This window comes from Oncorhynchus keta, chromosome 13 (genome assembly GCF_023373465.1).
Source record: "Oncorhynchus keta strain PuntledgeMale-10-30-2019 chromosome 13, Oket_V2, whole genome shotgun sequence".
NCBI classification, from domain to species: Eukaryota; Metazoa; Chordata; class Actinopteri; order Salmoniformes; family Salmonidae; genus Oncorhynchus; species Oncorhynchus keta.
Genome location: NC_068433.1, coordinates 46,635,623 through 46,686,581, shown reverse-complemented (window position 1 = coordinate 46,686,581; position 50,959 = coordinate 46,635,623). Strand labels below are relative to the sequence as shown.

The following is a 50,959-nucleotide window of genomic DNA, read 5'->3' as shown; positions in this document are numbered from 1 at the left end:
GTCTCTATTATCCCTCTCAACCAAATCTGGAATGATTCAAATTAAACACATTAGTTCATCAGTGAGGTCTGCGTTAATGTGTTGTCCTATAGTAGATTAGAGAAGGCAGGGGGATTTAAATGATGCTGGAACATTCTAATTAGAACTCAGTGTGAGCTGCCTGTTTAAATGGATGGAGTAATGAGATAAGTCATTCTCTCAGTGGTAACTTAATCACCATGCTCTATTTTACCCTATAAAGGCCTGGCATTCACCTGAACCAGGGCTCATTGAAATGGATTAAATCATCTGTATCACTAAAACTGTGATTGCACTTTCTTCTCAGTCTTCTTTATGGAGTCTAATCGACCACTATAGCCTGAAGTTTGATACATCAAGACTGCCATCCTGAGGACAATGATGGAACTACAGATAAGATGACTCATGAATTGTCATAGGTCTTGAACGCAAGGATCAAACATTTATATATTCGACATTGGTGAAGTGTACTACTCTTGAATTGAGTTGTGTGAAATCACCCAATACGTACAAGAGTCAACTGCTTGGTCCTGTGTGCACCAAGTCAGTCAGTTCCAATTCCAAAATCATGTTACTAAAGTTAACATGAGGCAGATTTGGGAAAATACCCTACAGTAAGGACCTATTGAATTAGAGTACAAATTACACCAGCCATTCAAACAAGTATAAAAGTAATAAATCCACATACTCAAGTGAATGTATGGGGAAAAAAACAAGGAGAATGGCACAAAGCACAGTGTCATTCAATATGGCAATTAACATAGTTAAGTTAATCATTCTACAAGTAATTGTATTGTTTTATTTGAATGCCAGTATATTTTCTTGTGTTATATTCCCATAGTCCTTTGGTTAATCTCCTCTAACTGCTGTTGTTTAGTGATTATGCAGTTCACACTAATCCCCTGCTTGCCTATGAGGGTGCCATTTTTTGTAAACTACTTCATTTCTTTGTCCTATTCAACCGACTCCTCTTGCTGTTTGATCCCGTGTAAGATGTATGTCCTCTGTAGTGCCTGTTGGTGGAGTGTACATTAAAGACAAGTACAGTGTAACTTTCACCACACAATTTCTAATTACAATTCAAATGTCGATGTCTGGACTCTTTGCGATAGCCTGAAAGCCACCATATACAGCAAATGGTGGGGGAAGATTATGAGGCTATTTCCCGCGGAACTGTTCCTCATTAATCCAAAGAAGATGGATAACGGATTCTTAAAATGCTAATGTGCTATAAAAATGTCCCAAATGACATTTTACAGAGGAAGTTCATAAGGTGTAGAGGTAGTGTTTGCCATCATCTGTCTGTGGAATACGTTTTTTTTAAGCATTTCTCCCCACACACTAAGAAAGAGAGGCCTCAGCTGCACTGACATTCAGAGGGCAACAGTGGATGCTCCTCAGAGGAGGAAGGGGTTGACCATCCTCCTCAGTGAATTTCATAAAAATGTAAATTGTAAAACATCTAAAAAAGTTATCCTTTTTCAACACCATAGTACCCTCAATGCTCATCACTAAGCTAAGGGTCCTGGGACTAAACACCTCAACCTGTAACTGGATCCTGGACCTCCTAACGGGCTGCCCCCAGGTGGTGAGGGTAGGTAGCAACACATCTGCCACTCTGATCCTCAACACTGGAGCCACCCAGGGGTGCATGCTCAGTCCCCTCCTGTACTCCCTTTTCACCCACGATTGCATGGACAGGCACAACTCCAACACCATCATTAAGTTTGCAGATGACACAACAGCCTGATCACCGACAACGATGAGACAGCCTATAGGGAGGGGGTCAGAGACCAGGCCCGGTGGTGCCAGAATAACAACCTATCCCTCAACGTAACCAAGACTAAGGAGATGATTGTGGACTACAGGAAAAAGAGGACCGAGTACGCCCCCTTTCTCATCAATGGGGCTGTAGGGGAGCAGGTTGAGAGCTTCAAGTTCATTGGTGTCCACATCACCAACAAACTAAAATGGTCCAAACACACCAAGACAGTTGTGAAGAAGGCACGACAAAGCCTATTCCCCCCCAGGAAACTAAAAAGATTTGGCATGGGTCCTGAGATCCTCAAAAGATTCTACAGTTGCAACATTGAGAACATCCTGACTGGTTGCATCACTGCCTGGTACGGCAATTGCTCGGCCTCCGACCGCAAGGCACTACAGAGGGTAGTGCGTACGGCCCAGTACATCACTGGGGCTAAGCTGCAAGCCATCCAGGAACTCTACACCAGGCGGTGTCAGAGGAAGGCCCTAAAAACTGTCAAAGACCCCAGCCACCCCAGTCAGTGACTGTTCTTTCTACTACCGCATGGCAAGCTGTACCGGAGTGCCAAGTCTAGGACAAAAAGGCTTCTCAACAGTTTTCACCCCTAAGCCATAAGACTCCTGGTAATTAACAGGTAATCAAATGGCTACCCGGACTATTTGCATCGTGCCCCCCAACCCCTCTTTTACGCTGCTGCTACTCTCTGTTTATCATATATCACTTTATATATCACTTTATGTCAGTCACTTTAACTATACATTCATATACATATGTACATACTACCTCAATTGGCCTGACTAACCGGTGTCTGTATGTAGCCTCGCTACTTTTAGAGCCTCACTACCGTATATAGCCTCGCTACTGTTTTTCACTGTCTTTTTACTGTTGTTTTTATTTCTTTACTTACCTATTGTTCACCTAATACCTTTTTTGCACGATTGGTTAAAGCCTGTAAGTAAGCATTTCACTGTAAGGTCTAAACCTGTTGTATACTTTGATTTGACAGCTAGCTAGCACTGCAGTGTATACAATGAGGTGAGTAGTTGACTGAAACGGAGAGAAAGACAGTAGTTGAACAGTTTTGAACAAATTAATTTCTTCCAAAATGATGGAGAAGCAAGAGATTTCGTAATTTATTTTCGCTTTCAGTTTCATTTACTTAGCTAGCAAATGCAGCTAGATAGTTTAGCCTACTGAAAGACCCTGCTCAAACAGAGGGACACTATGTTAGCTAGCTGGCTATGACTTTCCAATACAACACTGGAACTCTTCCAAGTCAAGGTCAGCTTTTGGTTTTCACTCATTTATTGCCACGGGGCCCGCCAGTGTAACTGCTTAATGACTGTACACTGTAATGTAACTGCATAATTGTAGCGGGTTTACTAGGGCATTTGTTGTATTAGCTATGCTGACTATGATGTTACTTTAGCTAATACGGTAACAACGATGTCAGCTGTGTGTAGCGTTTATGGTTTCGCCTGGTCACATACAGCTGTTTGAAGTCCACAAACGAAGGAAAGAGAAGGAATACAACGTGGCTGTTATGAGAGTGTACTCTGTTTACGCATGATCAGGGCTGAATTCTTTCTGCCGATTCCGTTGAGAAACATTTCGTAAACGGACGTAAACTGAATAAAACCAGGATAAACATTCCTGAATTTGTCCAATAGAAACTCAGCTAGACGGAGGCAAGAGTGTACAATGCTGTATTGAATGTCACTGTCTGTCACCTCAAATCTGTCTCTCGACCTGTGTGCACCTCATTGTAAACTTTAATTCATAGGCTAAGTTGTTGCAACCTCATGATGGCTATAGGGAAAATTTGAGTATCATGTGGTTGTCTAAACCTATCGCTGTTACATTGGTGAATGGAATATGAATCAGAGTCATCCAATATGCTGTAATAGAAATAAGGCCAGGTTCATGAAAAAATAATTGTCCTTCCTCATCTTAAACGGGACTGACCGCCACTGGTGAGAATTGTCTCTATAGTGCCTTCAGAAAGTATTCACACAGCCTTTTCCACATTTGGTTGTGTTACAGCCCGAACAAAACATTTCTGAAATGTAGATTTTGTTGTCGCCTGGCCTACACACAATACCCCATAATGTCAAAGTGAAATAATGTTTTTAGACATTTTTACAAATGAATAAAAAATGTAAAGCTGAAATGTCTTGAGTCTATAAGTATTCAACCCCTTTGTTATGTTGCCCGGAGAGGAAGGAAACCGCTCAGGGATTTCACCATGAGGCCAATGGTGACTTTAAAACATTTACGGAGTTTAATGGCTGTGATAGAAGAAAACTGAGGATGGATCAACATTGTAGCTACTCCACAATATTAACCTAAATGAGAGGGAAAAGAAGGAAGCCTGTACAGAATAAAAATATTCCCAAGCATCCTGTTTGCAGTAAGGCACTAAAGTAAAACTGCCAATAATATTGGCAAAGAAATTAACTTTATGTCCTGAATACAAAACGTTTTGTTTCAGGCAAATCCAACACAACAGATCACTGATTACCACTCTTCATATGTTCAAGCATGGTGGTGGCTGCATCATGTTATTGGCATACTTGCCATTTGCAAGGACAAGGGAGTAATTTTTTTTTTAAAGAAAACTGGATAAAGCTAAGCACAGGCAAAACCCAAGAGGAACACCTGGTTCCGTCAGCTTTCCAACAGACACTGGAGATGCTTACCAAGATGACATTGAATGTTCTTAAGTGCCCTAGTATAGTGTTGACTTAAAATCGGCTTGAAAATCTATGTCAAGACTTAAAATGACTGTCTAGCAATGATGAACATCCAACTTGACAGAGCTTGAATAATTTTCAAAAGACGGATGTGCAAATATTGTGTTATCCAAGTATGCGAAACTCTTATTTGAGATTTAGGGACAATTCGGGCTTAATCCAAAGATGTGGCCGGAGGCGCAGTATGGCTTGTGTGACACAATTGCGGAGGCAAAAATCAATACTGAGGGCTCCGTATAGCTCTGCATTTACATGATTGGTTGACAGTAGGTGAGGGCAGGAGGTCCTGTATAAACACAAACTCACTTCCTTGACAACAGCTCGGAGCTGCTCGGCGAAGCACAAGTATGAAATCCCTGATTCTGCAGAGTCCACATCACCATAAATGCTGCACGGCCAATGCAGATTGAACATGCAGCGTCTTTCACCCAGAAAGACTCACAGCTGTCGTCGCTGGCAAAGGTCATTCTAATATGTATTGACTCAAAGGGTTAATAAATACATATGTAATGTTTTATTTTTCATATTTTTACACATTTTAATCCTACTTTGAAACAACAAAATTTGGAAAAAGTCAAAGGGTGTGTATACTTTCAAAAGGCACTGTATATGAAGGTCTTGAGAAGTAACATCACTTGTCCAACTTGTTCAAGAAATGATATGCTCATCTGATGGATGAAGGAATGATGCTAACATGGGCATGCTTTCATGCCGTCTTCAGGGAATTCTGTGTCTGTTTAATGTAAATTGGGTATTAACTGAACACTTTGTAGAATTCGTTTTTGAAACGTCTTTGTCAATTCATAAATGCTAATGCAATAATAATCAAGGCTTAATATCATATTCATAATAATCAAATATTTATTTCAACTTATTCAGTACAATAAAATCTATTTACAGTGAACTCCCAGTTCAGTTACATGGCAGAGTAGAGGGGTGGACAGTCCCCCTTGTTCCCACCTTTCAGTCTTGAAATAAGTTTTACAGGCATCATATACCCTACATAAACACCAAACTTTGTAACCTCTCTAAAAGGATGACAAAAATAATATTTGGGCCACATTTATCAATGTCCAAAAGGAAACCTCTCCATCATATTCTTTAGTTATAGCATTAGAGTCCACAAAAGTGTGCCATAAAAACATATAATTTATTATATAATTTGATTTATTTAAATGACAGAGAGAAAGACCTCTGAATATTTCCCTTCAGGAGGTAATTTCATACCATTTTTGACACAGTCATTCTGCTGAGGGCAGTGGTAGGTTGCCCAGCTTTCTGCAAGGATCTTCACATTAGCACCCATGGAAATTAAATTAAAATTCATTTGTGCATGTAATAACACATTAAAGGTTTGCGTAATACCGATCTCGGTTCTCAAAATCTCTGTAGGCAAAATTAGCATCCTTCTTGTCATGTGGGATGCGGCCAAAGGGGGCGTGGTCATTGAAGCAGGTATCGAATACCTCGTCCACCACTTTCTCTGCCTCCTCTCGGCTCACCTTCCTAACAGCAAGGATGGAGCGCAAGGCACGTCCCCGAACACATTCCTGATAGGTAGTAGTGTATGGGTTAGATAGGGAGTTCTTCATGTGAATATTGGCCATCATAAACACTTCTTGTTAATCGCTGAGCACTGAAAAAGGCAGTGCTATACTTGCCATTACATTCAACTACAGTTTCAACTAAACCAGTTGTCAATTCAGACATACCAATTCACACGATGGGAAAATCATGTTATGCTATGCCATGAAGGATACTAATTGACTGAAATACATACAAGTAAGAATGTAATTGTGTTTGCAGTGAATTCACATTATCTCCCCATATTACCTGATGGTGCTTCTTGAGGCCAAAGTTGAACCTGGATACTTCATTGTGGAAGGAGCAATCCCCACTGAGATTGGCTGCTCGAATCTGAAAAATAGGAGCCAAAACAATGAACATATCTTCCTTTAAAACACAATTAAAACATGCACGTTTATTTCTTGGTCTCACCTCTGAGCAGGCCAAATGCTTGAAGTTGTTAAACCAATCCACATGCGCCCGGCAGTGGTCAAAGGCATGGATGAGCTCATGTGTAACCACTCGGTTCATGTGGGACTGCTGGTGAATATTATTCTGACACAAAACAATCTAAAATTGAGAGGGGGGAGAATGGTATCTTACAGATGTGATACAAAGTACACAGTGTAGCATGTGAACCTGTACACAAAGGTAACGGTTCTAGCTGTCTTACTTGTGATGATGTTGCATCAAAACCACCACTGACAGTCCCATCACAGTCTTCACAGGAGAAATGTCTATCTTTGTACACTGCACTGAAGAGACAGGATAATACTTCAAAGGGGTGGCATAATGTCAAATGTACATTAGCATGAAAAAAAAACCTAACATAACGGCATGATATAGCTATTACATCACATGTCAAACTCATTCCACGGAGGGCCGAGTGTCTGTGGGTTTCCACTCAACCCCTGTACTTGACTGATGAATTAAGGTCAGTAATTAGTAAGGAACTCTCCTCACCTGATTGTCTAGATTTTAAATGAAAGGAAAAAAAAAAAAAAAAAAAACTTGGCACTCCATAGAATGAGTTTGACACCCGTGTTACATAGTGAGTACACAAAATATTAGGAACACCTGCTCTTTCCATTACAAATTGACCAAGTGAAAGCTATGATCCTTTTTTGATGTCACTTAAACCCACATCAGTGGTATTCAAAGTCAAAAGTCAATACAAATATTAAGAGGACAGATTATTGTATGAGACAATTTACAAACATTTTGGAGAAAGATCATATTTACATAAACATTTTTTGTTGGTTTATTTTCATTTTGATAAGAGATGAAAATGCAATGAATTTAAGGTTATTTGTTCATCTGAATTTTCTTGGGGGGGAAAAATAAAATGGGGTCCTCAAATTCTGCCGAAAGAAATGCGGTCTCCATTGAAAACGTTTGAATACCACTGGTGTAAATGAATGGGAGGAGACATGGATTGTGTACACAGGTGCACCTTGTGCTGGGGACAATGAAAGGCCACTAAAATGTGCAGTTTTGTCACACAACACAATTCCAGAGATGTCTTAAGTTGAGGCAGCGTGCAATTGGCGTGTTGACCGCAGGAATGTCAACCAGAGCTGTTGCCAGAGAATAAAATGTTAATTTCTCCACCATAAGCTGTCTTTTTAGAGAATTTGGCATTACGTCCAACTGGCCTCACAACCGCAGACCATGTGTAACCACGTTAGCCAAGGACCTCCACATCCGGCATCTTCACCTGCGGGATCGTCAGAGACCAGCCACCTGAACAGCTGACAAAACTGGGGTTTTGCACAACCAAAGAATTTCTGCACAAACTGTCAGAAACCATCTCAGGGAAACTCATCTGCCTGCAGATGGCAGACAGCGTGTATAGCGCCGTGTGGGCGAGCGGTTTGCTGATGTCAACGTTGTAAACAGAGTGCCCCATGGTGGTGATGGGGTTATGGTATGGGCAGAGATAAACTACAGACAACGAACCCAATTGCATTTTATCGATGGCAATTTGAATGCACAGAGATACCGTGACAAGATCCTGACACCCAATGTTATGCCATTTATCCGCTGCCATCACCTCATGTTTAAGCATGATAATGCATGGCCCCATGTCGCAAGGATCTATACACAATTCCTGGAAGCTGAAAATGTCCCAGTTCTTCCATGGCCTGTATACTCAAACATGACGCCCATTGAGCATGTTTGGATGCTCTGGATCAACGTGCACAACAGAGTGCTCCAGTTCTCGCAAATACCCAGCAACTTCGCACAGCCATTGAAGAGGAGTGGGACAACATTCCACAATCTACAGCCTGATCAACTCTATGCAAAGGAGATGTCGCGCTGCATGAGGAAAATGGTGGTCACACCAGATACTGACTAGTTTTCTGATCCACGCCCCTACTTTTTAAAAATGTATTTATGTATCTGTGACCAACAGATGCATGCATATCTGTATTCCCAGTCATGTGAAATTTATAGATTAGGGCCTAATGAAGGCATTTACTGTGTTCCTTAAATGAACTGTAACTCAGTAAAATCGTTACATGTTGTGTTTATACACTGCTCCAAAAAAATAAAGGGAACACTAAAATAACATCCTAGATCTGAATGAATGAAATATTCTTATTAAATACTTTCTTTACACAGTTGAATGTGCTGACAACAAAAATCACTCAAATTATCAATGGAAATGAAAATTATCAACTCATGGAGTCTGTTTCTGACCGTTTGAGTTGACACATGCACATTTGTGGCCTGCTGGAGGTCATTTTGCAGGGCTCTGGCAGTGCTCCTCCTGCTCCTCCTTGCACAAAGGCGGAGGTAGCGGTCCTGCTGCTGGGTTGTTGCCCTCCTACGGCTCCTCCACGTCTCCTGATGTACTGGCCTGTCTCCTGGTAGCAGCTCGCATTGATGTGCCATCCTGGATGAGCTGCACTACCTGAGCCACTTGTGTGGGTTGTAGTCTCATGCTACCACTAGAGTGAAAGCACCGCCAGCATTCAAAAGTGACCAAAACATCAGCCAGGAAGCATAGGAACTGAGAAGTGGTCTGTGGTCTCCACCTGCAGAACCACTCCTTTATTGGGGGTGTCTTGCTAAATGCCTATAATTTCCACCTGTTGTCTATGCCATTTGTACAACAGCATGTGAAATGTATTGTCAATCAGTGTTGCTTCCTAAGTGGACATTGTGTTGTTTAAGTGTTCCCTTTATTTTTTTGAGCAGTGTATTTTTGTTCAGTGTACAATAAATCAGTGTCATGGCAGCTATCGAAGCATTATGGCAGCTACACTCGAACAATGTGTTTTTTTTTTTTTTTACAATGAATGACCTGCACCGGGTGACACAAGGAGGACACAGCCCCAGGAATGGACGGGCTATGCTACAAGCAACTTAAACACCTGAATGATTTGGTACTGGAGGTGGTACTGGCATTAATGAATACAGTATGGGAAGAGGGGGCCATAACAGCAGTGTGGAAACATGCCATAGTGGTGCCAGTTGTAAAACCGGGAAAAGAAGCACAGACCCATAGCATTGACCTCTGTACTGTGTTAACTAATGGAAAGAATGGTCACAGACAGATTAGTACATATGTTTGAGAGTACATTTATGTTTTCTTCATACCAGAGCGGATTTAGGTTAGGACGGTGTGCTATGGACTCAGTGCTAGCACTGGACTGTGATATAAAGAAGGTGCTGGCCAACAAGGAGGGAGAGGTGGCAGTGTTTCTGGACATTGAAAAGGCATACGACGTGCTCTGGTAAGTGGGACTCCATGCAAATTATTTACCAAGCAATGATCCGCTCAGTCCTGGACTATGGGAGCATGGAATTTGGTTTGGCGGCAGCTACAACACTGCAGATGTTGGATGTGGTACAGGCAATTGCGCTGTGGTTGTGCTGTAGGGCATTTCAAACTACCTCTATCCCGGCATTGTTGATTGAAATGGGGGAGGTTGCAACAAGCTAAGCTGGCCATGCACTATAGGATGAAAGTGCAGGGGCATGTATCATCTCACCCTGCAAGGTGTCTGTTAGGAGAGGCATGGGAACGGGGAGGAGAGGGAACTGGAGTGAGAAGAGGTAGGCCAAGCTATGTGACCCAAGTGCAGGAATTGGGGGTGGAGTCAGGAATGGGAGGTCTGGAAGTGGGGGTCCCTGTCTACTGGCCGTGTGTTCCTCTGTGGCTGTTGCCAGAGCCTGATGTTGACATGACCATTCTTGATGTAATTAGGGATAAGGACTGTAGAGAGCCTTCTCTGGTGGTTGAGGCCCATCTGCCGTTGGCCTGGGGTCCCTACTTGCACATCTTCACAGATGGATCAAAGGATCCAGGCAGTGGGAGAGCAGAGTTTGGGATACATGTTCCCCGGTTTCGGATACATCAGGGGAGGCGGCTGTCTGATGGAGTTTGTCTTCTCTGCTGAAATGCTAGCACTAGTGTAGGCATTGGGATGGGTGGAAGAAGTGGGGTATGAACTGTAAATTTGTGTTCAGACTCCACAGCTAGCCTGGTTGCACTGAGAGAAGGGAATTCAAAGGCACGCCCAGAAATTATAATAGAGCTGATGGCACTTTATAAGGTGGGACAGAAAGGGAAGGTTTTCTGTGGGTCCCAACTCATGTTGTGGTAGGAGGAAATGAGGCAGCCAATATGGTGGCAAAGGCCACTTTGAGGAGGGAGATGTGGTGGTCCCATTAGGGGGGATGGAATGTAGGAGAATCATGAGTGGGAGAGGAGAGGGGTAGGCAGTTTCTCTATCCAGAATTCTGTGGGGAAAGGCAGTAGGTATCTGGGGAGGGAAAGGAGGGATAGGGTTCTGTTGACGAGGCGGAGGTTGGGGCATTGTGGATTGGGAAGTGGGTTATTGTTAGTGGAGAAACACCAGATGGCAAGTGTGAGGAATGTGGGGAGGTAAAGACTGTACTACTGTGAAGCATGTTCTGTTATAGCAGACAGTATGCTGAGGATAGGGTGATATTTTTCTGTGAGCTGACTGAGTTAGGTGGAACCACATTTTCACTTGTAATTATTTTGGGCTCAAATGACAGGCAGAGCAAAATAGCTGTTGTGGTTTCTTTATTCCACTGGCTTGTATTTAGATCATTGTGTTTTTCACACTCCAGCCTGAGAAAGGCAGCAATATGCATTACAGTGTCTATTCTGCCAAAACTGATAGGAGGAAAAATAATTGTGGCAGCTGACAGCTGTGTTGATGATGATTGTGGCTGGCTGACACTTACCATCCTGAGCTTTTCATGGCTCCAAGGAGAAGCTTTGCATATGGACCTGAAAGGGAGATAGAATGAGATTAGGCCTAATCGGTCATGCACCATGACAGCAATCAGGTCATTCAACAGTTAGCGTATAGCTAATTAACTTACTCATGACAGTCTCTTTACTGTTCAACGATAGCTAGCTAAGCTTGCTAGAAACATGGCTATGACGTATATGACAAATGTAAACATGGCATTAATGGTTACACGGCCATCTAGCTAACTATTGCCATGCAATATATTTTGGAGGATGACAGACATCAGCTTACTAGCCTGTTAGCTTACTTGTTTCCATTGAGAATTGTAGCATGACCTGACATTTGTGATTGAAAGTGAACAAGCTTTCTGCTATCGATCCCTTTTGGAACTTTCCCGAATTCCTCTCTGGGAATAGGTTATATCCATAGTCCTCTTCTTGCGGTTTATTTTGATCCATTGCATGGAAAGTGCTTCTAAAATAGCCACTTTTGCTTCCAGGAACAAGCACAGCCTAGCTACGAGAGGTCATTCTTTGTTTTTCAAATCACGTGGTAAACCATGCCGTGCTCAAATTAGTTTAATATTGGATATTCGTACTTACAGTGTGCTATGACTATGATGTATTTAAAAAAAAAAATCATATGAGAAAAACCCACATTTTTTTGTTGTTGATATATACACCCATGCCGATTCAGAATATACCATTTTCATAGTCACGGCATGCTTGGATCAATAGCTATTGACAAGAGAAAACAGAATATCCAGTATAAAACTAATTTTACCTTGTAAGCCAGAGGTGAACGATTCAATTAATGTCTGCAACAACATTGCTGCTAGCTGGTTAACAGAAAATACATTCGCTTTTTCTAACAAACAAGGTTTATTGATACACATTACTCCATGTATTGCCAAGTGACATTGAGTGTGTGCACGTTCGGTATAGAAGAAAACGCAATGGCTGCTGGGAGATGTTGTCAAAGGGGGAGTCGGATGAAGGGAGACTGTCGATGGTGTTTGTAAAAGCGCGCTTATTTGAAATGGAAAAGTGCCGCGGTAGCTTTTGATAAAGAAGAACATCAAGATGAATCAGCTGCTTTATAAGATGAGCGCTACATCCCGAGGAGTTCGTGCTGATTGTATGGAGTTGTGACATTCGGTTAAATGGCTTCCTTTGTGAAGGCAAAAACAATATTGTAATGAAACAGTCAGGGAGCTGGTCTCGAACCCTCGATCTTCTAGTCCATCGTGCTATCGACTGTGCCGCAAAAACATACTCGAGCTGCAGAGTCGATAACGCGCATATGTTATGCAACATAGCTGACTTGAAAGATTGTTAACAATTCATGGCCATGGGACTTTCTCATGATGGAAAAATACAGAATAACATAAAAACGGACACATACAGAACGTAGTGTAGCAAACCACAGACTGTTTTTGTTAGAACTCAAACTTAACAATAACAGAAACCAGATATGTGATAACGGTATCTAGGGAATGAGCGCATAGATACGACACAGCAAGTTACATCTATCAACTGGAGTGCCCGGGGGCTGGTACGACAACAATCAACGATAAACTGGGTGAGTTTAAACCACGCCCAGTCTACTCTGACAGGCCGCTCGGAAGCAGGAACTACTACTGTCATCTGGGTATATTATAATATCTTTGTCAGGAACAAGTCAGTTCTGTTTTGCCCTGCGAGGTGGGACAGAGAGCCCGTATATACGAAAATTGCATTTACCACTTATTGCTTAGCTAATAAATAAAAAATACATAGTATACAATCGGTGACTCATTGTCATATTTATCCTGATACCAGATTCGAATTTACGAAACTCTAACACTGGTCAGAGGGAGAAGGCGCTCCGCGTTAAAACGAATTGGGGCAAGAAATGTAAATAGTTTTGCTCTCAAGAAAAGGGTGCCATTGAAAGGAGTGATACTGGGGTAGTAGTAAATGGAAAAGTTGACCAACTGAAGTGGAAGATTCCCGGTGTTTGTGATGCTCGTCGTTTGGTGTGACGCATACAGGGCGGCGTGAGTGGTGAAACGGAGGAGTCATTGTCTGTTGTTTTGAGTTTTGATGTTGAGTCTTTGCCCGACAAAAGTGATGTTAGGATATATACAGTGGGGCAAAAAAAAGTATTTAGTCAGCCACCAATTCTGCAAGTTCTCCCACTTAAAAAGATGAGGCCTGTAATTTATCATAGGTACACTTCAACTATGACAGACAAAATAAGAAAAATCCAGAAAATCACTGTTGGATTTTTAATGAATTTATTTGCAAATTATGGTGGGAAATAAGTATTTGGTCAAGAACAAAAGTTTCTCAATACTTTGTTATATACCCATTGTTGGCAATGACAGGGGTCAAACGTTTTCTGTAAGTCGTCACACACTGTTGCTGGTATTTTGGCCCATTCTTCCATGCAGATCTCCTCTCGAGCAGTGATGTTTTGGGGCTGTTGCTGGGCAACACGGACTTAACTCCCTCCAAAGATTTTCTATGGGGTTGAGATCTGGAGACTGGCTAGGCCACTCCAGGAGCTTGAAATTATTCTTACGAAGCCACTCCTTCGTTGCCCGGGCGGTTTGTTTGGGATTATTGTCATGCTGAAAGACGCGTTTCATCTTCAATGCCCTTGCTGAGGGAAGGAGGTTTTCACTCAAAATCTCACAATACATGGCCCCATTCATTCTTTCCTTTACACGGATCAGTCGTCCTGGTCCCTTTGCAGAAAAACAGCCCCAAAGCATGACGTTTCCACCCCCATGCTTCACAGTAGGTATGGTGTTCTTTGGATGCAACTCAGCATTCTTTGTCCTCCAAACACGACGAGTTGAGTTTTTACCAAAAAGTTATATTTTGGTTTCATCTGACCATATGACATTCTTCCAATCTTCTGGATCATCCAAATGCTCTATAGCAAACTTCAGACGGGCCTGGACATGTACTGGCTTAAGCTGGGGGACACGTCTGGCACTGCAGGATTTGAGTCCCTGGCGGTGTAGTGTGTTACTGATGGTAGGCTTTGTTACTTTGGTCCCAGCTCTCTGCAGGTCATTCACTCGGTCCCGTCCCCCCGTGTGGTTCTGGGATTTTTGCTCACCGTTCTTGTGATCATTTTGACCCCACTGGGTGAGATCTTGCGTAGAGCCCCAGATCGAGGGAGATTATCAGTGGTCTTTCTTGTATGTCTTCCATTTCCTAATACTGTAATTTCTGGACTATTAAGCTCACCTGAATATAAACCGCAGCCACTGAATTTTTTAAAAATATGTATTTTGTACATAAATAAGCCACACATGTCTATAAGCCGCAGGGGCCTACCGGTACATTGAAACAAAATGAACTTTACACAGCCTTTAAACGAAACACGGCTTGTAAAAAATTAAAAATAGCAGTAAACAGTAGCCTACCAAGAAAGTCATTGGTCACTATCTTCCTCCTGTGCACTGAAACCACTGAAGTCATTGAATAGCCTCAGAATTTCTTCATCCGATGTTGGATCGCTGCCCTCCTCAACACGCAACAGTCCAGCCTTTCGAAACCCATTGATGATAGTGGATTTTTTGACAATGCTCCACGCTGTCAGCATCTCTATTTCCTTTTCCAACAGCCAGATCGATCGCCTTCAACTTTGAAAGCTGCATCATGTGCATTTCTCTGTGTCTTTGCCATGATGAGGGTGACAATATGACTACCGTAATCAGAATGATGGGTAGTTTGAGTGCGCTCGATTTATGTCACATTATGTGACAGTGCTCAGTTTTTTTGGCGGCATGAATCTTGTGAAAGCGGGAAAAATCCATAAATTAGGTTCAAAGTGTGGGAAAAAAGTAGCGGCTTATAGTCTGGATATTACGGTAATTGCTCCCACAGTTGATTTCTTCAAACCAAGCTGCTTACCTATTGCAGATTCAGTCTTCCCAGCCTGGTGCAGGTCTACAATTTTGTTTCTGGTGTCCTTTGACAGCTCTTTGGTCTTGGCCATAGTGGAGTTTGGAGTGTGACTGTTTGAGGTTGTGGACAGGTGTCTTTTATATTGATAACAAGTTCAAACAGGTGCCATTAATACAGGTAACGAGTGGAGGACAGAGGAGCCTCTTAAAGAAGAAGTTACAGGTCTGTGAGAGCCAGAAATCTTGCTTGTTTGTTATTGACCAAATACTTATTTTCCACCATAATTTGCAAATAAATTCATTAAAAATCCTACAATGTGATTTTCTGGATTGTTTTTTCTCATTTTATCTGTTATAGTTGAAGTTTACCTATGATGAAAATTACAGGCCTCTCTCATCTTTTTAAGTGGGAGAACTTGCACAATTGGTGGCTGACTAAATACTTTTTTGCCCCACTGTAAGTTATCCTGTACTAGCTTCTGTGCCAAATACATTACGTTGTTACAGGTGTCAAGCTTATGGGCATGTGGCAGCAGTGTGTAGGAGGGAGGTTCTTATGTGTGAGAAGTGTGCAGAAGGGCATGAGACAAAGGAATGTGTAGCATTGGGAAAAGTAGTGGTATGTGTTAATTGTAAGGGTGCCCATGGGGCTGGGGATTAGAAATGTCCCTTGTGAGAAAGACAGGTTTAGGTTTCCAGATTTAGGGTAGTGGAAAAAGTTGTCATATGCTGAGGCAGTAAATGAAGATGGGTCAAGGGGGACATATCCTGAGAGGAGTGATGTGAGTAGTTGATCTGTACCAGTACAGATGGATAGGCCAACAAGTGATATATTTTTCAGTAAGATGAGATTTTTTTGCATATATAACAATGGTTATCAACTGTACTGCAGGGATGGAATGTAAATTGTAGAAAATGGAGGTTGTGGTGGCAGCTGCAGAGAGGTATTGGGTGTGGGAGACATCAGAATAGTTACAGGGTGTGTTAAGTGGTGGTGTCCAATCCTTTCAGGTTTTTGACCTGAGGAAGGACTAAATATGTGTAAATAGTGGAGTAGTGTGGTTTTATTTTTTGTGAGTGTATTGTTTTTGTTTATATTTTTTTAAGCACAGTATGAGTACTCCAGTCTAGTACGTGGCAGTAATGTAACATTTATTGGATGCCAACTGCAGTTAAACCTCATCGACGAAGAAGTAGAAGACACGCTGTCATGGCGCCGAACACAAACAGAAAACGACAGTATGGTGATAGATAGTTTGTAGCTAATATTAAATGCTAGTAAGCCTCGTTTAAAATTCAACGGATAAATTACAATCAACTTGGGACGCAAGGGACAGGTACTCAAATATTATAACGTCATTAGCTCTTATTGGCAGGTCGAAACTCGTTAAACGCGTTGCTTTAGTTTAGGCCGCTAGCTAGTTACCATTTATAAATGGCTGCTTTTGCGAGATAGCCGTGACTCGCTAACTAGCACATTTCTCAACTGTAGCCAGCTACTTGGTGTTATAGTAGTTAGTCAACAGTAGCGTAACGTTACTAGCGCCACCGTTTTTGAGTAACGTCAAATAACTGACTGTTAGTTAACTAAGTTGGTGTTTCTATTGAATATCTGTCCCGGTTGACGAGATAGTCAGCTAGCTATCTAACATCTTAAATTAAAGTGATCCTATCTCTTGTTTTGTCAACCTAGTATATTCAATGTATTTGACAGGTAGGCATGTCTGAAAACAAAGCCATTGAACTCCAACTGCAAATGCGACAAAATGCAGAGGACCTGCATAACTTCATGAAAGATCTTAACAGCTGGGAAACTGACATAAAGAAGAAGGATGAACAACTAAGAAGTGGGAGTGTTGGCGATTCTCAAGTATGTAACGCTTGAAAATGTGTATGTTTTATGTTTAGCTATAGAGTTGAGATTTTCTATGTTAGAAAGATCCTGACCTAATGTATTCCTGCCTTAGAAAAGCCTCCCACCAGTGCGAAACAAGGACTACAAAAAGAAGAGGGAGAAAAAGAAGGCATCGGACAACAATGCAAAGACTGAACCAAAACAAGCACGCAGGATAAAGTCTTATGACTATCAGTCATGGGACAAATTTGATGTGGTAATGGATTAGGTGGATCTTGCCTGTTTCTCCTTTGATTTCAATAGTGAGTTTAAACTAAGTCTATGGTTTTAAGCTGAATGGCAGCAGTGCACCCTGTTAAACAGTATGTACTGCTTGCTGTTACACTAAACATTTTTGGGATGTTTTTGTCTTCTGGTAGGACAAGGTTTTGGAGTCCATGGATAAAGAGGACAGCGCTGCTGAGTCCAATGACTCTGAATCTGAGGATTCTGGGGTTCCTGCTACTGACCAAGACACAGCTCTTGCTGAGAAGGAGAAAGTATGGCTTCACACTTATAGTATTGAAGTCAGACTCAGCGACATCAAACCTGACAGACATGCAGAAATATGAATTTGCATGTAAATGTTGTCATTTTAAAATATTACATAATATTATTATGATGACACAATGACCACCATTGAAGGGCTTTTGTTTGCAGTATGCTGTGATTTTGATCCTAGACAATTACCCAAACAATATACCACCATCGGGGCCTCGTTAGCAACTATCACCAGTCATTGGTGGTAGTAGTTAATAATACTCTGTCAGTAGTCACCTGTAGTCAGTAGATGTTACTACTTTCTTGTATGTATATATTGCTAAATCTTATATTTGCTGTACTGAATTTGACAATTGTTTTTCAGGGTAATCAGCTGTTTAAAGAAGGGAAGTATGATGATGCCATTGAGTGTTACACCAGAGGCATGGGCGCAGACCCTTATAACCCCGTTCTGCCTACAAACCGAGCTGCCTGCTTCTTCAGACTCAAAAAGTAAGCAACATGTAAGGAAATAAGCAACATATGTAACATTTTAATTGACAACATTAATGTGTGAACCTATGTCTGTGGCAGGTTTGCTGTTGCAGAGTCTGACTGCAACTTGTCCATCGCTCTGGACAGTAACTACTTCAAAGCATTTGCACGAAGAGGAGCGGCTCGATTCGCCCTGCAACATTATGAATCTGCCCTAGAAGGTGAGGAATAATAGTAACGCAACAAAACACGTTTTCAAATGGGTAGAATGCCAGCAGTTAGTTTTTATATGCTGTATTATCTTAGAATAATTGGTCACTTAAAACAATTTCTGCTTCCTTCCTCTACATAACTAGATTATGTAATGGTGCTCAAGCTGGATCCTGGGAACCTGGAGGCACAGAATGAAGTGATGAAATGCAAAGAGGTGAGACATTATCTGGTGTTGGATCTATTACTGTACCTCTGTATCCCCCTCCCTGATCCACTCTAACCTCTCCTCTATCGGTAGGTCATTGCTAAACTGGGTGGAAAGGCAGAAAGCCCAGAGGCTGCAGTGGTGATGCCACCTGTGGTGGACGTCAAGCAACAGCAGCTCATGGAGGAACAGCAGAGGAGACAGGAGGCGGTGGTGCAGAAAGACAGGGTAGAGCCACCAGCTACACTTATCTTTCGATGTTAGTATAGGCCCCTTACATATCGGGTACCAGTTTCCCAGTGACTCTGAGACACTGCAGCGCTGAAGACCTACCACAGGTGTACTACAGCATGCTATTTGCCTGTGTTTTAAGTGCATTGCTTTCTAAATGGTTACCATTGCACTAAACCTTGACTCTTTCAGGGGAACGCATACTTCAAAGAAGGGAAGTATGAGGCTGCAGTAGAGTACTACACCAAGGGCATGGAAGTAGACAGCACCAATGTCCTCCTGCCTGCCAACCGGGCCATGGCTTACTTAAAGCTGCAGAGGTAAGCAGCAGGGAAGGCAGAATAAGCGAGTATTGGATAAGTATAAATTCTTTCAAAGCTGTGCATTGATTAATCTTGATTCTCTCCCTAGATATAAAGAGGCTGAGGAGGACTGCAGTAAAGCTATAGCCCTGGATGGCACCTACTCAAAGGCCTTTGCCCGCAGAGGGACAGCTAGGGCTGCTCTGGGACTGCTAAAACAAGCTATAGAAGGTACAGTAGACAGGCATCCAAGAGGCTATATCTTATTAGTAGGTCACATGTCATTAGCAACCATTTTGTGTAGGCTAGGCATGTTTCTATGTAACTACCTTGAGCAGGTTGAAGTCTTTATGTGAATGGTAGCAGTAGTCATGGAACTGTTTATTATGTCATGTTTCTTTTTTAGATTTTGAGGAGGTCCTGAAGCTAGAACCAGGAAACAAGCAGGCATTTCATGAGATGAAGAAGATTGCAAATGTACGTATGTGGTTCCGTGCTCACTAAGATGTTTGTGTTAATGTTCTTAAACCTGTTCTCTTTGTTGACAAATCCTAGACATAGCATCTCTCTGCTCTTGTGTAGGACATGGGCACCAGTGGTCTGCTGGCAACAGAGGAGCATGCACAGCGGAGAACAGTACTGCCAGTTAACAAACCACCTCACCTGCAGTCAACCGTGAGTCTCAGATAAAAACAGGAAAAATACTCTCGGTAGGTTGTTTCTGAATTTTGCTTGAAAGATTCACACAACAATGTTCCTATTGGATTTCCTTGTATCTCAGAAACCATTGAGGAGAGTGGACATTGAGGAGGTTGGTGGAAAGATCCTTGTCCAGAAGGAGCCCTCTGCTGTGTTCACTTCAACCACAGCCCCCTGTTTTAGGCCCCAGAAGACCACCTCCATCCCAGACACTGTGAGAGAGTGTCAGGGTGAGGCCTCACCTCCCTCTACCTCCCCCAGTGCTAAGATCCTGAAGATTGAAGAAATATCAAACATCCCCTCACATTCCCCTGTCAAGTAAGAGATATTGTTTAATTGCTTAATCTCAAGCCGAACGGCTGGAGGATTTTGATACATGTTTTGAATATAACTTTTGTCAACAGTTAGGCTTTTGACAATAGCACCACTGAGGCTGTTTTCTTATTTCAGATGGTCTGGGGGGGGTGCTGTGAGAGCACAGACACAGAAGCACAGGGAGGCAACTGTCAGTGAACCAACAGAACTGCCTACTACACCCTCAACTGAGGTCGTACCTCCTGCCCCCACCAACAGCTTCCAGCTAGAGGCAGACCTAAGGAAGATTGGAAATGGCCCTGAAGTTATCTACAAGTATTTGAAGGTGGGTGTGGAATTAAAATATGATGAAAAACGCAATATTACACATCCAAAAGAATAAAGACATTTAAAATGTCATATGTGCAAATGAAGTACAAAGGGGAAAATAAGCAATATGGGTTGTGTTACTGTCTTTTTTATGTAACCTTTTATTTATAGCCTATACAAAATGGTTGCTAATGACATGTTACCTACTAATAAGATATAGCCTATATTGGATGCCTGTCTTGTTGTGATCATCTATTCTTCAACAGAGACCTGATCTCTTGTTTGGGGTCCTATTTGTACACAAACAAATCACCATTCAATGAGATTTGTCTTTTCTGCTGAGAAAAACATGTAGATGCCACCAAGGACGTATTTGTATTTGTTGTGTGTCTGTGTTCTGTTTTAGCAAATCCAGCCTCAGGCGTACGCAAAGATCTTCCAGAGCTCTCTTGAGCCAGACATACTCAATCAGATTTTGAGGACGTTACAAAGCTTCTACATCAAGTAAGTACTGTGAAAATACCATGCTATTACGAATGTTATAGCTCATACAAGAAATGTGACTGTTGTCACATTGTCCTTATCAAAATGAAGGAAGGAAGAGCCACCTGTCATACTGGAGATCCTCAGGAATCTGGCCGGTGTGAGGCGGTTCGACATGGCTGTCATGTTCATGTCCATCCCCGAGAAGAAAGGTACCGATTTGGTTGTTGATCTGGCACAGTTTGTGATACATTATTTAACCCTAATGCAAAATGATTAACAGATATTGATAACCGCAAACGTTTTTGTTGTTATAGTTCTACAAGAATTGTTTGACTTTCTTCGTCAAGCTGGACTTGAGGACGTTTCAGTAGGAGCCCTGCAAAAGAAGTATGGAGTGTGACGTGAGTGCAGAACCCTAAAAAATGGACATCACCACGGAGAGCAAAATTGCTTTTTACTTCAGCAAGCAGTCGATTGAAGGAGTTTTTCAATGCTCTAGTACATGTTGCTAATCCAAACATTGCTATATGTACGCAACAAGGATTCACTTAACTTTGGCTGCCATATTGGAAGGTCTGTAACATTTGATGTAATGCTATACTGTTTTTTTTTTCTATAGCTCAAAACATGTATAAGTTTCATCCTCGTATGAGAACAGTAGTTACTATGCATGGCCAAAACAAGAATGGTCTATCTGACTGCGGCCCACAGAACCATAGGGTTAATAGTTCAAATATGCATCTGGCGCTCTAAGAAAGCCAATACATTTGTTATTTTCAATTATTCTGTCCAGGACTGTACATCTCATGTTCAAGATGTTAATTGCAGTGAATGAGTGTGAATACCTAATAAATTGACCATCTTTATTGATGATCACTGAAAGTGCAGATACAGAGACGATACTTTTCAGCAAATAGCATTTTCACACGTTAACTGTGAAATATAGGTTTTGGTGTCCTCTACACATGGACTAAGGTTGGCACCAAAGTATAGACAATATGTGGAAAGTAAACCAATTACAGGAAGTCTGTCAAACTTCATTAACAAAGCACACATTTTCCAGACAGCAGCACAAGATAATAAAGAAACTGTTAAATTGCATGGTTGTCCCACCGCCATTGAATGGAATTCTTCTCTTGACTTTTCTCAACATTCACACCAGTGAGAATCTTTGGGAAAAAGGGAAGAAATGTTAATAGCTGGCTGAACTTTGTGGCATGTCTACTACACATGATGCAGGGCTGGCACAATAATTGAATTAGCATTTAACTAACAATAATGGAGAATAACCGTGAACAAAAAAAAGTCAGTCTTAATACCTAGATTTTAGCATGGGTGGGATTCAACATTTTTCTGAAGGAGTAGTTTACCCAATGGCAATTTTTTATTTTTTACATGAAGTGGGTGAAGTTTTACGGCTAGAACGGCACATTGGGGAGAAGCTTCATTTCCAAAAGTTCCAAGGAGTCAACTATTAGTTATTGAGATGCGGGTTTCACCAAAGCTGTGTTGTGGCTAATTTTCAAACATGCATTATGATACATTACAAGCTCAACATTTTTCTACTAAAATAACAATTATGGCTTTAACTGGCCAGCTGCATGACAATTGTTACCCCAGATGCTGTCCCCAGTTGAACAGAGTAGTAGAAAGTGTTATAAGACCAACAATTAAATTGATGGATCAGAGTAGTTTGACCATACCTGTGACACTGAGTGTCTCATTGGCTGTGCCTGTCTTCCCGGTGATTGTGTTGTGTGCCTCGCAGCTGAAAGACTCAGTGGCCACGTAACGGTTGACGGTTATATCAACCACACTGCCATGCATGGTCCGACCATACACACTCCAGGTGTAGCTGCAAGCGGGAGAGCACTGGGCAATACACTTAAAGCTGGCCTTGACCCCTACCTCTAGGGAACCTGGTCCTGAGATGGTCACATTAGATGGTCCACCTGAAAGAAAGGTCAACATTAGACCTAAACTCAGCAGAAAACGAAACGTCCTCTCACTGTCAACTGCGTTTATTTTCATCAAACTTAGCGTGTAAATATTTGTATGAACATAAGAATCAACAACTGAGACAAACTGAACATGAACTGACTAACAGACATGGAATAATGTGTCCCTGAACAAAGGGGGTCAAAATCAAAAGTAACAGCCAGTATCTGGTGTGGCAACCAGTTGCATTAAGTACTGCAGTGCATCTCCTCATGGACTGCACCAGATTTGCCTGTTCTTGCTGTGAGATGTTACCCCACTCTTCCACCAAGGCACCTGCAAGTTCCCTGACATTTCTGGGGGGAATGGCCAAAGCTCAGTCCGATGATGCTGTGACACCCCAGAACATGACGGACCCTCCACCTCCAAATCGATCCCGCTCCAGAGTACAGGCCTCGATGTAACGCTCATCCCTTCGACGATAAATGTGAATCTGACCATCACCCCTGGTGAGACAAAACCGCAACTTTTCAGTGAAGAGCACTTTTTGCCAGTCCTGTCTGATCCAGCGATGGTGGGTTTGTGCCCATAGGTGACGTTGTTGCCGGTGATGTCTGGTATAACTCGGGCAGTTGTTGTTGCCATCCTGTACCTGTCCTGCAGATGTGAGGTTCAGATGTACCGATCCTGTGCAGGTGTTGTTACATGTGGTCTGCCACAGTGAGGACAATCAGCTGTCCGTCCTGTCTCCCTGTAGAGCTGTCTTAGGCGTCTCACAGTACGGACTATGCAATTTATTCCCCTGGCCACATCTACAGTCCTCTTGCAGTCCTCATGCCTCCTTGCAGCATGCCTAAGGCACGTTCACACAGATGAGCAGGGACCCTGGGCGTCTTTCTTTTGGTGTTTTTCAGAGACAGTAGAAAGGCCTCTTTAGTGTCCTAAGTTTACATAACTGTAGCCTTAATTGCCTACCGTCCGTAAGCTGTTAGTGTCTTAATGACCATTCCACAGGTGCACGTTCATTAATTGTTTATGGTTCATTGAACAAGCATGGGAAACAGTGTTTAAACCCTTTACAATGAAAATCTGTGAAGTAATTTGGATTTTTCTGAATTATCTTTGAAAGACAGGGTCCTGAAAAGGGGGCTTTTTTGCTGAGTTTAGAATGGCTCATTTGTTCTGAACTACCTCTTTTCATGCTTCATACAACAGTGACAAGACCACTCATTTTCAAGGTCTGAACAGAAATATTTTTTTGATAATACAATCTAACTGCTGCTCACCAATTAACACAACTGAGGTATTGGCAGTGCTGTTGTCATTGGTCACTGAGTTGTAAGCCACACAGCTGAGGGGTCCTCCGTCCATGGTGGTCTCGGGTGTGAGGGAGAAGGAGGCATTCATCTCTGCCAGCCTCCCCTTGTATATCCAGGTGTAGGTACAGGTGGGGTAGCACAGGGCCGAACACTGAAGGGCTGTCTTTGATCCAGGCAGGAGATACAAGACTTTACCTACTGGGCCTTTGCCAGATTGGATGATAACAGCTTGAAGTGGTCCATCTGGAAAATGTCATGAAATATCTTTATGATTAGCTTGTAAACACATGTGTGTGTGTGTATATATATATATATATATATACTGCTCAAAAAAATAAAGGGAACACTAAAATAACACATCCTAGATCTGAATTAATGAAATATTCTTATTAAATACTTTTTTCTTTACATAGTTGAATGTGCTGACAAAAAAAATTACACAAATAATCAATGGAAATCAAATTGATCAACCCATGGAGGTCTGGATTTGGAGTCACACTCAAAATTAAAGTGGAAAACCACACTACAGGCTGATCCAACTTTGATGTAATGTCCTTAAAACAAGTAAAAATGAGGCTAAGTAGTGTGTGTGGCCTCCACGTGCCTGTATGACCTCCCTACAACGCCTGGGCATGCTCCTGATGAGGTGGTGGATGGTCTCCTGAGGGATCTCCTCCCAGACCTGGACTAAAGCATCCACCAACTCCTGGACAGTCTGCGGTGCAACGTGGCGTTGGTGGATGGAGCGAGACATGATGTCCCAGATGTGCTCAATTGGATTCAGGTCTGGGGAACGGGCCTTCCTCTTGCAGGAACTGCTGACACACTCAAGCCACATGAGGTCTAGCATTGTCTTGCATTAGGAGGAACCCAGGGCCAACCGCACCAGCATATGGTCTCACAAGGGTTCTGAGGATCTCATCTCGGTACATAATGGCAGTCAGGCTACCTCTGGCGAGCACATGGAGGGCTGTGCGGCCCCCCCAAAGAAATGCCACCCCACACCATGACTGACCCACCGCCAAACCAGTCATGCTGGAGGATGTTGCAGGCAGCAGAACGTTCTCCACGGCGTCTCCAGACTCTGTCACGTGCTCAGTGTGAACCTGCTTTCATCTGTGAAGAGCACAGGGCGCCAGTGGTGAATTTGATTTGCCAATCTTGGTGTTCTCTGGCAAATGCCAAACGTCCTGCACAGTGTTGGACTGTAAGCACAACCCCCACCTGTGGACGTCGAGCCCTCATACCACCCTCATGGAGTCTGTTTCTGACCGTTTGAGCAGACACATGCACATTTGTGGCCTGCTGGAGGTCATTTTGCAGGGCTCTGGCAGTGCTCCTCCTGCTCCTCCTTGCACAAAGGCGGAGGTAGCGGTCCTGCTGCTGGGTTGTTGCCCTCCTACGGCCTCCTCCACGTCTCCTGATGTACTGGCCTGTCTCCTGGTAGCGCCTCCATGCTCTGGACACTACGCTGACAGACACAGCAAACCTTCTTGACACAGCTCACATTGATGTGCCATCCTGGATGAGCTGCACTACCTGAGCCACTTGTGTGGGTTGTAGACTCCGTCTCATGCTACCACTAGAGTGAAAGCACAGCCAACATTCAAAAGTGACCAAAATATCAGCCAAGAAGCATAGGAACTAAGAAGTGGTCTGGTCACCACCTGCAGAACCACTCCTTTATTGGGGGTGTCTTGCTAAATGCCTATAATTTCCACCTGTTGTCTATTCCACTTGCACAACAGCATGTGACATTTATTGTCAATCAGTGTTGCTTCCTAAGTGGATAGTTTGATTTCACAGAAGTGTGATTGACTTGGAGTTACATTGTGTTGTTTAAGTGTTCCCTTTATTTTTTTGAGCAGTGTATACACACACACACACACACACACACACACACACACACACACACACACACACACACACACACACACACACACACACACACACACACACACACACACACACACACACACACACACACACATAGGGGTGGCAGGTAGCCTAAGCACTTAACCTCTAATTGCTCCTGTAAACAGTTACTGGATCTCTTTTATGATCTTTCTTGAAATACTGGTGTATGGTGAGCAAAAATGGCTGTATAAATATAATGTATCTCTGCATACTCATACTCACAATTTACATTCAGTTGGTACCCAACCCCTTTGATGGCTGCTCCCCCCTGAGAAACGATGCATTGGTACAGCCCACCATCCGACTGGAGCAGAGGACTAAAAGACATAGTGATGTTGTTGGGGGAGAGACTGACCCTGCCGGACACAGCTATAGGGAGGCCATTTTTTAACCACAAAATGGAGGCTGGATTCTGAGAGCCCACACACTGCAGTGAGAAGGGCTGGTGTGCCAAGGGCTTGTCCTGGGACACCGGCTGTACAGAGATAGGATCTGGAAGACAGGGTAGTGGAAAAGAGGTGAAGAGGACAGAAGTTAAACAGAGAGATACCAAGTGAAATACTTTTGAGTTGGCTTTTACAAAATGGTGGGTTTCACCTTCAAACATCTGATTGTAAATATTGACTTGTGACAATTCTTTTGTCACAAAAACTCTGACTTACCAGTGACGCTCAGGATCTTGGTGCTAACAGCAGTGACCCCTGAGGCAACATTCTTGGCCTCACATGTCAGTGCCTCATTGTGCCTGTACTCATCAACAGTAACCTCCAGTTTACTGCTAACCATGGGCTTATGGCCCTTATGGAAGATGGGCAACTGGATATCGTCGCCATTGAAGATCTTTCCATTGAATGTCCAGGTAAAGTTACAGGAGGGCGTGCAGTCAACAAAGCACACAAAGTTGTAAGTGTCTCCTAATGTCACCGAGCTGGCACCCGTGATCGAAATATCCACCGGTCCGCCTGGGAAGAGGTAGAAGTAAACACTTGATTGTGTGTTTAATTGTAAACACTTAGAACCTTCTAAAAATACAGTTTACACAGAATATATGACTAACATAATAAAGTAATAATTATCCAATGTGACTTCAATGGACCACTCCAAAGTTGAAAAGAATGACAAATTCCACTCACGGGCCACATAAGGTGTAACATAGGTTGAGATGTAGAGGAGTGAGACAGTGTCCTGAGCCTCACAGATCAATTCCTCTGCAATCTCCCAGGGGTTAGGTGTGACGGAGATGGTTTGACCGTATTTGGTGGTCACTGTGCTTTGTGCTTCAGAACTAATTGTCCAGGTGTAGGAGCAGGACGGGTAGCAATCAGCAGAGCAGGAAAAGTTGGACGTCACTCCACTGGACAGTATATCAGGACCTGTGATCTTTATATTGGACGGTCCAGCTAGAAAATAAATCATTGTCGTGGGTTGAATTAGGTTGGAGAGTGTAGAACAGAGCTCCACAAACTTTGCATGTTTAAAAAAAATACATATTTTTACCTTTATTTAACTAGGCAAGTCAGCTAAGAACAAATTCTTATTTTCAATGACGGCCTAGGAACAGTGAGTTAACTGTCTGTTCAGGGGCAGAACAACAGATTTCTACCTTGTCAGCTCGGGGATTTGAACTTGCAACCTTCTGGTTACTTGTACAACGCTCTAACCACTAGGCTAACCTGCCACAGTCCAGAGGCTCAAAAGCATAACATCTGTTGGCATATTATGATTTCTAAATATTTGTTTAGATTAATAAAAACGGATTATAAGTAGCGTACCCGTCACTTTGACTGTTTTGCTGACCGTCACTGACTTCCCAGTGGTGGGGTTTATAGCCATACAGATCAGGACCTGTGGAGGAACCTGCTCCTTCAGCTGGAGGTTGAGCTCTGGGCCCTGGGTGGTGAGCCCTCCTCTGGTCCAGGTGAAGGTGCAGGCTGGGAAGCAATTGGCTGAACACTGGAAGCCATAGGGAACCTCCACCGTCACTGTGTTCACCCCACTGATCTCCACAGAGGACGGCCCATCTGACAGAATGGAAAACAAGCCCCTGAGTCATATACATAATGTGAAAAAAATTAAGACGAAGTGGATTTTAATGTTTTATTGTTGTTATAATGTTAGCGTAAGGATAAACAATGGGTGATGAATGCATATAGATTTTTGGCATATATTTATTTTGTATACTTTGAAATTATGCCAGAAACCTAATGTATCTTACATGGTGTGGTTTCCTCCGATGTCCCGCCCTGCTCTCTCTCACTGGCAAGTGTTCCTACAGAAACACAGAAAGAAAAAGAATCCCATGCCATCACAATGGTTCACTATACATGAACTATCTTAAAAAGCATTAATAACACATTTAAATGGCCTAGACCCTAGATACACATTACATGCAGCCACTTCTCTGTTTTAGACATTTTGATTTTCATGACAAAACAATTTCTTATTGGCTACTTTGACAATTCAGAAAAAAATCTGAATTTGTTTTACAATAGAAATTGCATGAGCAAATGTCATTCCTGACTTGAAGAAGATTTGACCTCAACACTAACAGGTTCAGTTGAATGTGGTATCTTACCTGCCAGGCAGGTGAGCAGCAGAGGCAGACTAAATGTGCAGAGGAGAACCATGGTTCTGCTGCCGAGATCCTGGTGACTTAAGTGGCTGAAATGTCCATGCAACAGCTGTTCTACCCTTATACCTCAGAAAAAAAACGTCTGACAATCTTATCAGGAACCAATTCAAAAACAAGACATTGTCCAACAGTGCCAGGAAAGCGCCGCTAGCATTTGGACCTTTATGTGGGTAATCAGCTCCACGGCATTGTGTTCTGGTTAGGGCGTGCGCGCTAGTTCCTTGTGTTCGTAGGCGTTGATCTACTGCGACTGAGCCTTTTGATAAGTGACATGTCTCTGAGCGAGGGAGCATTCACTTTGTTTTCTTCTCGTCCATTCAGACACGTGACGGTTACAGACAAAAGAAAGTGTGTAAATATGTTTTAATCTGTTTATCCTATTATGTAGAATAGCTCTGATGTAGATGCAGAGGTTGTTGGTGTAATAATTATATTGGTGAAGGATACTTATTTTTCCATTTAAAATGCATTCATTAACTTAACCAATTGAACTATGATTCAAGATGATAAAAGGGTTATGCATTAGAAAAGCTTGAAAAGATAGAGAGGGTGTGTGTGTAGGTGATACAATTGCCTCTCTGGAACATTGATTGTTCTTATGTACCATAAAAGAAACTCCTGATATATAATCAGTGATAATCAAAAGCGGACCAATCGCACTCCGTGATCAAGTGTGTTTTAATATTTACTCGTTGATTACATTCAAGAGCAAAATGTAGATGTAGATGCAGGGTGGGTCCCTCATTTGTTGTGAAGTTAATGCTACTCATCAGTCAGACGACATGTGAACATAGCACTTCAACTAACAATACGGAACTATTTCACATTTCAAATATTTAATTCACTATGATGGTAATTGATTTAAAGTACCTGTTTCAGAATTTATTTGAGAGAAAATACTAAGATTTTCAAAAACAGTTTGTCATGTAGTTTATTGCAGTAATGCAGTTTGTAGACAAATACTAGGAGTGTAAATTATTTGGGCAAACAAGATCTACATAAATGTTTTATTTTTTTCCAAAGGCACAGACTTTGAAGTAATGTATTTTAAAGGGCGTGTTGAGCTGGACCTGCCCTGCCTTGAGCCTGTCCACCTCAACACGCCATTTTAAAATACATTACTTGAAAGTCTGTGCCTTCCATGAAGATGGCATGCTTGCAGGTTTCAACTCCATCTCAAGTATGGAAACAGTTACACATTGCAAAAAAGACATGTTACGAAATTAATGTATATGTGTCTTTATTAAATATTTAATCCAAATATGCTATACACGTGATGATACTTGCACAAACACACGTAGTGCTTTGATAGTGAAAGATTCAGCCAAGCCTTTCCACTTCACTTATCATCAGCAAATATCGTTAACATCCTGATATGAGAGGCACTGTTTGTTCTTTGTTCTTTACCAATAAACCACATGTTCCATCACTGTCTGTAATAATGATGACATGTTTTCAAATTAGTCAGATATGCATGTGGAGAACAGATCACTTCCTTGTATAAAACCACCTTTTCCTGGATTATGTTGATATTACGGTGTAGAGTGAGAGTGTGAATGTGAACAGAAGCAGGTCTAGTCTGTTCAGCCTGTGTGGCCATGGATTTTCCATCATCTGTAACACACACAAAAAAAATACATTACAAAAGGAACACCAAAAAGCCAACTGACATTTACTCCTGAGGTGCTGACCTGCTACACCCTCCACGACCACTGTGATTATTAACTTGCTGGTGATCTATGAACGAACATCTTGAAGAACAATCTAGCCTTAATGGCCATGTAATCTTATAATCTCTACCCGGCACAGCCAGAAGAGGACTGGCCGCCCCTTAGAGCCTGGTTCCTCCCTAGGTTTCTTCCTAGGTTCCGGCCTTTCGAGGGAGTTTTTCCTAGCCACCGTACTTCTACATCTGCATTGCTTGTTGTTTGGTGTTTAAGGTTGGATTTCGGTATAAGCACTTTGTGACACTAATCCAGTAATCCAGACATAATGTCCATATAAGGCATTGAATTATCACTCCATTCCAAAAACCATAAAGACCATGCACCACTAACTTCAGGTTAAGCGTCATAAAAACAAACCAACAAACCCCCCACCCACCTAAAACCTGCAGTATCTTAGATACTAGAGGACCTCCCAGAGTCATCATTCCTTGCGGTGCATGTGAGGTTTAGGGACTCTTCCCATTGGCGAGCTGTGAAGAACAGCTCGTTGCCTTGCCCAATCTGCCCGTCGATACTCATTCTGTAGCTACAGGAGGGAGCTACAGGAGGGAGAGCACTGGGCGGCACAGTCAAAACTGCATGGCACGCCCACAGTCACAAAGTCAGGTCCCACAATGGTTAGTTCCAAGGGTCCATCTGAAAAATACAGTGCATAATCAGCTAATGTCGGCCTACCGAAATAATGCAGGGGCTTACCTGGGCCGAAGCCCCTGGGCCCAAGCATCTATGTGGTTCGAGAGGACCCCCCAAAAAATCCCACCAGGGGCCTATTAAAACAAAGCCCCAGGGCCTATGATTTCTTAATCCGGCCCTGGATGTGGAGCTGGACAACTGCATTACACTAGCAAACAAGAGGGAAACTACAATTGTTAGAGGAAGCTCTAAATCTCCCCAAAACCTACATGTCACAGGTATTGTCCTTGTTGCCATGTCATAGAGCCCAGACACACTGTTGATGGCCTTGCAGTTCAGGGTAACAGAGGTGGCCAATTCTTCGGGAGTTACGGTAATCTCGATCCCCTGTCCCCCGCGCCATCGGCCATTTATCCCCCAGGTGTAGTTGCAGGACTGACGGCAGTCGGCGTAACACTGGAAGCTTTTTGGGGCCCCTGGGGTCATCAGGGCAGGGCCTGTGATCGATATGTTGGTTGGTCCAGCTAATTGGAGGAACACATAGACATTTAGATAATAGTCTAGATCCTACAACCAATGTGAAAAACATGAGCAAAATCATTTAATCTAGCACTAATCCAGTACTCCAAACATCATGTCCGTAAATTATAAGGCATTGAATTATCACTCCATTCCAAAAACCATAAAGACCATGCACCACTAACTTCAGGTTAAGTGTCATAAAAACAAACCAACAAACCCCCCACCCACCTAAAACCTGCAGTATCTTAGATACTGTAGAGGACCTCCCAGAGTCATCATTCCTTGCGGTGCATGTGAGGTTTAGGGACTCCTCCCAACAGCTCGTTGCCTTGTCCAATCTGCCCGTCGATACTCATTCTGTAGCTACAGGAAGGAGAGCACTGGGCGGCACAGTCAAAACTGCATGGCACGCCCACAGTCACAAAGTCTGGTCCCACAATGGTTAGTTCCAAGGGACCATCTGAAAATTACAGTGCACAATCAGGTAATGTCGGCCTACCGGATTTTCGGCACACAGGGTGTAAATTTACTTGTAATAGGGATAAATTACTACAAATAAAAAGTTATGGCATTTCAAATTGACCCCTCATTTCTGTACAGTAGTTAGCTGCTAGCTGCTAGCACCACCGCCCTACCACAGGTACAATCCAGAGGACCCAACATTCCAGATAATGATGTTGCCATACTGTAATGCGTTGACTAGTATGTGTCTGTGGTTTACTTACCGGTACTGTCCTTCCCTCCATCAGTGGTCACAGCTGATCCTGGAAGTTCATTAAAACAGCCGCACAGGCTATCATCAAGACGTTATAATGTATATGTAACACTAAAATTATCATTATGCTTAGACCCAAATATGTTAGCCCATTGTCCGAACAAAAGCTTAACCTCAGCAGACACTGAACATATACACAGTTGTAGAGCTTAACAGGCAATGTCAAGAACATGTAGACCTACTGACTGATGTCAAACCCGAGTTTGGCATCCTCAAAAATACATGATCTCAAAACAATGTTGTTTGTTCACATCATATTACCTGCTAGGTACACTAGCAGCAGAAGCAGATTGAGCAGGGTGTGTGTATCCTTCATTGTCTCGCAGCGATGGAGTGAATGGAATGGACACCAGGAAATATGGGACTGTTTCAGAGTCAAGTGGTAGAGTGAGAAGGTAAACAAACACATCTTATCAGAGAGAACAGAGTGAGAGCAAACCTGCCCTGCCTTGAGCCTGTCCACTTCAACACGCCATTTAAAATACATTATTTCTGTAGTGACCATTAAATAGGGCGCAACAGAACTGGCAGCTTTTACTGTGAACTAACATGTAGAGGGCAATGTACCGATTTATAAAATAAGTGGTCTCCAACTCTCCTTCCCTGGTCCTTGGGACCTGAAGTAAATTCATTCACTATTTGTAATAGGCAACCAATTGGAGGAAAGATTAGAGACCATATGTGTAATACATGAGTGTACGACGAATATAGGAGTGTCGAGAACTTGGTTTCTGGGCGTGGCTTGTACCAGAATCTGTTAGTGAAAGTCAAATACAGTGCCATGATGTCATACTTTTGGTTCTTTTAATGTAATTGCACTTAACCTCACATAGTTGTGTATATAATAGACTTTGACTTGGTTGTGTCAACAGTGTCAGAAACTCTGGTTTGAAACTAATTTCGCATAAACATTTCACACACTTATCAAGAGAAAATCCCTGGTCATCCCTAAAACAAGAAAATCGTGCAGCCTGGTTTGCTTAATGTAAGGAATTTGAAATTATTTATACTTTTACTTTTGATACTAAAGGATATTTTAGCAAATACATTTACTTTCGATGCTTAAGCATATTAAAACCAGATGTTTAAGTAGTATTTTCCTGGGATACTTTCACTTTTTCTTGAGTCTTTTTCTATTAACGTAACTTTACTTTTCCTCAAGTATGAAAATGGAGTACTTTTTCCACCACTGTCCTTGAGGGAAGTTTGTTCAGCGTAAGGAAAGACGCCTACATACAAAGTTTCAAGTCTCTAAGTCAAATGGCTGGTGGACATGAGGGTTTAAGTGGGACCACTTTTAACAACACCACCTATAGACCAACATAGCTCCTGTGTGTCAAATTAGACAAAAGTTACCAATCTATGCTTGAGATATTTGAATAAAATCTAGGAATAACAATAGGTAGCTTGACTGTGAACCCCTAATAAGGAAACTATTAAGAACTGGATGTGTGACATCACTCTGAGCTCTTACCAAAATACAGGACATAATAGTTTCTCTTACACTGGATTTGAACCAGTAGTAAACACTTACTTCAATTACATTGAACTCAGAATTAAAAGACTAATCCAAGATTGCCGCATCCCAATAACATTGTTGCTGAGCAGGTCTTGCTAGCTAGCTACAGTGTCTGGGGCAATCATCTAACCCAAGGTCTTCAACCTTTTCATGCCCAGGGACCAGGCAAACCGGCGACCAAGGGAACCCCATCATCTGTTAGCAAAAATATGTTTTACTGTAAACCAGCACAACTAGCTAGAAAATGCTAATTGCTAAATGCTAATTTGCAACACTAGCTCATTGGCTAGACTGCTTCTCGACTCAGGAACTCATGGGGGCTTTAGAAGCCAGCGGGTTAGATCAGGGGTATTCATCCTGGGTTGCTGCATCGGTGTCTGCGAAAATAGAAAAATATGTTATTATTCCAATGTTTTTATGAATATCGATAGAATAAACAAATTTGGATTTACATACCTACAGTAGAAAATAGGAGAATATCTTATTTCTAATTATTTTTATTTTACTTTATTTCTGAACAAATTACACTAATTGGAGCTAATTAAACTCACTGGAGTATAGTGTATATTTACAAAAATATATATTTATGGAGGATTGGAAAGGATGCAGACAATTACATTGATGGAAGCTTTCATATTTTACTAAACAATTTTTTGTTCTGTAATTTGTCTTTCAGCAGAAAGACCAGAGTGAACACTTTGTGAGAGATTTCTGGCGTGATGAAGGACAGCACTGTGACAGGGGTAGACCAATGAATTATATATACAGTAAATTCCATTAATTCCTGTGGAGGACTGCTCCTACTGGGGAGTGCCAATATGGCCGACCGATGTCTTCATAGCCTCTCAATGGTTAATACATAGCATCAGCAATCAAGGGTTTATAGAAATCATTGGGGTCAACATCCCACAGCTGGTTGGACCGGAGGATGGTACAGTGAGGTACAGTGCTGGTGGAAAGCAGTGGTGTAAAGTACTTAAGTAAAAATACTTCAAAGTACTACTTAAGTAGTTTTGGGGGGTATCTGTACTTTACTATTCATATTTTGACAACTTTTACTTTACTACATTCCTAATGAAAATTATGCTCTTTTAACTCCATACATTTCCCTGACACCCAAAAGCCCTCGTTACATTTTCAATGCTTAGCAAGACAGAAAATGGTCAAATTTGCACCCTTATCAAGAGAACATCCTTGGTCATCCCTACTGCCTCTGGTCTGGCCGACTCACTAAACACAAATGCTTTGTTTTTAAATTATGTCTGAGTGTTGGAGTGTGACCCTGGCTATCCAATAAAAAAAATGAAAATTGTGTCGTTTGGTTTGCTTAATATAAGGATTTTTTTTATTATTCGTACTTTTACTTTTGATGCTTAAGTAGATTTGATCAACTACATTTACTTTTGATACTGAAGTATATTTAAACTTTTAGTCAAGTAGTATTTTACTGGGTGACTTTCACTTTTACTTGAGTCATTTTCTATTAAGGTTGTAAAGGTTTTCCTCCTCTTCCTCTGAAGAGGAGAGGCGAGAAGGATCGGAGGACCAATATGCGGCGTGGTAAGTGTCCATGGTTCTTTTAATAAGAAATCCTCAACATGAACACAACTGATACAAAAACAATAAACGTGAAACAAACAAAAACCAAAACAGTACCGTGTGGTGAAAAACACAGACACGGAAACAAACACCCACAAACAAACAGTGAAACCCAGGCTACCTAAGTATGATTCTCAATCAGAGACAACTAATGACACCTGCCTCTGATTGAGAACCATACTAGGCCGAAACATAGAAATCCCCAAATCATAGAAAAACAAACATAGACTGCCCACCCCAACTCACGCCCTGACCATACAAAAAAATTACAAAACAAAGGAAATAAAGGTCAGAACGTGACAAAGGTATCTTTACTTTTACTCAAGTATGAGAATTGAGTACTTTTTCCACCACTTTTCCCACCCTTTTTCCACCTCATGATTGGCAACAACTGACTCCATACTTCAGGCCGATGCCACAGACCAAGCAGGACCAGTCATTTTCATTGTCATTGCATTGTATGAGCTTATTCATATCAAATTAACTTCACTTTTTCAACGTTTTGTTGTGTTACAAAGTGGGATTCAAATTGATTTAACTGTACTTTTTTGTCAATGATCTACACAAAATACTCTATAATGTCAAAGTTGGAAAAAAAATGTAAAATATGCAAAAAATATGAAAATAAAACACTTATATTTTGATTAGATAAGTATTCAAAACAACCTTTGGCAGCGATTAGAGCTGTGAGTCTTTCTGGGTAAATCTCTAAGAGCTTTCCATACCTGGACTGTGCAACAAAATTCTTCAAGCTCTGTCAAATTGGTTGTTGATCATTGCTAGACAACCCTTTTTAGGTCTTGCCATGGATTTTCAAGCAGATTTAACTCAGGAATATTCCATGTCTTCTTGGTAAGCAACTCTTGTTTAGATTTGTTTTAGGTTATTGTCGTGCTGAAAGGTGAATTCATCTCCCAGTGTCTGGTGGAAAGCAGACTGAACCAGGTTTTCCTCTAGGATTTTGCCTGTGCTTAGCTCCATTCCATGACTTTATTTAGCTGCAAAAACTCCACAGTCCTTGACGATTACATGCATACCCATAACATGATGCAGCCACCACTATGTTTGAAAATATGGAGAGTGGTACTCAGTAATGTGCTGTATTGGATTTGACCTGACGCAGATCCGTTTCGGATCGAAACATTGTCAATAAAGCTGTGAATTGGGAGCTTCAACAGTGTGTGGGCCGTATTATTCATTACTTGTATTGGATTTGCCCCAACATAAGACGTTGTATTCAGGACAAAAAAGTGAATTGCAGTATTACTGTATTACTGCATGTTTTGGAATATTTTTTATTTTGTACAGGCATCCTTCTTTTCACTCTTTCAATTAGGTTAGTTTTGTTAATTACAATATTGTTGATCTATCCTCAGTTTTTTCCTATCACAGACATTCAACTCTGTAACTGTTTTAACGTCACCATTGGCCTCATGGTGAAATCCCTGAGTTAGAAAGGTCACCTGTATCTTTGTAGTGACTGGGTGTATTGATACACCATCCAAAGTGTAATTAATAACTTCACCATGCTCAAAGGGGATATTAAATGCCTGCTTTTTTATTAATTTATACCCATCTACCAATAGGTGCCATTCTTTGCAAGGCGTTGGAAAACCTTTGTGGTCTTTGTGGTTGAATCTTTGTTTGAAATGCTCTCCTGAGGGACCTTACAGATAATTGTATTTGTGAGGTAGTCATTCTAAAAGTCATGTTGTGACTTGTTACGCACATGTTTACTCCTGAACTTATTTAGGAGCCATAACAAAGGGTTTGAATACTTATTGACTCGAGACTTCTAATATGTTAATTTTTAAATAATTGGTTAAAAGAAAAATACAAATAACCATAATTCCACATTGACATTATTGGGTAGTGTGTAGGCCAGTGACAAAACAATGTAAATGTATCAAATTTAAAATTCTGAGTAACACAACAAAATGTGGAAAAAGTCAAGGGGTGTGAATACTTTCTGAAGGCACTGTAGCGGGTATGCAAGGTTATAATGTCTTGTCTATTTTCAGTCTGTTTCCCTGTTTTACAGCTTTAATGCTTTGGAGCCTGGTGTTGTTCTCAGCAAGGAGTGTTCGTACTCAATCGAGACCCGGTTTCAGCTGCTGTCCAATGCTGACGCTTCCTCCCAGAGATGGTCTGCTTGTACAAACACAACCTGGACACAGCTTGACAAGCATATTGTTTTGAGAGGATCATTTTTTTTGTCATTGTCTGTCACACGCACAAAAAACATTCCAAAAGGAACACAAAAAAACATGATATTAGGTCAAATAATGTTTATGACAGCATCATAAAGACCATATACATCAGTTAAAGATTTAGTCTCCTAAAATTAAGGTAGTGGCTAAAATGTATGATCATGAGATTTCTGTTGTATCTTCCACCCGTACGGTCTTGGTGACCACCTCAAAATGAGTTGAGATCGTATTCTGAGCGTGGCACATAATCTTCTCTGGCTTCACATGTTGCTCGACCGTCATCTCCATCTCACTGCCGTGGACAGTGTGACCATCAATGGTCCAGTGGTAGTCACAAGCGGGAGTGCATTTGGCAATGCACTGAAACATGGATTTGAAGCCGACTGCAACAGATTCTGGGCCTATGATGTGGACCTCTGATGGACCAGCTGGTAGGAGACAAAAATTAAAGGAAGAAACTGGTTCAAATATCAATTCCACCAAAGCCCCAACATCACTCTTGAATCATCAAATATACACTGTATACTTTGTAAGGGAACGTGTGTATATTGATAGATGAAGCTATTGATGTGGAGATGGACAATTGCATTACACTAACAACAAGAGGAAAACTACAATTGTTAGAGGAAGCTCTAAATCTCCCAACAACCTACATGTCACCGGTATTTTCCTGGTTGCCATGGCATAGAGCCCAGACACACTGTTGATGGCCTTGCAGTTCAGGGTAACAGAGGTGGCCAACTCTTCAGGAGTTACGGTAATCTCGCTCCCCTGCCCCCCGAGCCATCGGCCCTTTATCCCCCAGGTGTAGTTGCAGGAGGGACGGCAGTCTGCGTTACACTGGAAGCTTTGAGGGGCCCCTGGGGTCATCAGGGCAGGGCCTGTGATCGATATGTTGGTTGGTCCAGCTAATTGGAGGAACACATACACATTTAGATAATAGTCTAGATCCTACAACCAATGTGAATAACGTGAGCAAAATCATTTAATCTAGTATTAATCATGTAATCCAGACATTTTGTCAGTAAATTACAACACATTAAATTATCGATCCATTCCTAATATCAGGTGAAGTGGCACAAAAACCAACAAACCACCCACCCACCTAAAACCTGGAGTATCTTTGATACTGTCGAGGACCTCCCAGAGTCATCATTCCTTGCAGTGCATGTAAGGTTTAGGGACTCCTCCCATTGGCGAGCTGTGAACAACAGCTTGTTGCCCTGCCAAATCTGTCCGTAGATACTCATTCTGTAGCTGCAGGATGGAGAGCACTGGGCGGCACAGTCAAAACTGCGTGGCACGCCCACTTTAACAAAATCAGGTCCCACTATGGTCAGTTCCAAGGGACCATCTGAAAATTACAGTGCACAATCAGGTAATGTAGGCCTCCCGGTTTTAGAATGAAGGATTTTTTTAAAAACAGGGAGTAAATGTATTCTTGTAACAGTTATAAATTACTACAACGATAATCCAACAAAAGGCCTTCTGTAGCTCAGTTGGTAGAGCATGGCGCTTGTAACGCCAGGGTAGTGGGTTCGATTCCCGGGACCACCCATACGTAGAATGTATGCACACATGACTGTAAGTCGCTTTGGATAAAAGCGTCTGCTAAATGGCATATATATATATATAAAAGGCCTTCACTTCTGTAGTTAGCTGATAGGTGATAGTACTACCCTACTAACACAGTCATTATTCAAAGTACCCAACATTCCCATCAATGCAGCGATGTGTTCCATCCTGTAATAATTTGTCTTGGCTATTATGTGATGTGGTTTACTTACTGATACTGCCACTCCCTCCATCAGTGGTCAAAGCTGATCCTGGAAGTTCATAAAAACAGCCACAGTCTATCATCAACACATTATAAAGTTTTTCACTATTTTCACCCAAACAAAATCTGGACCTCTGTAGACATCGAAGGTATATATAGTTACAAAGCTTAACAGGAAGTGTCCAGACCTACTGACTAATATCAAACCGACTTTTGCATCCTCAAAAAGAAATGTTCACAAAACATTATCATAAAACAATGTTGTTATATATTTTTTAAATCATATTACCTGCTAGGTACACTAGCAGCAGCAGCAGATTGAGCAGGGTGTGTGTATCCTTCATTGTCTCGCAGCGATGGAGTGAATGGAATGGACACCAGGAAATATGGGACTGTTACAGAGTCAAGTGGTAGAGTGAGAAGGTAAACAAACACGTCTTATCAGAGAGAACAGACTGGGAGCAAACCTGCCCTGCCATGAGCCTGTCCACTTCAACACGCCATTTAAAATACATTATTTCTGTAGTGACCATTAAATAGGGCGCAACAGAACTGGCAGCTTTTACTGTGAACTAACATGTAGAGGGCAATGTACCGATTTATAAAATAAGTGGTCTCCAACTCTCCTTCCCTGGTCCTTGGGAGCTGAAGTCAATTAATTCACTATTTGTAATAGACAGAACCAATTGGAGGTAAGATTAGAGACCATATGTGTAGTACATGAGTGTGACAAATATAGGAGTGTCATGAACTTGGTTTCAGGGCATGGCTTTTACCAGAATCTCTTATCGAAAGTCAAATAGAGTGCAATGATGTCATACCTTTTGTTATTTTAATGTAATTACATTTGACCCCAAAAAGTTGTGTGTGAAACAGTATTTTACTTTAGCTTTAGGAAGCAGACTGAACCACTAGGATTTTCCTCTTGGATTTTGCCTGTGCTTGGGTCAATTCCGTTCCTTTTTCATCCGTAACGATTACAAGCATACCTATAACATGATGCAGCCACCAGTGGTACTCTGTAATTGTATTGGATTTGCCCCAACCATAACACTTTGTATTCAGGACCTAAAGTTCATTGCTATGCCACATTTATTGCAGTTTTGGAATATTTGTATTCTGTACAGGCTTCCTTCTTTTCACTCTATCAATTAGGTTAGTTTTGTGGAGTGACTATAATGTTGTTGATCCATCCTTAGTTTTCTCCTATCACAGCCACTAAACTCTATAACTGTTTTAAAGTCACCATTGGGCTCATGGTGAAATCCCTGAGCGGTTTCCTTCCTCTCCAGCAACTAGGTTAGGAAGGATGCCTGTATCTTTGTAGTGACTGGGTGTATTGATACACCATCCAAAATATAATCAAGGGTATATTCAAGGGTATATTCAAATCTACTAAGGGATGTGAATACTTATGTAAATGACATATTTCTTTTTTTCCTTTTTTTATAGATTTTTGTTATTTTTTAAACATAATTCCACTATGGGATATTGTGTGTAGTTTGGTGAGAAAAAATATATATGAATACATTTTGAAGTCTGTAACACAGTCTGTAACACAACAAAATGTGGAATAATGAGACCGTTGGTGTTATGGATTCCCCCAGTACTGCTGCTCATTCTGTTCACCAGCTCCGGAGGTCTACGTCACTGGCCTTCTAGGTGTCACTGAACTGGATCATCACCACCAACCCCGGACTGTCTTGTCTCGTTACGCACACCTGGTTCTCATTCCCCCTGATTAGTATGTGCATATACAGTGCCTTGCGAAAGTATTCGGCCCCCTTGAACTTTGCGACCTTTTGCCACATTTCAGGCTTCAAACATAAAGATATAAAACTGTACTTGTTTGTGAAGAATCAACAACAAGTGGGACACAATCATGAGGTGGAACGACATTTATTGGATATTTCAATTTTTTTTAACAAATCAAAAACTGAAAAATTGGGCGTGCAAAATTCGCCCTCCGCCTTTGTCGAACAGGACCATGGATCATCGCCAGAGGCTCTGTTCTGCAGATCATGGAGATCATGGACAGTCGCTGGAGACCCCGGGCTGGGGACCGTCGCTGGAGGCTCCGGGACTGGGGATCGTTGCTGGAGGCTCCGGACTGTGGCCTGTCGCTGGAGGCTCCGGACTGTGGCCTGTCGCTGGAGGCATCGGACTGTGGCCTGTCGCTGGAGGCATCGGACTGTGGCCTGTCGCTGGAGGCATCGGGCTGTGGCCTGTCGCTGGAGGCATCGGGCTGTGGCCTGTCGCTGGAGGCATCGGGCTGTGGCCTGTCGCTGGAGGCATCGGACTGTGGCCCGTCGCTGGAGGCATCGGACTGTGGCCCGTCGCTGGAGGTTCTGGACTGTGGCCCGTCGCTGGAGGTTCCGGACTGTGGCCCGTCGTTGGAGGTTCCGGACTGTGGCCCGTCGCTGGAGGCATCGGACTGTGGCCGTCGCTGGAGGTTCTGGACTGTGGCCCGTTGTTGGAGGTTCCGGACTGTGGCCGGTCGTTGGAGTTTCCGGACTGTGAAACGTCGCCGGAAGCTCTGGACTGGGTACTGTCGCCGGAAGCTCTGGACTGGGTACTGTCGCCGGAAGCTCTGGACTGGGTACTGTCGCCGGAAGCTCTGGACTGCAGATGCGCACTGGATACCTGGTGTGTGGTGCCGGCACTGGTGGTACCGGGCTGGAGACACACACCTCAGGGCGAGTGCGGGGAGGAGGAACAGGACGTACTGGACTGTGGAGGCGCACTGGAGGCTTGGTGCGTGGTGCTGGCACCTCAAAAACAATAGAACAATATTTCAGGGTGCATTCTATATGATCTGCATATTCAAATAGCACTCAATGTAAGATAATACAGTTGAAGTCGGAAGTTTACATACACTTAGGTTGGAGTCATTAAAACTCGTTTTTCAACCACTCCACAAATTTCTTGTTAGCTAACTATAGTTCTTGGCAAGTCGGTGAGGACATCTACTTTATGCATGACACAAGTAATTTTTCCAACAATTGTTTTCAGAAAGATTATTTCACTGTATCCCAATTCCAGTCTATCAGAAGGTCACATACACTAAGTTGACTGTGCCTTTTAAACAGCTTGGAAATTTCCAGAAAATGATGTCATGGCTTTAAAAGCTTCTGTTAGGCTAATTGACATAATTTACATAATTTGAGTCGATTGGAGGTGTACCTTTGGATGTATTTCAAGGCCTACCTTCAAACTCAGTGCCTCTTTGCTTGACATCATGGGAAAATCAAAAGAAATCAGCTAAGACCTCAGAAAACAATTGTAGACCTCCACAAGTCTGGTTCATCCTTGGGAGCAATTTCCAAACGCCTGAAGATACCACATTGATCTGTACAAACAATAGTACGCAAGTATAAACACCATGGGACCACGCAGCTGTCATACCACTCAGGAGGAGACGCATTCTGACTCCTAGAGATGAACGTACTTTGGTGCGAAAAGTGCAAATCAATCGCAGAACAACAGCAAAGGACCCTGTGAAGATGCTGGAGGAAACAGGTATAAAAGTACAGGAAACTAAACATGAATAAGAACCCACAAACACAAAAAGGGAAATGGCTACCTAAATATGATCCCCAATCAGAGATAACGATAATCAGCTGCCTCTGATTGGGAACCATATCAGGCCACCATAGACATACAAATACCTAGACCTACTAAACCCCTAGACATACAAAAATCCTAGACATACAAAAATCCTAGACAATACAAAACTAGCATACCCACCCTCGTCACACCCTGACCTAACCAAAATATAAAGAAAACAGAGATATTAAAGGTCAGAGCGTGACACCTACAATATGTCCGCTGGTCTTGTGAGTACATGTGCTCTGTTTTATTCAGTTTTTGGTGCTACGTATATTTTTGTGCACTTGTTATTTTTTTAACCTTTATTTAACTAGGCAAGTCAGTTAAGAACAAATTCTTATTTACAATGATGGCCTACCCTGGCCAAACCCAGACGACGCTGGGCCAATTGTGTGCCACCCTATGGGACTCCTAATCACATCATCGGATGTGATGCAGCCTGGATTTCAAGCAGGGACGGCTGTGACACCTCTTGCACTGAGATGCAGTGCCTTAGACCACTACGCCACTCATGTTTCATCCCGTTAATTATATTAGAGGTTTACACCTCTCTCCTGATTTGGGTCAAGAATTTAAAAACCCTATTACATATTCCTGCGCCTGTCTCCCATCCTTATGCAACGTGACACTTGGCACCGGTGGCTTTGTAGATGAATGCCTCCACCCAGTAGTGTACTTCAGTTGACCCAGGGTGTAACATGGAAGTCAAAGGTACAAATCCTAAGAACACCACAGCAGTAAAAACTCCATCTGAAAAGGGACATTAAATGTATCCATATTAATGTTGGTTAATTGACTATTTTATCCCTTCATTCAAAATCTGTCTTTGCAGTAACATGAGGGCACTGATCTTGTTGGTAGTTGATCAGGATTGTCAGACATTTGTAACTGAGGATAATAGTGAAAATGAGTAAAGAAGGTAATGTTTCTTAGGCCTCATCTGACTTATTACAATGTAAATTGTTCCTCAGCCTTGCTCAAATTGAAATTTGTGTTCCTAAGAAATTCACTAATGCCTGAATCTGAATGTGATTATTTTAAATACTGAAAAAGAAGAAGCCCACCTCCTGTCCTCGTGGTGGTTACTGTGGTAACTGAAACAAAACAATATCAGATGGTATAAGTCAGAAAACATCACTATGAAAGATATGGCCGATACTGATTAAGCATCTCTTCAGCACAACAGTTACAATTGGGGCAAAATAATGTTTTCCATAACACATGAAAAACACATATTTCCTACCAGTCACCATAAACGGTGCATCAAAGTCATTATCCCACCATGCAACTCTATATCCTGCTGAGAAAGACCAATTTGTTTGCACCAGAGCTCTGTTCCAAAATTCACACCATCACACTACTTAGAATGCATGTCAAATGAATTTGTTCCTTCTAAGTGGTTTGCTAGTATGGACATTGGAGCATAACCATTGGGAATGTTATCCATACACTACAGTAAATGGATCGAGATGACTGCTCTCTTACCTGTCATAAGGATGAGAAGCAGAGAGATGTGAAGCCTGATGAAGGGATTCTCTATGTTTGGCCCTCTGCAAGGAATGTTGTCTCCTCAGACAGGTGATGGTATTTTCTACCCTTACACTAGGTAATAATCACATATGTGATTCAATCTACTTACCCAATCATCTGAGAGATCAGATATCTCTGGTAAAAGGCAAGAAGGCATTGCTACATACCTGTGACAACATTTTGAAGAATGCGAAGTAGCATCTGTTGCATAATAAACATTGCATGAGCCATCTTATCAAGCAAGTCATTTACCACACAAAGTGGCACACTTTTTGGGGGATTCCGTCTATGCAAACCTTCTGAAGCCATTCTACATGACTATAATAAACATGATATGTACAATGATAAAATAATATACCCAGTGCACATACAGTATCTTTATTGTCAATTGAAAATATGAACTATGAAATCGAATGTTTTCTGTCACCTCAAAAACAATAGAACAATATTTCAGGGTGCATTCTATATGATCTGCATATTCAAATAGCACTCAATGTAAGATAATACAGTTGAAGTCGGAAGTTTACATACACTTAGGTTGGAGTCATTAAAACTCGTTTTTCAACCACTCCACAAATTTCTTGTTAGCTAACTATAGTTCTTGGCAAGTCGGTTAGGTCATCTACTTTATGCATGACACAAGTAATTTTTCCAACAATTGTTTACAGAAAGATTATTTCACTGTATCACAATTCCAGTCTATCAGAAGGTCACATACACTAAGTTGACTGTGCCTTTAAACAGCTTGGAAATTTCCAGAAAATGATGTCATGGCTTTAAAAGGTTCTGTTAGGCTAATTGACATAATTGACATAATTTGAGTCGATTGGAGGTGTACCTTTGGATGTATTTCAAGGCCTACCTTCAAACTCAGTGCCTCTTTGCTTGACATCATGGGAAAATCAAAAGAAATCAGCTAAGACCTCAGAAAACAATTGTAGACCTCCACAAGTCTGGTTCATCCTTGGGAGCAATTTCCAAACGCCTGAAGATACCACATTGATCTGTACAAACAATAGTACGCAAGTATAAACACCATGGGACCACGCAGCTGTCATACCACTCAGGAGGAGACGCATTCTGACTCCTAGAGATGAACGTACTTTGGTGCGAAAAGTGCAAATCAATCGCAGAACAACAGCAAAGGACCCTGTGAAGATGCTGGAGGAAACAGGTATAAAAGTATCTATATCAACAGTAAAACGAGTTCTATATCGACATAACCTAAAAGGCCGCTCAGCAAGGAAGAAGCCACTGCTCCAAAACCACCACATAAAAGCCAGACTACGGTTTGCAACTGCACATGGGGACAAAGATCATACTTTTTTGAGAAATGTCCTCTGGTCTGATGAAACAAAAATATAACTGTTTGGCCATAATGACCATCATTATATTTGGAGGGAAAAGGAGGCTTGCAAGCCGAAGAACACCATCCCAACCGTGAAGTATGGGGGAGGCAGCATCATGTTGTGAGAGTGCTTTCCCGCAGGAGGGACTGGTGCACTTCACAAAATAGATGGCATCACGAGGGAGGAAAGTTCAGTGGATATATTGAAGCAACATCTCAAGACATCAGTCAGGAAGTTAAAGCTTGGTCGCAAATGGTTCTTCCAAATGGACAATGACCCCAAGCATACTTCCAAAGTTGTGGCAAAATGGCTTCAGGACAACAAAGTCAAGGTATTGGAGTTGCCATCACAAAGCCCTGACCTCAATCCTATAGAAAATGTGTGGGCAGCACTGAAAACCTGTGTGCGAGCAAGGAGGCCTACAAACCTGACTCAGTTACACCAGCTCTGTCAGGAGGAATGGGCCAAAATTCACCCAACTTATTGTGGGAAGCTTGTGGAAGGCTACCCAAAACTTTTGACCCAAGTTAAACAATTTAAAGGCAATGCTACCAAATACTAATTAAGTGTATGTAAACTTCTGACCCACTGGGAATGTGATGAAAAAAAGAACATCTGAAATAAATCATTATCTCTACTATTATTCTGACATTTCACATTCTTCAAATAAAGTGGTGATCCTAATTGACCTAAAACAGGGAATTTTTACTAGGATTAAATGTTAGGAATTGTGAAAAACTGTGTTTAAATGTATTTTGCTAAGGTGTATGTAAACTTCCGACATCAACTGTATATCTAGTGGTCAATAAATTACATTCCTTAAGATAAACATTATTTGTTAAATATCACAGAGCTATATTGTTTGTGTCTTAACAAACCAATCATTCCAGTTTGGATTAAAACGGCTGTTTAGCATACTGATCGGCTGGCTTTAGTATCATGCGGAGAATCGCTCAGATAGAAGCTGCTAGAATGTGCCCTTGAGCGATATTCCAGGGTGCGTTCCCAGAACATGCGCAGATCAGCTCGCAGGCATATTCACAGTCATTTTCAACCTCTCCTTGTCCCAATCTGTAATCCTTAAAATGACTACCATCATTCCTGTTCCCAAGAAATCTAAGGCTTCATACCACAATGACTACCGCCCTGTAGCACTCACATCTGTAATCATGAAGCGCTTTGAAACGTTGAATATGGCACACATCAACTCCATCATCCCACATACCCTAGACCCACTCTAATTTGCATACCGCCCCAATAGGTCCACAGACGACGCAATGTCAATTGAACTCCACACAGCCCACACCCATCTAGATAAGAGGAATAGCTATATGAGAATGCTGTTCATTGACTACATCTCAGCGTTCAACACCATTGTCCCATCCAAACTCACTAAGCTTAGGACCCTGGGACTGAACACCTCCCTCTGCTGCTGGATCCTCAACTTCGTGATGGGCTGACCCCAGTTGGTGAGGGTAGGCAATGTCACCGCTGCCATGCTGACCTTCAACACAGGGACCCCGCAGGGGTGCGTGCTTATTCCCCTCCTGTGCTCCCTGTTCACTCGCGACTGCGTTGCCACGCACGTCTCCAACACCATCATTAAGTTTGCTGACAACACAACGGTTGTAGGCCTGATCACCGGCAACAACGAGACAGACTACACGGAGAAGGTCAGAAACCTGGCAGTGTGGTGCCGGGACAACAACCTCTCCCTCAACGTCAGTAAGCCTAAGTACTGTTGGACTTGCAGTTGATAGTCTGTTGATGGTTTGAGCCGCTATAGATCCTCTATAGGGGACTATCCAAATAAAGTGTGACCCAATGTTTTAGTAATTATTGTCTGAGAACCATTTGCCCTCCATTACAGTACTGTATTGAGTTTATATCTTGACCAGAAACAAGCATAATCAGTCATTTAAATGTTAGTGCAGTGAAATGAAACACAATAATTAGATGCAAGTATCTTTAATCATGAATTTCTTTCAAGATTATCAAAAGGCAACAACGGATAAAATCATCTGATTGTAGGTAGAATCAGTTATAGATTCAGCATGACCTTTTGGTCCACTATTGGTATTTCCAGCGAAGATCTCTGAAAGTACACAAGACAAACTGGCATTATCAATTCATCCTTTGCCGATATACTTGGAATCTGCTACATTAGCCTACAATACCAAATTAATAATCATACTCACTTGTGCTTGTTTTCATGGAAGCTTTCAAATGCAATGAGGTAGGAATTTGGTGGGACATTAAAAGTGAAAGCCTCATCAAACCAGTTTACGTAGTTGGTCCACTGGCAGGAATCAGTACAGAAGTTGCTGGCTCCTCAGCAGGTGAACTTCCATCTGTACAATGGTGAAAATTAGGTTTGAATTATGATAGATGTTTTGTATTGACCTTGTAATTCACATTATATTAGGGTCGTTCCACAAAAACAGTTCCTCCGTCAACCCTGGGTCCCTTCTGTGTCATTTCATACCATTTAATCCCCGAATGTCTCCAAGTGTCAACATCATTGTAAAGCCCTGGTTATTTTTGTTTGATTTGACAAAGTCATTTCCTGAAGATTACTATTTATTTCATGTGATTAGTGATTTTTACATCTGTGCCTCATTTTAAGGTCAACCCTGTTAAGTGAACTGAACTTTTATTTTTCAAAAGAAACATTGAACATCTAATAGTCAAATCATGGCGTAAAAGCAGGTGAGCTGGATCTACTCTTTTTGGCCCTTTTCTGGTGTTTTGTAGTGGAAAACTGAGTGGGAAACTGAGTGGGTCGAGAATAACACATCAACCCTGTTACCTAAAGATAGACAGGCTAGAATGTTTTAACAATTCATATTTTTTGTGAAGCCTGCATTCAAATTTCACTCCCTGTTGCAAACTAAAAGCTTCCATTCCCCCTGTCACAAGGGGATTTATGGCTGATTTAAGAAGAAATGATCAGCCCTGTTACTTTATTTGGTATTTAACAAGCCATTACTTTAGTCATTTAAAAAAATGGAACCTCTTGGAATGGGAAAACTAGTTTTTTATGAAGTTGAACACGTGCTCTTCATGACAGTATGTACAAATGAAGTGAAATCAAATGTTTATTACACTTCTCAAAAGGCACTGAATTGGTGGAACGAACCAGTAGCAACATCTTGAAGCTACTCCGTCCATATTGTGCATAGCCAAAACAGAAAAGGAATACCCCCAAACCCCAAAAATATCCCAATCTGGATGTTTAGTGATGCTGACATGGATGAACAACATATGAAGATATTTAATGATCTGTTCTCTTTTTAATCATGTTTATGTTCTGCATTACAATTTCATTTTTTTCAATTACATTTTTTTGTATTGCAAACCGCTAAAGTGCACCATTAAGGCACATGTAGGTGTTTGTGTACATAAAAAAACAAACATCTATGATGAGGTCATACATTTCAATATACAAATCAAATCACATGTTGAGTTATGAACACTGTTTCAGCCAACCCATGTAATAACACCAACCCATGTAATAACACCAACCCATGTAATAACACCAACCCATGTAATAACACCAACCCAGGACTCTCCTACAGCTCAGCTGCCATTGACAGAAAAAGGGAATGTAACCTTCAAAAGCAATGGCTTTATCTCACCTTCTGTTCTCATGCTTGTTCTCGTGATAGCTGTTCATCCCTGTGATGACCTGGTGGCTTGGGCATTGGTACTGTAGATGAAAGGTTTGTCGAAGTCATTTAGGTGGGAAGATGTGAAGCAGTTAGTTGCTGAGTCCAACGTGGCTTTGCACCCAAAGTCCCAGAGACGGTCTTCATGTTTGTTGTGATGCTCACTAAAACGGAATAAATACAATACAATGCACAAATGAATAGTTCAATTCATACGAAAATAAACATGTACGCAGGTTGAAGGTTTTATTGCCGCCCAACAAATTTAGTCCGGAATTCAATTGCAATGACCTAAATCCAAAATACAGACTTAAACCAGAGTTTAATTTCTTAAAATGTGAATCAACTGTTGATATTCAACAGCTTGACAGGGTTTGGGTGAGGGTTAACTCAGCACTGCAGCAGCTAAAAACACACTTTGATTTGGAAATCTGTGCTTGTGAGTCAGTGCAGACTTCAGATGTAAAAAGATGAGGTTTTGCAGAAGATTGGTTGTAAGGACTGCAAGGAATCACCTCACTATGCGAGAGATCGATTGTCCTAAGGGGCAATTAGCTGTTCTGCCAGCAGAGGTCTGCAACACACAAATAAGGGCACAATAAAAACTGAATTGACTACTGGAGTAATCAGCACCTCCTTTTTTAAATATTAAGTCCACATTTTGAGTTACTCTGCTACATATATGCTCAGGCTTTAATCCTCAACCTCACACATCACATAAAGCATACCTTTTCCGTTGACCAACACACCAGCAAGAAGCAGGATAAAGACGTTGACTCTCTTTATGGCTTCTCAGAGGCTTGTGAGGGGCCCAAACGAAAATCAGCAAGGTTGATGCTCCATTTATAGACAGACAAGATCACTGTCCTTGCTGGTGCTTAGGCCACATTCATGGGTAATCTCAGGGTTTGAGCAGGTTTATTACAGTCTAAAAATATTGCAGTCAATTTATGTTATACTGAACAAACGTATAAACGCAACATGCAACAATTTCAACATTTTTACTGAGTTACAATTCATATAAGGAAATCAGACAATTGAAATAAATCCATTAGGCCCTAATCTATGAATTTCACATCATTGGGCGGGGGCGAAGCGAATCAGAATTGTTTTTTCCGCACAAAAGGGCTTTATTACAGACAGAAATACTCCGCAGTTTCATCAGCTGTCTGGGTGGCTGGTCTCAAACTATCTGGCAGGTGAAAAAGCCAGATGTGGAGGTCCAGGGCTGACGTGGTTACATGTGGTCTGTGGTTGTGAGGCCGGTTGGACGTACTGCTAAATTCTCTAAAACGACGTTGGAAGTGGCTTATGGTAGAGAAATTAGCATAACATTATCTGGCAACAGCTCTGGCAGACATTC

The 50,959-nt window shown here is 41.9% G+C and overlaps 4 protein-coding genes across 12 annotated transcripts; 1 reads left to right on the top strand and 3 right to left on the bottom strand.

The window, feature by feature from the left end:
- Positions 1–5,374: 5,374 nt before the first annotated feature.
- LOC118392449 (mitochondrial inner membrane protease ATP23 homolog) lies at positions 5,375–12,220 on the bottom strand. Its single transcript, XM_035784454.2, has 6 exons — positions 11,647–12,220; positions 11,329–11,374; positions 6,776–6,857; positions 6,535–6,672; positions 6,370–6,453; positions 5,375–6,086 (listed from the first exon to the last, which is right to left on the bottom strand). Exons 1-6 carry the CDS (start codon positions 11,795–11,797, stop codon positions 5,883–5,885), a joined length of 705 nt encoding a protein of 234 aa, XP_035640347.1. The 5' UTR covers positions 11,798–12,220; the 3' UTR covers positions 5,375–5,882.
- A 178-nt stretch (positions 12,221–12,398) lies between these two features.
- Positions 12,399–21,971, top strand: LOC118392447 (RNA polymerase II-associated protein 3-like). 5 transcript variants are annotated; one of them, XM_035784447.2, is made up of 17 exons: positions 12,399–12,920; positions 16,958–17,113; positions 17,211–17,354; positions 17,518–17,637; positions 18,003–18,130; positions 18,212–18,333; positions 18,469–18,539; positions 18,624–18,758; positions 18,954–19,081; positions 19,173–19,294; positions 19,470–19,540; positions 19,646–19,738; positions 19,845–20,080; positions 20,213–20,402; positions 20,793–20,890; positions 20,981–21,081; positions 21,187–21,971. In XM_035784447.2, exons 2-17 carry the CDS (start codon positions 16,964–16,966, stop codon positions 21,270–21,272), a joined length of 1,995 nt encoding a protein of 664 aa, XP_035640340.1. In that variant the 5' UTR covers positions 12,399–12,920; positions 16,958–16,963; the 3' UTR covers positions 21,273–21,971. The 5 variants fall into 5 exon arrangements, with proteins under 5 accessions (XP_035640340.1, XP_035640339.1, XP_035640341.1 ...); XM_035784446.2 differs by lacking the exon at positions 12,399–12,920 and adding an exon at positions 15,772–16,025; XM_035784448.2 differs by lacking the exon at positions 12,399–12,920 and adding an exon at positions 16,135–16,580 and having other exon boundaries at positions 16,962–17,113.
- Positions 20,517–28,885, bottom strand: LOC118392448 (hemicentin-1-like). The gene is made up of 10 exons (XM_035784453.2): positions 28,622–28,885; positions 28,262–28,315; positions 27,819–28,067; positions 27,180–27,446; positions 26,709–27,008; positions 26,269–26,538; positions 24,097–24,372; positions 22,576–22,824; positions 21,986–22,041; positions 20,517–21,248 (listed from the first exon to the last, which is right to left on the bottom strand). Exons 1-9 carry the CDS (start codon positions 28,671–28,673, stop codon positions 22,019–22,021), a joined length of 1,740 nt encoding a protein of 579 aa, XP_035640346.1. The 5' UTR covers positions 28,674–28,885; the 3' UTR covers positions 20,517–21,248; positions 21,986–22,018.
- Positions 28,886–29,901: 1,016 nt separating this feature from the next.
- Positions 29,902–39,945, bottom strand: LOC118392445 (uncharacterized). Of its 5 annotated transcripts, XR_008062934.1 has the most exons (6): positions 39,730–39,937; positions 39,451–39,489; positions 38,769–39,017; positions 31,308–31,562; positions 30,782–31,041; positions 29,902–30,292 (listed from the first exon to the last, which is right to left on the bottom strand). XR_008062934.1 is itself a non-coding variant. In XM_052460331.1 (5 exons), exons 1-5 carry the CDS (start codon positions 39,782–39,784, stop codon positions 30,105–30,107), a joined length of 786 nt encoding a protein of 261 aa, XP_052316291.1. In that variant the 5' UTR covers positions 39,785–39,941; the 3' UTR covers positions 29,902–30,104. The 5 variants fall into 5 exon arrangements, 3 of the variants coding, with proteins under 3 accessions (XP_052316291.1, XP_052316290.1, XP_035640337.1); XR_008062933.1 differs by having other exon boundaries at positions 30,782–31,562; positions 39,730–39,945; XM_052460331.1 differs by lacking the exon at positions 30,782–31,041 and having other exon boundaries at positions 39,730–39,941.
- Positions 39,946–50,959: the final 11,014 nt, after the last annotated feature.

Coding starts and splice junctions, on each gene's coding strand:
- LOC118392447 (XM_035784447.2), top strand. CDS start 16,964: ATGTCTGAAAACAAAGCCATTGAACTCCAACTGCAAATGCGACAAAAT. Junction 19,541..19,645: donor AGATGAAGAAGATTGCAAAT/GTACGTATGTGG, acceptor GCTCTTGTGTAG/GACATGGGCACCAGTGGTCT. Junction 20,891..20,980: donor TTACAAAGCTTCTACATCAA/GTAAGTACTGTG, acceptor ATCAAAATGAAG/GAAGGAAGAGCCACCTGTCA.
- LOC118392449 (XM_035784454.2), bottom strand. CDS start 11,797: ATGGATCAAAATAAACCGCAAGAAGAGGACTATGGATATAACCTATTC. Junction 6,454..6,534: donor AGCATTTGGCCTGCTCAGAG/GTGAGACCAAGA, acceptor CCTATTTTTCAG/ATTCGAGCAGCCAATCTCAG. Junction 6,087..6,369: donor GCCTCAAGAAGCACCATCAG/GTAATATGGGGA, acceptor ACTACCTATCAG/GAATGTGTTCGGGGACGTGC.
- LOC118392448 (XM_035784453.2), bottom strand. CDS start 28,673: ATGGTTCTCCTCTGCACATTTAGTCTGCCTCTGCTGCTCACCTGCCTG. Junction 27,009..27,179: donor TGTTACACCTTATGTGGCCC/GTGAGTGGAATT, acceptor ACCTCTTCCCAG/GCGGACCGGTGGATATTTCG. Junction 26,539..26,708: donor CAAGATCCTGAGCGTCACTG/GTAAGTCAGAGT, acceptor CCTGTCTTCCAG/ATCCTATCTCTGTACAGCCG.
- LOC118392445 (XM_035784444.2), bottom strand. CDS start 39,784: ATGAAGGATACACACACCCTGCTCAATCTGCTGCTGCTGCTAGTGTAC. Junction 38,572..38,768: donor AAAGATACTCCAGGTTTTAG/GTGGGTGGGTGG, acceptor TCCTCCAATTAG/CTGGACCAACCAACATATCG. Junction 38,092..38,316: donor CAGGAAAATACCGGTGACAT/GTAGGTTGTTGG, acceptor GTCTCCTACCAG/CTGGTCCATCAGAGGTCCAC.